The sequence below is a fragment of the Taudactylus pleione genome, unplaced genomic scaffold (genome assembly GCF_031769625.1).
Source record: "Taudactylus pleione unplaced genomic scaffold, aTauple2 ptg001125l, whole genome shotgun sequence".
In the NCBI taxonomy this organism is placed as follows: domain Eukaryota; kingdom Metazoa; phylum Chordata; class Amphibia; order Anura; family Myobatrachidae; genus Taudactylus; species Taudactylus pleione.
This window is the reverse complement of record NW_028285526.1, coordinates 64,107-136,195: the sequence shown is the minus strand read 5'-3', so window position 1 is coordinate 136,195 and position 72,089 is coordinate 64,107. Positions and strand designations below refer to the sequence as shown.

The window sequence follows — 72,089 nt, the reverse complement described above, 5'->3', positions numbered from 1 at the left end:
ACACCCCATACAAGGAGGCAGTGTGGGAGCAGCCATGCGATCCACAAACTGCTTCATTACCTGGAACAAAGATGATACCTAAGATTGCTCTTGTATACTGGACTGATGTGGCTCTTTATAACAGGCAACACACAAACCATCCGTAACAACGTCCTGAGAGGACAAACTTGTCATACAGGATTTACATGAAATCAGCACAGGATCCTCTACGTCCTGTCTACCTTTATCTCTTGACATTTTCTAAGTAAAGGAAACAATACAAATGCAATGTGACAGCCTTCACAAATTCAATTTAAATGTGAAGTACCCAGAGGAAAAAACCCCACCCCAGAGGGATGGAGAGAAAACACAGTGATAGATATAATTGATAGTCAGAAAATAAAGGACAGTATCAATACAGCAGCTAGCAGTCACATACAATGCATAGTGTTCACTCTAGCTCCGGAGGCAGGCAGGGCGCCGGAGCTAGAGAGGGCAACTTTGTGCGTGTGCCGAAGGCGCGCGCGTCTGAAAAAGGGGCGTGGCCATGAAAAGGGGGCATGCGCCCGGCGTCTATTCTCCGGTGGTGACCGGGTCACTGCACATTTCTCCACCAGCGGGACGCTGCGTCCCGCAGGTGAAGATGCCACCTGCAGGCTGTGAGGGCAGGGCACTTTTTGCCCTCCAGGAGGGCAGGGCGCCGCGCCCTGCTAAAACAGCCTAGCGGGAACACTACAATGCATATGTAAATATTCGCAATATACCCTAAATCAACTACTCAAACATACATGGAGACTGACCCAAACCCTCCTGATACAAACAGTAGCGCACCGATAGCGGGCTGTGAGCGTCTCATATACACACACGGAGGGTAGGAGGAGCAACCCAGACGCGCAAAACCTTTTTGAAGGACTGCGTCTGGGTCGGGGGAAGAGCTGCCGGGGGAGCACCTACCTTCCCTAAGCTGCATCAACCAGCCGTGTACGCTGGCCTCATGGCAGCAGATATGCATCTGCTGCCGCTTTCTGGCATTGGACGATAAAGCCCTGGTGGTCTAGTGAGGACGCCGACAATCCCGGGCCCTGACTGCAGCGGCTCCTGGTGCGCCTCTGACACCAGAAACAAGTACTGCCGCAGCGATTCCCCGTAAGCGAGGAATCACCTTACCATTCTGCGTGTGTCCGGTTGCAGTCCAGGTCCCAGTGTCGCTGCTAGCAAGCAAAGCCGAGACCCGCCGAAATCACCAGAACAATTACTGATGTTTTGGTCCGGCGGGAGGTAGATGGAGTCGCATTATCTGCGTCTTAATACAGACTCTGAGTACTGCTGACTCAAACATAAGAAATAATGAAATAAAAGCTAAGAACTGTACAAGCAGTCCCTATACAAAAAGGTGCATCTTGATCCTGTCGCACCAAACTAACAACTGAAGGCCTGTGGCTAGGGGTAGGGTATATATGGAGGAGGACCCGCTGCATCCTGGGAGCTGAAAGCTTTAACTGTTTGGTGTCTGGATCTCTCCAACCACATTACCCCATGGTAATGTGACTAGTTCATCACCCTATGGACCCTGAAGAAGAAATAGGTCATTAGGTTGTACTGTATATAAATGGTGACGGGTGATCAGGATGGAGATGATTGGTTATTGGAGTTTGGGATGGATATGATTGGTTATTGGAGTTTGGGATGGATATGATTGGTTAGTGGGGAATGTCATAGATATTACTGATTATTACTAAATGGGAAGATTGGGATGGAATTGATTGATCATACAATAAGTGATTATGTAGGATATGACTGGTTGTCTGTGATAGAGATGGATACCATATCATTGTAATCAGCAGAAGCCGCTTGTGCTATCTATTCACATTACTGTGTGATAAAGACGCATTTGAAGGTAAAAGTCGCACAAAAAGACGCTTGGTGCTACCAAGTCACGCCACGACATGGTGCAATTAGAAGGGCTGTTTAAAGTGCAAGGAAGCTAGATGTATGTGGACACATCTGTAACTAGTTATCTGTATTTAGGCTGAGAATGATTATTGGCAATTAGGTTGGCCTTGCCACCTTTCTTTCCTCCCACTGCCTCATTTCAGTCTGGCTTCCATCCTCTTCACTCCACTGAAACTGCCCTGAAGAAAGTCACCAATGACCTCCATGCTCCCTGCAAATCCTTCACTCCCTCAGCCTACGTGACACTGCCCTCCCCTGGTTGTCCTCCTACCTCTCTGACCGTTCCTTCTCCATCTCCTCTTATGACTCCACTACCCCCCTCCTACTTCCACTAACAGTCGGTGTCCCCCACGGTTCTTTTCTTGGACCTCTTCTATTCTCCCTCTATACGTCTTCTTTAGGTGAGCTTATCAGCTCTTTTGGCCTCCAATATCATCAGATCTACCGCTTTTCCCTCCCTTGACCTCTCTCCTTCTCTGCTTAATAGTATATTTCACTGTCTCTGTGCTATATCTTCCTGGATGTCCCAGCGCTTTCCTAAACTTAATATGTCTAACACTGAGCTGATCATCTTCCCACCCTCCCGCATAACCTCACTTCCCACAATTTCATTATCTCATTATCTATTGATGGCACAACTATCTCTTCTAACCCCATATCGCGCTGTCTTGGAGTTATCCTGGACTCCTCCCTCTCCTTCATACCACATATTCAGCACCTCCTCTCGCAGTCCTGTCGTCTCCATCTCAGAAGTATCTCTGGGATCAGACTCTCTCTCACCCAGGATGCTACTAAAACCCTCATCCACTCACTGGTCTTCTCCAGACTGGACTACTGTAAGCTCCTCCTCTCTGGCCTCCCTGACTCCCGCCTCTCTCCACTCCATTCTGTCCTCCATGCTGCCGCTCCGCTCATCTTTCCCCTCCAAACGCTCTACAGCTGCCTCCCCTCTCCTACGTTCCCTGCCCAAGTCAAAGTTCTTACACTCACTTACAAAGCCCTCACCCTTCCTCTCCTATTTACATCTCTGACATTATCTCCCTTCACACTCCTGCCCGCCATCTTCGCTCTGCAAATTAATGCTGCATTTCCTGCAACTGATCACTTCCTCCCACGACCGCCTCCAAGATTTTACCTGTGCTGCTCCCTACCTCTGGAATTCTCTACCTCTCCCTAGCAGACTCTCCACCTCTCTACAAAACTTAAAACGGGCTCTGAAGACCCAGTACTTCATCAAGACCTTCCAGCTCTCATCCTAACCCGCTGCTCCATACTCACTATCTACCCCATCTGTGTCACCTCGTTCTGTCTGCCCCCCCCCCCTTTAGAATGTAAGCTCTCACTAGCAGGGCCCACTCCCTTATGTGCTTTTCCTTCCCTTATACTATAATCTACTCCATACTCCTTACAACAGCACCTAACACTTTCTGCCGTCCTGCTGCTTATACGAGTGTTACGACCACTGTTGCAGCAATGTTTATGTGTCATGCACTTGTCCTGCATTGTCTTGTACTGTATATCATTGCTCTCTAGTTCTGCTCAACTGTTAATGTACTTTGTGAGGTGCTGCACAACCCTTGTGGCGCCATATAGATAAAGAATAATAATATGACTGATTATCAATGACTAGGTTGAATATGATTGATCATTAGTTATAAGATATGAATAATCAGTGGTGATTGGGTTGGATATGACTGATCAAGGATGATTGGATCAGATATAGTAATGATTGGGTTGGATATCACTGTGCATTAGTGATTGGATATGATTGATCAGTAGTGATTGGGAAAGATATGATTGATCGCTACTAATAGGTCAAATATGATTGATCACTAGTGATTTGATATGACTGATCAGTAGTGATTGGGTCAGTTATGATTGATCTTTACTAAAGGGTCAGATATGATTGATCCTTAAGTTATTGGATATGACTGATCACTTGTGATGTGTCGGATATAATTGATCACTCGTAATTGGGTCGGCTATAAATAATAAGTAGCGATTGGGTCAGATATGATTGATCAGTAGTAATGGGTGGATATAATTGATCACTAGTGATTGATCAGTAGTAAATGGGTGAGTTATGATTGATCAGTAGTAAATGGGTCAGGTACGATTGATCACTAGTTATGGGTCGGATATGACTGATTACTAGTAGCAGGTCGGCTATCCTATAGAGCAGAGGTTCCCAAACTTTTTTTGAATCGCGGCTCCCTAGTGCATCAGAATTGTTTTTCTCGGCACCCTAAGCCAAAAGTTTGTTATCCCCCTTTTACACCGGAGCTAAAACCCGGGTTATTGCAGGGTTAACCCGGGCAGCTCCCTGGTGTAAAAGGGTGAGGGTTGGATCGCCGGGTCGAGTGACCCGGGTAAATAGCAGGGTTTAACACGGGCATAGCCCGTGAAACCCTGCTGTGTGTACGGCGCACTCCGTGTCACAATGACCTGCAGTGCGCCGCAAGCTGGCCGATTGGTCCGACTTCAGTGGCGCTTGGAGATGACGTAATCTCCAAGCGTCCACTTTCACGCCTGAAAAGCCGGGTCTATGCAGACCCAACTGCGGTGTGAGCAGCGCCAACTCGGGAATATCACGAGTCGGCGCCGGATAAATTCCGGGTCTGATCCAGATAGGAACCCTGTTCCAACTCCGGGTCAGAACCGGAATTTTGGTGGAAAAGGGGTATTATTGAGAATTCAGAAAAAATATGTAGTGAAGTAAATTGTGCTGACCGGTCATCCTTCAGTTCAGTTATGTGGTGAGGACAGGGATGTGCTGTCCTGTCATCCTTAGGGTCAGTTATGTGGTGGGGACAGGGATGTGCTGTCCTGTCATCCTTAGGGTCAGTTATGTGGTGGGGACAGGGATGTGCTGACCTGTCATCCTTAGGGTCAGTTATGTGGTGAGGACAGGGATGTGCTGACCTGTCATCCTTCAGTTCAGTTATGTGGTGAGGACAGGGATGTACTGACCGGTCATCCTTAGGGTCAGTTATGTGGTGAGGACAGGGATGTGCTGTCCTGTCATCCTTAGGGTCAGTTATGTGGTGAGGACAGGGATGTGCTGACCTGTCACCCTTAGGGTCAGTTATGTGGTGAGGACAGGGATGTGCTGACCGGTCATCCTTCAGTTCAGTTATGTGGTGAGGACAGGGATGTACTGACCTGTCACCCTTAGGGTCAGTTATGTGGTGGGGACAGGGATGTGCTGACCTGTCACCCTTAGGGTCAGTTATGTGGTGAGGACAGGGATGTGCTGACCTGTCACCCTTAGGGTCAGTTATGTGGTGGGGACAGGGATGTGCTGACCTGTCACCCTTAGGATCAGTTATGTGGTGGGGACAGGGATGTGCTGACCGGTCATCCTTAGGGTCAGTTATGTGGTGGGGACAGGGATGTGCTGACCTGTCATCCTTAGGGTCAGTTATGTGGTGGGGACAGGGATACGCTGACCTGTCATCCTTAGGGTCAGTTATGTGGTGAGGACAGGGATGTGCTGACCTGTCACCCTTAGGGTCAGTTATGTGGTGGGGACAGGGATGTGCTGACCTGTCACCCTTAGGGTCAGTTATGTGGTGAGGACAGGGATGTGCTGACCTGTCATCCTTAGGGTCAGTTATGTGGTGGGGACAGGGATGTGCTGACCTGTCATCCTTAGGATCAGTTATGTGGTGGGGACAGGGATGTGCTGACCTGTCATCCTTAGGGTCAGTTATGTGGTGGGGACAGGGATGTGCTGACCTGTCATCCTTAGGGTCAGTTATGTGGTGAGGACAGGGATGTGCTGACCTGTCATCCTTAGGGTCAGTTATGTGGTGAGGACGGGGATGTGCTGACCTGTCACCCTTAGGGACAGTTATGTGGTGGTGGACAGATTTGTGCTTCTGTTTGTGCACATATTTACATTACATTGACCATAAATAATTTGAGTTGGTGCTGGACCACCAACCTGAGGCACCCCTGCAAGTGTCCGGAGGCCCCCCAGGGTGCCAGGGCGCACAGTTTCGGAACCACTGCTATAGAGTGTAAGCTTGCGAGCAGGGCCTTCCTACCTCTATCGGAGAAACAAGAACATCAACAGGCTCACACATGAAGACTCATAAGACCTAGGGTAAGTTGTCTGTCCAGAGGGCATAGGACGCCACCCCTCCAGGGCACAACCCCCACCTTATACCATTGACATTTCTTCCCCTTTTTTATTACCCTTCATTTATCAACTACCACTTTAAGAAAGACTGGACTATTTTGGACCTGTCTTGTTATTCTTGGTATATTCTTGGTATGTGCTATCACCCACAAGGACTGAGCCGCAAAGATTCAACATCACTCTACAGAAGCCCTGTGACTCCATTTCTTAAGAGATTAAATATACTACTTATTCTATATAGGTGTCCATGTGACATCATTATGGTACATCCACATACTCATTTGTTTCAATAAGTGTCATACTAGGGGTTACCATTCAGCTGAACGCAGACACAACTAAAATACTCAGGTCCATTGTTGGACACAGGGCCGGATTAAGCTCTGTGGGGGGCCCCTGGGCAACAAACATGTGGGGGCCCCTATCAATAAAGGTTATATATATATATATATATATATATATATATATATAGTGTTCCCTCTAGCTCCGGCGGCAGGCAGGGCGCCGGAGCTAGAGAGGGCAATCTTGTGTGCGCGCGCGTCCAAAAAGGGGGCGTGGTTATGAAAAAGGGGCGTGTCTATACGACGCGTCCCCTTTTCGTCATACTTGGGGGCGTGCCCGGCGCTTACGGACATGCCGGGCAGCCCCCAAGCGCTGCAGAAAGGGAGAATAGACGCCGGGCGTCTATTCTCCGGCGGTGACCGGATCACCGCATGTTTGTCCACCCGCGGGACACTGCGTCCCGCGGGTGAGAACGGCTCCCGCAGGCTGTTAGGGCAGGGCGCTGCGCCCCGCTAAAACAGCCTAGCGGGAACGCTCTATAATGATTATATATATATATATATATATATATATATATACACACATATAGTACCCCTTCTGCAATGCCCCCTGAAGTTGTGCCCCTTCTCTAATGCCCCCAGTAGTTGTGCCTCTTATTCAATGCACCCTGTAGTTGTGTCCCTTGTCCGATACCCACAGTAATTGTGCCCCCTGCAATGCCCCCAGTAGTTGTGCCCCTTCTCTAATGCCCCCTGCAATGCCCCCAATAGTTGTCTCTTATTCAATGCTCCCTGTAGTTGTGCCACTTGTCCGATGCTCCCAGTAGTTGTGCCCTCTGCAATGCCCCCTGTAGTCGTGCACCCTAAAGTAGTGCCCCCAGTATTAACTCCCCTCCGCGCCCACACACCTGTGAAAAACTTACCTGTCAGGGCTCCCGGGTCCCGCCGTCGCGGCTGCCGCTGCCTGCTGGTTCTGACTAGATCCAGTAAAGGCGCGCAGGCTCCTCTCATCGCGCGGGTGCAGTCATGACGTCACCCGCGCAATGAATCACTGGGAACGCTGGCCTCTGAAGCGCTCAGAGGCCAGCGTTCCCAGTTAGTTGGTCACAATCTACATGCAGGAGCTCCGCGAGCTTCTAGATCGCGACCAACCTTAGCCGGACCTGACCTGAGGCATGTGGCCAGGGGTCGGGGACAGTGTGTGGGGGCCCCCTATGTCCCCCTATGTCGTCCAAGGGGCCCCTGGACGACCGCCCCTGTCGCCCTGCCTTTAATCCGGCCCTGGTTGGACATCTGTGCAATCTAAATCATTATACACTCATCACCGAGCCATACCAAGCACAGGCTCTATCCTATTCATTTGCTGTTAACCAAGGAGATTGGGATTATCTCCTAGAGCGGTGGTCTCCAACGTTAATTGAAGTGTGAACTACTTCAGAAAAATTAAGCCTCCTGTAGAGCTACTAAAATTATAGAAAACAAAATCTGGCTAATAACTGAACAAGTTAAGGTAATTTAATGAAAAAAAAAATGTTTCATAGAAAATAAAAATGCTTTTATTTATTACAGTTGTATATTGTTGTGTCTGTGCTTAAATCTTATTTATAAACTACATTTCACTGTTAATTACCGGCTCCAAGGAGAAACGTGCAGTAGAGGAGCAAAAGATATAGGCAGGACTGCTGTGTGATTTTCCGGCAAGGATGTGCAGATGTCATTCGCTCCGTTGTAGCGTAGGCGCTGTAAGTGGAACCATGGGGAAGCACGTCAGGTGACGGCTGTAGAGCAGTGATTCCCAACCTCGGTCCTCAAGGCACACTAACCGTCCTGGTTTTAGTGATATCCATGATTGCGCACAGATGGTTAAATCAATATAACTGAGGTACTAATTAAGGCCCTCATTCAGAGCCGTACGCTCTGAGCAGAGCGCACGCTCTGAATGAGGGCCGTCCTCCATAATTATGGAGTGTCCTCCTGGACGCTCGTATAGCTGTGGGTCACCACCCACAGCCTATACGAGCGTGCAGTTTGATGGCCGCGATGGTCTTGACCATCGCGACCATCGCCACTGCGAGCCGGAGCCTGCGGTTGAGTTTTTCAACCGCAAGGCCCGGAGTGATTTTGGCTCTATCAGAGCCAAAATCACTCCCACTGACATCACTAGTGATGTCAGTGGGCCGGCTTCTGACGGTAGGCGTTCCCTTGGGAACGCCCCCGTCTGGGAGGCACGCCCACCAAAGGGGGCGTGCTGTCAATCAACATCGACGGCACGCCCCCTTTGATCAGACACAACGAGCGAAGGAAAGTCCTTCGCTCGTCGCGTCTGGCGCATGCGCACGACGGAGCTCCCGCCGTCGTGCGCATGCGCAGTGCACAACATCGACCCACTTGCGAGCGGACAGCCGCTTGCGAGTGGGTCTGAATCAGGCCCTAAGTCACTTGTGCTCAAGTATGGCTATCCCTAAAAGCTGGACTGTTAGTGTTCCTTGAGGACCGTGGTTGGGAACCCCTGATCTATAGAGGCTGCGGCAATCACCTGACGTGCTTCCCTGTGGCTTCACCCATGGCCTTTATGCTACGGGGGAGCACATGTCAGAGGTCACTTTGTCCTAGATGACTCGGCAGTACTGCAGCTAGGTGAGCTACCAAACTTAAGAATGCGTGCTACAGGTTGGAGACCACTGTCCTGGAGCCTGCCGCTAATATATAACAGCACCAAGAGTAAGCGCAGGTCATTTACAGCAATTTACTTCCTACCTCTATGTCTGTTTTGTTCTATTAATGTTTTCAATTGTGAAGTGCAACGGAATATGTTACGCTATATAAGAAACTGTTAATAAATAAATAAAATATGATTGATCAGTAGTTAATAGGTCAGATATGATTGATCAGTAGTGATGGGTTGGATATGATTGATCAGTAGTGATGGGTTGGATATGATTGATCAGTAGTGATGGGTTGGATATGATTGATCAGTAGTGATTTGACTGAATATGCTTGATCAGTAGTGATTGGATCAGATATGATTGATCACTAGTAATGGGTTGAATAATACCTCTTTTCCACCAAAAACCCAGGTCCGACCCATTTATACCCCTTTTACACCAGAGCAAAAACCTAGGTTTTTGCTGGGTCTACCCGGGTCGCAGCTCAATGTAAAAGGGTCCCTGAAAAATAACCTGGGTCAAGTGACCCTGCAATCCAACCCAGGTAGCTACCAGGGTTGGACCCAGGTAATGGTGCAGTGTAAACGGTGCAACCCGGGTTATCTGATCTGGATCATGCCTAAAATGAGCGGATTGGTGGTTGTGGAGCATTCACCTCCCACTTTTTATGATCTCACAGGTTTAGCAGGGTAGACCTGAGTTCAGTGTGAACAGGGCTGACCTGGGAGTAACCCAGATCAAAGGTGCAGTGTAAATGGGTCTGACCTGGGTCTGACCAGGGTTGGACCCATGTCCAAAAACCCAGGTCGGACCTGGGTTTTTGGTGGAAAAGAGGTATAAAAGAGTCCCTGAAAAATAACTTGGGTCAAGTGACCCTGCAATCCAACCCAGGTAGCTACCAGGGTTGGACCCAGGTAATGGTGCAGTGTAAACGGTGCAACCCGGGTTATCTGACCTGGATCATGCCTAAAATGAGCGGATTGGTGGTTGTGGAGCATTCACCTCCCACTTTTATGACCTCACAGGTTTAGCAGGGCAGACCTGAGTTCAGTGTGAACAGGGCTGACCTGGGAGTAACCCAGATCAAAGGTGCAGTGTAATACCCCTTTTACACCTAAATTCCGGGTCTGATCCGGAGTTGGAACAAAGTTCCTATCCGGATCAGACCCGGAATTTTGCCGGCGCTGACTCGGGATATTCCCGAGTCAGCGCCGCTCATACCGCAGTCGGGTCTGCATAGACCCGGCTTTTGCGGAGTGAAAGTGGACGCTTGGAGATGACGTCATCTCCAAGCGCCACTGAAGCCGGACCAATCGGCCGGCTAGCAGCGCACTCCAGGTTATCGTGACCCGGAGTGCGCTGTTCTCATAGCAGGATTTCACGGGCTACGCCCGTGTTAAACCCTGCTAGTTACCTGGGTTGGATTGCCGGGTCACTCGACCCGGCGATCCAACCCTCTCCCCTTTTACACCATGGAGCTGCCCGGGTTAACCCTTCAAAAACCCGGGTTTTAGCTCCAGTGTAAAAGGGGTATAAATGGGTCTGACCTGGGTCTGACCAGGGATGGAACCATGGGCCTGATTCAGAGCCGAACGCTCTGACCAGAGCGCTCGCTCTGAATCAGTGCCCTCCTCCCTGAAAATGGAGCGGCCTCCTGGCCGCTCGCATAGCTGTGGGTGACCACCCACAGCATATGCGAGCGGCCAAAAAGATGGTCACGATGGTCAAGACCATCGCGACCATCGGGCTTGTGACGAGACCAAGCCCAGGAGTGATTTTGGCTCTATCAGAGCCAAAATCACTCCCACTGACATCATTACTGATGTTAGTGGGGCCGGCTTCAAACGGTAGGTGTTCCCATGGGAACGCCTCCGTCTGGCAGCCACGCCCACCAAAGGGGGCGTGCTGTCACTCACCATTGACAGCACGCCCCCTTTGGTGCAAGACCCCGAGCGACCTATTCCTCAGCGCTCGCCGGGTCTTGCGCATGCGCACGACAGAGCTCCCTCCGTCGTGCGCATGCGCATTCGCACATCGACACGCTTGCGAGCGTCCTTTGCTCGCGAGCGGGTCTGAATGACCCCCCGTGTCCAAAAACCCAGGTCGGACCTGGGTTTTTGGTGGAAAAGAGGTATTAGTCTGTTTTGTTCTATTAATGGTTTAAATTGTGAAGCGCAACAGAATATGTTGCGCTATATAAGAAACTTAATAAATAAATAAAATATGATTGATCAGTAGTTAATGGTTCAGATATGATTGATCACTAGTGATGGGTTGGATATGATTTATCAGTAGTGATTTGACTGAATATGATTGATCAGTAGTGATTGGATCAGATATGATTGATCACAAGTAATGGGTTGAATAAGATTGAGCACTAGTGATTAAGTCAGGCATATATGATTGATCAGTAGTGATTAGATCAGATAATATTGATCAATAGTGATTGGATTGGATCGGATATGATTGATAACTAGTAATTGGTTAGATATGATTGATCCTTAGTGATGGGTCAAATATGATGGATCATTAGTGATTGGATCGGATACGATATATCACTATGGGTAGGACATGATTGATCCCCAGTGATTGGATCAGATATGATTAATCACTAGTGATTGGATCGGGTATGATTGATCCTCAGAGATTGGTCAGATATGATTGATCATTAGTGATTGGATCAGATATGATTGATCATTAGTGATTGCCTGGGATTAGGATATGATTGATCCTCAGTGATGGGTCGGATATCATTGATCATTAGTGATTGGATCGGATATGATTGATCCTCAGTGATGGGTCGGATATGATTGATCACTATGGGTCGGATATCATTGATCCTCAGTGATGAATCGGATATGATTGATCATTAGTGATTGGATCGGATATGATTGATCATTAGTGATTAGATCGGATGTGATTGATCATTAGTGATTAGATCGGATATGATTGATCATTAGTGATTGGATCGGATATGATTGATAACTATGGGTCGGATATGATTGATCGTATATGATTGATCACTATGGGTCGGATATGATTGATCCTCAGTGATGGGATATGGCGGTGATAGCTCAGTACACACCGGCCTCGGGAGTCGCCATCTCCGGTCACCCAGCCGCCGCGGCCCTGCAGAGGCCTCTCCTCCTTCCCCCGGGCCTAGCCCCGCTCCGTCCTCCCCGGCTTTCCCCCCGTACCTGGCCGGGGTCCCGGGTGTCCCTCACCGTGCCGTGTCCGCGGGATCCGGATCAGGGGGCTGCGGGGGCCTCGGCCAATCAGCGCGGGGAGCGGCGGGCGCGGCCTCCTCCTCCTCCTCCCCCCCGGCCTGGCGCGGCCTCCTCCTCCCGCCGCCTCACGTCACTGTGCCCGGGGAGGGGGAGACCGAGAGGCCGGGCCGCGGCCTAGACGCCTCTGCTGCTGCCGTCTGCCCGGGGCTCGTCGTAGCACGCAGGCCGCCCGGGGGTTGTCATACGGGGCATCAGAGGGCCGAGGCAGCTCTGGGGGACTACAAGTACCAGCAGGCTCTAGCAGCCGGTCCGCGTGCTGGGACTTGTAGTGATACACTGTCATCTGGGGGGGATATTCTATATCCGCAATGTGTGTTATTACTCACAGGTGCAGGGGACAGAGAATGGGGATGTGACTATACAGACAGCAGCATCCCAACAGGGTACCCTCCCCCCTTCTACCACTAACCCTCCATTGTAGCCTAACCCCCCAAGTGGTGTCTAACCCTTCCCCCTAGAGGTACCTAACCCTACTACTCTTCCTAACCCTCCCCTCCCCCGCAGCTAACACTGAGGGCACCCCGGACTTACATCGTTCAGGCTGGCGTTCCGGCGTCGGGTTTAAGATAGGCGTCGGTATTTCAACGCCTATCTTAATTGCCTTGTCGGGATTCCCCTGTCGGTATTGACACCGGGGGCATCGGGGCCGACCGGTCTCATAACTACATCCCCATGGGAGAGAGATAGATTTATAGATAGTGAATCACACACACACACACACACGTGTCCTTGCACATCTTTGCTGCAGTCTCTAAGTGCGCCAGGTCCCGTGCCACTCTGCTAGCCCCCGGGCATCTATTTTGCATCTTTTTATTACGAAAGAGAGTCTAATGGTGGGTACACGGTGCGATGTATATCCACCGATGCGACCGACGATCCAAGGGTCAACATATCGGGTGGTCCCTACAAACGGGGCGACTGGTGCCTGAGCCCCCGCTATGCCGCCACCCCCAATAGCGCTGCATGGGATCGTCAGTCGATTTGCCTGATCTTTTGAACATGCAGAAAGATCAGGCGAAGCGATGGACAACCCTACGGGAGGGCGCAATGCACGATATCGTCCATACACACAGAACGATATTGCTGATTTATCGTTCCAATCCGTCAGATCATTGGAAATATCGTTCCGTGTGTCATGGCCTTAAGTCGCTATATGATGTGACTAATAACACACTGGCAGATATATTGGCCGATGTATTGATCTGCCAATAAATCGTGTGCCCGTCGACCACTGTGTACCAGCGATATGTCTGTGAATGATGTCATTCACAGACATCACGGTGGTTGTGCTGTACAGCCTATGGCAGATATACCTGCTCATCGCGCTGTGTGTACGGGCGGTCAGCCTCCCCCCTAGAGACCGCCCGTACACTTGCCGCGGGGAGGGATGACAGATGATGGTTGGTCTGTGTGTATGAACAACCATTATCTGCAGATATATCTTTTAGGTGTGTACTGAGCTTTAGATGTAACAGGAAACTGAGCTGATTAATAATATATGTGACACTTATATAGCTGTGTGCGACTAAGTCTCTGAATCTCTACGAACCACTATGATGCAATGGCCGCAGCTTATTTCCACGCCAAGTTCCGTTTACAGACTCGGTCACACACAGATATGCAAGTGCCACATATCACATAAATCAAGAAACAATATTGCTAACGTTGGTGCTCTCAGTGCAACCTGCAAATAGTTTGCCGCAGCTGCCAAAAAAAGAATGTGTATAATTCTTCAAAACAACATGAAAAGCAGGGCCGGCTCTAGGGGCGTTCGACCTGAGCGGTCACACGGGCACCACCCATAGAGGGCGCACCCTTCTCCAGCATCCTGATTTCAGCGGGACAGTACTGTCCTGCTTTTCCACCCGTGGACCGAAATGGCCCACGGGTGGTCAAATCAGGGGGGTTGGGGACCCCGACTGGCGCAGCTGTGCGGCGGTGCTGGGACCCCGGAGACTGAATGGATGCTGCGCGCATGCGAGCGGCATCCATTCAGTGCTGTGAGAGGGCTCAGGGAAGCCCAGCTAGTGAGGCTCCCCCCAGCCTGACGTTATTTGGCGGCGTGCCATGCACGCCCCTCAGAAAATGTCATGTAAGGAGGCCACGTCCCCAATTTCGGTCGCGCGCGGCTGCGTCGTGTAGAGCACTTGGCTGGCACAGGGCGCTATTAGCCCTGGAGCCGGCCCTGATGAAAAGCTAAAGATAATGGCAGCACGTTCCAAATCATACAGAAAAAAGGGGATGTATTGAATATGAATGCATTTTACTCTTTATAAAGGCATACTTTCACATAATCTACACATAAGCATAAAAACATGTAAATGTAACACACATGTAAAAACATAAGTGTAATGTTGTAGATTGCATACTTGTAGGATAATAAAAAAACAGAAACCTATGTTATAATGTTGCTATTCCACACTATGGATGGTTATGTTGGGGGAAGGGAACAAAATAGTCACTTTATTCTTCAGGGTCCATAGGGCTCCACAGGGAGACCTTGGGGTGTAGGTGGGACTTGGAGGACCGGACACCACACAGTTAAAGCTTTTGCCATCCCAGGATGCAACGGTCCTTCCCCCTATACCCCGAGCCTGAGGCACATCAGTTTCATTGGTGTCCGGCAGGAGTCAGTTCACCTTTATCACAATGTGCTGCTTTATGCAGCCCAAAGCTTTCTTTTATGCGTTACTTTATGTTACTGTGTGTACTCGCCGAGCATGTACAGTAGCATCAGACTGTCAGTTGGTCATTAAACGGTGCCATACTCTGTTGTCCCAGGGCCATCTCTTCCATTGGGCTTGTTGGGCAGTTGCCCAAGGGCCCGAAGCTTGTAGGGGCCCACCAATCTGTCCTCCTGCAGCCGTGGCCAGTTGGTAAATTTGTGATATTTTTATATGCCAGCCACCGGTGCACTGTATTCTGATCTAGCCTCCCCTCCCTCCATCCCACCTCCCTGGTGAGGAGTACTCACCTCAGTTTCACTTCATCCGCCGGCTTCAGACTAGTCAGACAGAGGAGCTTATTCAGACCCGGTCGTTAGCTATACGAGCTCGCAACCGGGTCGATGTTGCTCCAGTGCGCATGCGCGAGACCCGGCTAACGACGGGTGATCCGTCGTTAGAGGTCTCATAGCAGACGGGGTGAGCTGTCGATGTTGAGTGACAGCTCGCTCCGTTTGCTGGGCCGGCCGGGGGCGTGCCCGCCCAAATGGAGGCGTTCCTCTCGGAACGCTTGCCGTTTGGGGGCGGCCCCACTGACATCATCAGTGATGTCAGTGGGGAGCTTCCTGCTCAAACAGAGCAGGAAGTTCCCTGGGGCTTAAGGTTGACGAGACCCTACCTTAGGGTCTCGTTGTAAGCCGCGATGGTCTTGACCATCGCGACCATCACCCTTAGCGGTCGTTAGAGCTGTGGGTGTTAACCCACAGCCTCACGACCGACATGGAGGCAGCCGTTCAGGATGCAAGCGGCCGCCCTGTTTCAGAACGACCGCTTGCATCCTACGACCGCCTCTGAATGAGGCCCAGAGTCTGCATGCATGTGTGGAAGGTCTGATGGGCATGCAGGAGGGTTTAATTTTATTGACTATTTAAATTTTTTTCCCGTGAATGGGTTTGTAGGGGCCCCAGTGCATTGCTTTGCCCAGGGCCCACACTGCTGTTAAGACAACCCTGTGTTGTGCTCGCCTGTAGCTTATCTAAGCATAGGCAAGATCACTAGACTGCATACCCACTTGTATTTGGATACTATCACAAGTGGTTGCATATTACTGAGTGCCATATTGTGTGCTATACTACTCTGCAGCTATGTCTAGCAAGAGTAGCAAGCAGCCAGCTGCACCTATACTGCTCTCATGCAAAGTATGTGCTGCAGGCTTAAATGAGGAGGATTTACTACAGGTTGGGCTATGTGCTAGGTGTTATACCCCACCAGGCCAATCAGACCCTCCAGCCCCTGCCCACGAGCCTGGGATTCCTTTTCTCAGGTGCTGGCTACTCTTGCGGACCGCCTAGCAGTCCTGGCAGTAATGCCCTCTAGCTCACAGGACAAGGCTACAGCATAGCCCACTGGTTCCCAAACTTTGCGCTGAGGTGCCTCGGGACACTTGCAGGGGTGCCTCAGGTTGGTGGTCCAGCACCAAATCAATTCTTTATGGTCAATGTAATGTAAATATGTGCACAAACCTGTCCACCACCACATAACTGAACCTAAAGGTGCCCATCCACTAGCAGACATGAAAACGACTGCACGATTACGACATTGTAATCGTGCAGTCTTTCTCAGTCTGTGATGAGCCTGCACTGAACGAGCAGTCGTTCAGTGCAGGCTCATCAAACATGCTCAACCTGACGTTATCGTCAGGTTGACCATCACGTTTGCACAATGATAGATGTCTAAACGACCAGTGGGCACGCGTATCGCTGGCCGTTTTAGACATTTTTGCAAACGATTTATGAACGATCGTTATCGTTCAATCGCTCAACTTAATCGTCTAGTGGATGGGCAGATAAGCACAATTTACTTCACTCTACTACAGTACTTCACTTTATTTGTTTCTGAATTTCTCAAAAAAAAACTTTTGGCTTAGGGGTGCCATGAAAACAATGCTGATGCACTAAGGAGCCGTGATTCAAAAAAGTTTGGGAACCAGCCATAGCCAACCAACAGGACTTACGCTTGGGGGCTCACAGTTACAAAACACCGAACATGTGCGGAATCTTGGTGTTGTCCTGGATAATGGCATCTGACACTTAAACGTCAGGTATCAGCCACAATCAAATCCTCATTCTTTCATCTGAGGAACATAGCCAGAATCAAGCACTTAATTCCCTCAGACGATCTGCCTAAAGTCATACATGCATTTATATCATCACGCCTAGACTACTGCCACGCCCTCTACCTGCACCGCTTGCAGATGGTACAAAACGCAGCTGCCAGGCTATTAACCAACCAGCCCCGTTCCAGCCACATAACACCCATTCTCTACTCCCTTCACTGGCTGCCTGTCAGATGGCGAATTGTTTTCAAGATTGGTTTACTAACTTTCAAAGCCATCCCTCCCTCCTGAGGTCCAAAGGGTGTTCTTGCTCTGTGGTCCTCTGCCCAGATCTACTATAGAGTGTGGCATACATACTTCCAGTGGTGTGAAGCCAGAAACTATGACCATCAGGTGTTTTGGGTTTCTAGACTCCTGGCCTTCCTCCAAGCTGGATTGGACCTTGGACTCCGCCTTACCTCACTTTCTGAAAGTACGTGTCTCTGCTCTGTCCATTTGGTTCCAGCATAGAATTGCTTCACTGCTGGATGTCTACACCTTCCTTCAGGGTGTCCTCTGCATACAACCTCCCTTTGTCCCTCCTGTGGCTCCGTGGTTCTCCATGCTTTGCAGGGCCCTCCGTTTGAACCTTTGGAAACTGGAACTCAAGTGGCTCACAACGAAGACTCTTTCTTTTGGCTATGGCATCCGCCCGACAGGTGTCAGATTTAGGGGTGCTCTCTTGTCGCTCTCCATTTCTAGTCTTCCATCAGGACAGGGCTGTTCTTCGGAGTTACCCTGGTTTCCTTTCCAAAGTGGTTACTCGTTTAAATATTAATGAGGAAATTGTGGTCCCGACCTTCCAAACACCAGACCTCTCAGCAGGTGAGGCCTCCTTGGATGTGGTCCGTGCTTTCAGGATCTATGTGGACCGTACCAGTTCTCTTTGGAAAACAGACTCCCTTTTTGTGCTCTATGGATTTCACAAGAAGGGATGGCCAGCCGATAAACAGACATTGGCCAGATGGCTTTGCATGACTATCTCACAGGCTTACACACAGGCTGGCTTCCTGTACCGGCTACTGTCACTGCTCGTTCCACTTAGTCTGTGGGTCCCTCCTGGGCAGCTCAACGTGGTGCCTCAGCTGAACAGCTTTGTAAGGCGGCCACGTGGTCCTCTGTCCACATCTTTCTTAGATTCTATGCCTTCATTACATTTGCCTCTCAGGATGCTTCATTTGGACGCCGGATTTTCCTCTCAGCTCAGGAGCATCCCCACCCTTGAATAACTACTTTGGGACATCCCCAAGGTCTCACTGTGGAGCCCTATAGACCCTGAAGAAGAAAATGAGAGTTACCGTATGGTAAAACTTACCTTTGCCCATAGCAACCAATCAGATACTAGATATCTTCTAGAACAGAGATGGGGAACCTCAGGCGCGGGGCCCGTATAAGGCCCCCGGAATCATTTGGTCTGGCCCTCTGAGCTTGTTTCTGCTAGCCTCATCTGGCTATAATGACACCCTGCAGCCAGAATCTATGCAGCAGTGCCGCCTGGATCGTCCTTAGGATGCTTCAGGCGATCACACCGCTGCCATTACAGCTCCCCGGAGTATCCTCAGGATGCTCTGGGCATTGCTGTAATTACCGGCGAGTGCGGCCTGCCCCCACAAGATGTCACACAGAGGGGGCGTGGCCTGCACCAGGCCCGCAAATAATATTCTATATATCAAAATGGCCCTCGGCAGGAAAAAGGTTCCCCACCCCTGTTCTAGAAGGTGCTAGATAAAGAAGTAGAATCTGATTGGTTGCTATGGGCAACATCTCCACTTCTAAAAACCACACTTTAGTAAATATACCCGCAGGGGTCAGAATGCTCTTTGCATCAATTGTACCCGTGTAGGGGTTATAACTTTACACATGCCGCTTACTGGCATGTTATAACACCCGCATGGGTAATAGGCCCTATACTGGTATAGTACTGGCGGATTTATTATTGGTGACAGATAACGCCGCTGCCTACAGTATTAGCCACACACCTTCCCCACTGCCAGCTACAAGTATTACTACGGCTTATATAGCAAGCACGCACAGTGTATAATCACTTGGGCATATGTCTGCACCTTGGAAATAAAGCATAATAAAAACGCAGAACACGTCTTGCAATGTACTCTATGTAACAACCAATTCCGTAGCTTATATCAGACCTGACACATAACACAACGATAACTGTAATTGGACAGAATTTTATTTTTAGCATTAATTTTACACCGCACTGTCTACCAATGTATAGCAATAGATATTAGCATGTACCAGCGTTCCCTCTTATATCCGTTATCTTACAACTGCAACCATACTGTATTGTAATAATAGTCCTGTAGACAAATAACCTTAATTACTATTGGTGATTACCGTTCCTTTAGTTTGAGAAAACTTGACAAGTACCAGTTTGGCGAATTAATATGATCAATTATACGTGCGCCACTATTATTCCCCGCCCACCAGTCCTTCCATAGAGGATTTGGTCCTCTGCCATGCGAGTGGGTAATTTGGGGAGGACGGAATGTCAGACTCTAATACATGGAAGGAGCATCGGTAATGACTGATCCCCCTCCCCCACTTTAGGCAGATACAGCAATTTAGCAGAATACATGACGTGACTTTTGCCAGTGGTCATGGAGAACTGTAAGCCCCAGCGTGTCATTGGTGGGGCATTCTGCCATCTACTGGCATTTACACAAAAGGGTTCAGTCCTTGATAACCAAAGTGGCAGGTGGGCAATCTGTATAATACCCCTTTTACACCAGAGCTAAAACCCGGGTTATTGCAGGGTAACCTGGGTAGCTCCTTGGTGTAAAAGCGGACAGGGTTGGATTCTGGGGTGGAGTTACCCATCACTTCCAACCCAGGTAACTTGCATGATTTAACATGGGAACGACCTGTGAAACCCTGCAGTGTAAACGGCGCAATCCGGGTCACGATGACCTGGATCGTGCCGCATGCCTGCCGATTGGCCGGCTTCAGTGGCGCTTGGAGATGACGTCCTCTTCAAGCGTCCACTTCAACGCTGGGTCACTGCAGACCCGGCTTCAGTGTGAACGGCGCTGACTCGGGAAAATCCTGGGTCGGCGCCGGCTAAATTGTGGGTCTGATCCGGTTTGGAACCCAGGCCCTGATTCAGAGCCGGACGATCTGACAGACCGCTCGCTCTGAATCAGGGCCGGTCTTTTTTTTTTTTTTTTAGAACGGCCTCCTGGCCACTCGCATAGCTGTGGGTGGCCACCCACAGCTATAGTGAGCAGCCAGGAAGATGGTCGCGATGGTCAAGACCATCGCGACCATCGGGCTTGCGACGAGACCCTTGTGGTAGGGTCCGTGATGTCAGAGGGGCCGCCCCCAACTTGAGGCATTCACATGGGAACGCCTCCGTTTGGGCAGCCACTTCCCCGGTCCGCCCACCAAAGGGTCACTCAACATCGACAGAACGCCCCCTTTGGAGCGAGACCCGGAGCGACGGTTTGCCCATCACTATCCGGGTCTCGCGCATGCGCACGACGGAGCTGGCTCCGTCGTGCGCACTGGGCCACCTTCGACCCGCTTGCAAGCGCATAGCACTCGTGAGCGGGTCTGAATCAGGCCCCCTGTGTTCCAACCTCCAGGTCAGACCCGGAATTTAGGTATAAAAGCAGTATAATTGACAAGCATTGCCAAACCCTGGAATGCCCGAGAGCAACAGGAAATATTCTTATGCAAACTATAATAAACATTGATATAGAAGTTGTCACCTTAATGACAACAGTTGTAATTCACAGCATCTACTAGCAAGGTAAATATCACTTGTATTTGCAGCAAGAACATTGAAATATGTAAAGTTAATTTCCTTCATCTTCTTGCCCCGATATCCTTTGTGGACCTGCAGATGGGCATCGGGGGGGGGGGGGGGTGTATATAAATCTATGAGGGGTCTAGGCAATTTCTGGTTCAAAACAACTGCTGACACGGGGGTAATGGGTACAATATCTCATTGCAGACGTCTGATCATCACAACTTTACGTTTTTTCTTCCTCCATTATCCATTACGCTCCCTACTAAATATGTAGCACGGAAGCTGTGGTTTTAATCGTTAATTCTACAAATTTCCATGAACTTGGGGAACTAGGACACAAGACAGTTAAGGAACTATTCAAAGTTAATGACGTCCAGCAGCAAAGGATCTGTGTCCCCATCCGGTACTCGGCACGGCAGGATCCCGGCTGTACTCAGCCTGATGAAACCCCTGCGGCGCAATCCTCTGCAACAAATCACAAGATGCAAAGAGTTAGTGCTGCTGGAAATATCTGTATGTGACATATAAGTGAGGTAGGCATCATATTTACTACGTGCTCAGTGTAATACGAGTGTGCTGAGATAAAATCTTGCTATTCTCACTAAAAAAGGCAGCGCTGGGTGGTCTGGTGTTATAGAACGCTAAATATTCCAACATTAGGCAGGTACGATACGTTAGCTGCGTCTGTACAGCAATCAATAGAAATAAAAATATATTCTACTAGTCTAAAGAGATTATTGGATATTGTATTAAAAGCAGAAATAACAGCACTGAAGAAATGTATACAAATCACTGGTGTAGGGTCGGTAGGTAACAGAAGGACTCGTCCCAAATGAAGAATTTAATAAACGGATAACTAACAAATTGTCTCCATTAATAAATGATTTTAAATTGATGCACATCATATTAGGACAAAGATCTGAGGGCACCAGTGGCGCGCCATGCTACACAGTGATTTACCTTGCGCGTTTCGTGGCAGGATTTGGGCCTTCTTCATAAGGGGAAATGAAGTGCGCTTCCTACAGGCATCTAATCTATGACAACTGCTGTGTGACGGTCTGCAGACTGGCATAGTACTGACCATGAATCAGCCCTTTAGTGTCTGTACATCAGTATATATGGGAGTTTATACTGTATATATGTGTGTGTGTATGTATGGGCTGCACTACTATTTCTGACTGCCTGGTATTGAGGACACAGAGGTGGGGAATACAGGGTTTGCTTCTACTATTGTGCACACAGAGAGCATTGGGCAGTATTTCCAATTACTTACAGGGAATTGCTGGGGTTCCTCTGGGTAATCATAGTCCCGCTGAGGCAATGATCTGGTGTCACCATAGCTAAAAACAGAAGACACTTGTTCTAGATACAAAGTACAATGATGGACCAGCCTGCTATGTTCATGTCTACCAGCATTTCTCCATTAGTGGAAGTAACATGTTATTAAAGGACTAGACACACCAACCTTAACCACTTACCTGGTGACATTGAGGTCATGTGACCAGAGCCAGCTGTGCTTCAGCTCATAAGGTGGCATCACATGACCGCGCCGCCCCACTCTGTGTCTCGGCTGTAGAAGTGCAGAATAGATCTCCTATGACCCCGGCCCCCCAGGCAGTAATGCAGCGAACTGTGACCGCCGACATCACTGCCAGAATCGCATCCCAGAATGCGCTAGTGATCAAGGTGCGAGGAGGGGAACTTAGGGCCTGATTCAGACCCGCTCGCTAAGATGCATACTCTCGCTGCTTCCGTTGGTGTGCAATATGTATTCATTGTGCGCATACCTTAGCGAAAGTTCACAATGCATTCGCTCGCTGCACATAGACAGCCCAGCAGAGTGAGTGACAGGGGAGGTCGATTGTAGGTGGTAACAGGGGCTGGCCATTAAAAACGGGGGAGTGGAGATGAAAAAGCAGGGGTGCCTGAGCATCTCAGCGGCGTTTTAGAGGTGTGCATAATTATAGGAGATCATCATAGTACACGTCAAATGGCTTGTTTGTACGCTGAAGTATGGTCAACCTAAAGCGCTGCGTAAGCATCCGATGTTACCGATGGTTACATACACTTCCTGGACATGACGTGCACAAGTGGGCATCTTAAAACAGGCTGGTGGGTGTCTGCATACACTATGTGATTGCGCTCTAAGAAATACTGGGCGTGCTTATGTACTGCCTACGAAATTTGTGCGAGTGGTTCTGAATCAGACCCTTAGTTCCCTACAGCACTATTTGGCTGATCTCTGGGCCTGATTCAGAGCCGGACGCTCTGACAAGAGCGCTCGCTCTGAATCAGGGCCGTCCTACCTAAAATTGGAGCGGCCTCCTGGCCGCTCACATAGCTGTGGGTGACCACCCACAGCTTATGCGAGCGGCCAAAAAGATGGTCGCGATGGTCAAGACCATCACGACCATCGGGCTTGCGACGAGACCCTTGCGGTAGGGTCTCGTTGGCCGCAAGCCCGGAGTGCTTTTGGCTCTATCAGAGCCAAAAACACTCCCACTGACATCACTAGTGATGTCAGTGGGGCCGGCCCCAGACGGTAGGCGTTCCCATGGGAACGCCTCCGTCTGGGCAGCCACGCCCCCGGCACGCCCACCAAAGGGGGCGTGCTGTCACTCACCATCGACAGCACGCCCCCTTTGGTGCATGCCCATCGTTATTTGGGTCTCGCGCATGCGCACGATGGAGCTGCCTCCGTCATGCGCATGCGCACTTGGGCAACATCGACCCGCTTGCGAGCGCTCAGCGCTCGCGAGCGGGTCTGAATCAGGCCCTCTGTGTGTGCAGCAGAGGGAACTAATCATGATGATAATCACCCCCCCTGCATGTGGGGAGGGGGGTTCCCATGGGGGGCATGTAACATAAGTGGAGGTGGGGGAGGGATAAAATAAAACCATTTGACGGGGGAGGGGAAGGGGTAAAGTAATGAAATCTATAATAAACTGGTTATGGGGGGGTAAAAAAAGTGAATTTTTATGGGGGGGGATTCTATTCAGTACAATGCTGAATATCCTTGGGAAGGAGATCCCGGAGCTATTCAACTGACCACGTTATTAAGTCCGCCTACAGGATTTCTGCTCACACCCTCCTGAGATGCGAACAGAAATCCGACTTAAGTGCCGGGCTTGATGCTGTTTTCCGGCACTAACAGCCTCGCGGCCGGCACTTTAGTCGGAGAATGCCGGTTAGCGATACTAAACGCCCAGCTTAAGGCGCGGTAACCAGCATTCTCCAACTTAAGTGGTTCTAGTCGCGCTTAATAGCGCGGTCAATTGAGTAGCTATAGGAACTCCTTCCTGGGTCTATTCAGCAACGCGCCGAATTTAATCTTCCCCTGTGCTTCTATTATACTATATCTTTCTCCTAACTTTGATAACTCTCCCCCAGAGAATGCTCCAGGCCACATTAGGATTAGGGAGATATAGACGTGCACCATGTAGAATCTGGCTGTCCTGTGTATAAGAAGCCTGTATGCTGGATAAGGAGACAGTTATGACTGCAGCCCCCGCGTGTCACAGACCGTTCTTCCTATTGCAGAATTGTGGAATAAATCTGTATAAAATGGGCAAAATTAAGAGAAAAAAAATGACTTTGTGCTATCCCAATATCTTTCTCCAATGAGAATGTGGATAGCAAATATGCGTCCTATATCCAGGTTCTGCCGTTGCGATAGGGTGTGTGCATTGCAGGAAACGCTCAGACGATGCAGCCGCTACTGCTTACTAGTCCATATACTGTAGGAAGATAATATTGGGAGATGGCACATTGTTGGGGTAGTTATCGTTCTGAGGGGCATACAGTATTTGTATGAGAGTGGGGACACATGGAGAGCATGGGAGAGACCCATTAGAGGAAGATAATTGTCTGGCAGGGTCTTCCCAGTGCATAATGCATTATATATATATATATATATATATATATATACACATTTGTGATATCATCGGGGTAGGGGTCCCTCTCCTGTGGTAGGTGGACACCTCCTTACACACAGCAGCAAGGAAACAGCACTAGTCGAGGTTTTTGTGCAAGCTGGTCGGCACCAGTTTTTATTGTGTGACACCAATAATCAAACAAACAAAACATAAAAATAAACCCTGGCCCGTCTGGGCACTAACTAGACAGGTAATTTCCTCTCTACATGTGGCAGGGCCTACTGCCTTACCACAAACATAGTACATACCAATGTCACAGTATCTCAGAACAAAGCCTCAGTTTCTCTTCTCCCCAGGGTGTGTGAGACACTGCATCAAAACTCTACACAGCTATATTGAGCCACTTCCAGGTGTAAACCCTAATTAGCCTGCTCTCAAGCTGAAAGACCTAACGGTGGGTACACACTACACGATATGCTCCCTGAGCGATATAGTGTAGTGTTGTCCTCGGCAGGCTGTGCTCAGTGTCATTCATGACATTGAGCACAGCCGCTGAACGATATCATTAACGATATCGTTCAGCGCCGGGCTCTCTCCCCCATTCCCTGACATGCAGCAACCTGACGAGATCGTCAGGTTGACCTGCATGTCAGCCCGATGAACGATGATGACGAACGCCCCGTGGGAACGCGTGTCGTTGTTATCGTTCATCTTTTTGGGGTTAAAAATGGACGATAAAGTGGACGACTGAACGATAACGATATCGTTATCGTTCAGTCGTCCACTTTATCGCCCAGTGTGTACGGCCCTTAACACCTGAAACGGCCCTGTGGATGAGCCCTCCCTTCCCTCTCACATCCACACCTCCAGGACCCATTCTCCGGTTTTTTTACCAAAAGCCGTCACTCAGATCTGTTTGTAAAACAGACTTTTCCTGGAGGTTAAAATACATATTACAGGAATCTGGTACACATATACATGCCATCCCTAACTTCTCCAGTGCTTCTATCACTATATATATATATATATATATATATAATATATATGTAATGTTATGTGGATCTGGCAGCAGCTTACATGTAAGAATGATACTCACTTTAGTCTGCTTGGGAAAGCTTGCGTGTTCTTTTTCTCTACATGTCCGTAGAGATCATCCTAAATGAGATAAGAGATAACAATACTTCAGAAATATTTCAGTTTGCAATACAGATAATGACGGAACACATTTAGGCATTTGACGCACGTTCTCCTTGCTTGGAGGGTCGCTGAGTGGCACTGAATGGATAACTTAATACTGCTCCATCTGTAAATCAGACTATCGCCCTCTTTCTTCAATTGAATATGAGGTCACAGAGATCTACACGACAAAAGTTATCCTGAAATAAAAGGTTGACTACAAATGGCATCATGAAATACAGACAGGGCCGTCTTACTGTATGAGCACAACGGGCACCTGCCCAGGGCCCTACAATTCTAGGGGCCCGTTTTGGCTAGTACAGTGCAATTTTTTTAAAGGTCTGTACCGGCAAATGGGGCTGCACCAACTTGTAACACATTCTGGCCCGGCAGAGCCCTCCCCCATCTCTATAGCAGCGCTGCAGGGACAGACTCCCCCAGTGCTGCGACTGGGGGATACTGGCAGTACCGCAGGTAAGAGAAGAAAGCGCAGCTGGCACTGTGACCTGCGGCAACTTTATTAAGGTGAACAGATAACAGGGAGAATACTGATATACAGTATACGTAGTATCATTGTATGATACTCCTCTAAACTACATGCACTGCTGGGGAGAGTTTATATACAATGCAAGATTCAATATTCATGTACCATATAGTAGTATGCTGTATATTAATGTAGTATACAGGGATGCTCCCAAAGTGTCAGAGATGTGGGAAGCTGCATCCCTGACTGACGCATCATGTTATATAGGATGCGTTCAATATCCCGACCGCAACCCCAGCATCAGCAGCAGTAACCTAAAAACTGGCAGCCCTCGCTCACTCATAGGGCCATAATAAAGGGTGTGTTACACGGCACCCTGCATCCAGAGTCACCGCTGCAGCCTTTACAGCACCCTGCATCCAGAGTCACCGCTGCAGCCTTTACAGCACCCTGCATCCAGAGTCATCACTGCAGCCTTTACAGCACCCTGCATCCAGAGTCACCACTGCAGCCTTTACAGCACCCTGCATCCAGAGTCACCGCTGCAGCCTTTACAGCACCCTGCATCCAGAGTCACCGCTGCAGCCTTTACAGCACCCTGCATCCAGAGTCATCGCTGCAGCCTTTATAGCACCCTGCATCCAGAGTCACCGCTGCAGCCTTTACAGCACCCTGCATCCAGAGTCACCGCTGCAGCGTTTAGAGCACCCTGCATCCAGAGTCACCGCTGCAGCCTGTACAGCACCCTGCATCCAGAGTCACCGCTGCAGCCTGTACAGCACCCTGCATCCAGAGTCACCGCTGCAGCCTTTACAGCACCCTGCATCCAGAGTCACCGCTGCAGCCTGTACAGCACCCTGCATCCAGAGTCACCGCTGCAGCCTGTACAGCACCCTGCATCCAGAGTCACCGCTGCAGCCTGTACAGAACCCTGCATCCAGAGTCACCGCTGCAGCCTTTACAGCACCCTGCATCCAGAGTCACCGCTGCAGCCTGTACAGCACCCTGCATCCAGAGTAACCGCTGCAGCCTTTACAGCACCCTGCATCCAGAATCACTGCTGCAGCCTTTACAGCACCCTGCATCCAGAGTCACCGCTGCAGCCTTTACAGCACCCTGCATCCAGAGTCACCGCTGCAGCCTTTACAGCACTCTGCATCAAGAGTCACCGCTGCAGCCTGTACAGCACCCTGCATCCAGAGTCACCGCTGCAGCCTTTACAGCACCCTGCATCCAGAGTCACCGCTGCAGCCTTTACAGCACGCTGCATCCAGAGTCACCGCTGCAGCATTTACAACACCCTGCATCCAGAGTCACCGCTGCAGCCTTTACAGCACCCTGCATCCAGAGTCACCGCTGCAGCCTTTACAGCACCCTGCATCCAGAGTAACTGCTGCAGCCTTTACAGCACCCTGCATCCAGAGTCACCGCTGCAGCCTTTACAGCACCCTGCATCCAGAGTCACCGCTGCAGCCTTTACAGCACCCTGCATCCAGAGTCACCGCTGCAGCCATTACAGCACCCTGCATCCAGAGTCACCGCTGCAGCCTTTACAGCACCCTGCATCCAGAGTCACCGCTGCAGCCTTTACAGCACCCTGCATCCAGAGTCACCGCTGCAGCCTGTACAGCACCCTGCATCCAGAGTCACCGCTGCAGCCTTTACAGCACCCTGCATCCAGAGTCACCGCTGCAGCCTTTACAGCACCCTGCATCCAGAGTCACCGCTGCAGCCTTTACAGCACCCTGCATCCAGAGTCATCGCTGCATCCATTACAGCTCCCTGCATCCAGAGTCACCGCTGCAGCCATTACAGCACCCTGCATCCAGAGTAACCGCTGCAGCCATTACAGCACCCTGGACCATGCTGAAGATGCTGCCACGGTGCTGCTGTTCTTACGGTCGCTGGCAGCCCCGCCCCCTTGGAATGACGTAATGCAGTCAGGGTCGTGGATGGCACAGAGCGCCTCAAAGCCCCGTTATGGAACAATGAGATACTCCTATGAAAGGTTTGTGTCTTTCAAGGCAAATAATGTTAAAAAGCTTCTGTTGATTAATCCTCGGTTTACAGATGTGTCTTATCTCATCTACCTTCAATACGCCACGCAGCACGATATCCCTCAAGTGAGTGAGCTGGCGGGTCCTGTGCAACTCTGCTAACGCCTAGCGTCTTTTTTTGAGAAAATTGTATAAGTCGCAAAGCACCAGGCAACTGTGATGTATAATGTGACACCTGTATATCTGTGTGCTCCTGAGTCTGTATATGGGAGACTGCGCTGAGTAATGTGATATGTGACAGCTGTATATCTGTGTGCTCCTGAGTCTGTATATGGGAGACTGCGCTGAGTAATGTGATATGTGACCCCTGTATATCTGTGTGCTCCTGAGTCTGTATATGGGAGACTGTGCTGAGCAATGTGATATGTGACACCTGTATATCTGTGTGCTCCTGAGACTGTATATGGGAGACTGCGCTGAGTAATGTGATATGTGACACCTGTATATCTGTGTGCTCCTGAGTCTGTATATAGGAGACTGTGCTGAGTAATGTGATATGTGACACCTGTATATCTGTGTGCTCCTGAGTCTGTATATAGGAGACTGCGCTGAGTAATGTGATATGTGACACCTGTTTATCTGTGTGCTCCTGAGTCTGTGTATGGGAGACTGCGCTGAGTAATGTGATATGTGACACTTGTATAGCTGTGTGCTCCTGAGTCTGTATATGGAGACTGCGCTGAGTAATGTGATATGTGACACCTGTATATCTATGTGCTCCTGAGTCTGTATATAGGAGACTGCGCTGAGTAATGTGATATGTGACACCTGTATATCTGTGTGCTCCTGAGTCTGTATAAGGAGACTGCGCTGGGTAATGTGATATGTGACACCTGTATATCTGTGTGCTCCTGAGTCTGTATATAGGAGACTACGCTGAGTAATGTGATATGTGACACCTGTATATCTGTGTGTTCCTGAGTCTGTATATAGGAGACTGCGCTGAGTAATGTGATATGTGACACCTGTATATCTGTGTGCTCCTGAGTCTGTATATAGGAGACTGCGCTGAGTAATGTGATATGTGACACCTGTATATCTGTGTGCTCCTGAGTCTGTATATAGGAGACTGCGCTGAGCAATGTGATATGTGACACCTGTATATCTGTGTGCTCCTGAGTCTGTATATAGGAGACTGCGCTGAGTAATGTGATATGTGACACCTGTATATCTGTGTGCTCCTGAGTCTGTATATGGGAGACTGTGCTGAGTAATGTGATGTGTGACACCTGTATATCTGGGTGCTCCTGAGTCTGTATATGGAGACTGCGCTGAGTAATGTGATATGTGACACCTGTATATCTGTGTGCTCCTGAGTCTGTATATAGGAGACTGCGCTGAGTAATGTGATATGTGACACCTGTATATCTGTGTGCTCCTGAGTCTGTATATGGGAGACTGCGCTGAGTAATGTGATATGTGACACCTGTATATCTGTGTGCTCCTGAGTCTGTATATGGGAGACTGCGCTGAGTAATGTGTTATGTGACACCTGTATATCTGTGTGCTCCTGAGTCTGTATATGGGAGACTGCGCTGAGTAATGAGATATGTGACACCTGTATATCTGTGTGCTCCTGAGTCTGTATATGAGAGACTGCGCTGAGTAATGTGATATGTGACACCTGTATATCTGTGTGCTCCTGAGTCTGTATATGGGAGACTGCGCTGAGTAATGTGATATGTGACACCTGTATATCTGTGTGCTCCTGAGTCTGTATATGGGAGACTGTGCTGAGTAATGTGATATGTGACACCTGTATATCTGTGTGCTCCTGAGTCTGTATATAGGAGACTGCGCTGAGTAATGTGATATGTGACACCTGTATATCTGTGTGCTCCTGAGTCTGTATATGGGAGACTGCGCTGAGTAATGTGATATGTGACACCTGTATATCTGTGTGCTCCTGAGTCTGTATATGGGAGACAGCGCTGAGTAATGTGATATGTGACACCTGTATATCTGTGTGCTCCTGAGCCTGTATATGGGAGACTGCGCTGAGTAATGTGATATGTGACACGTGTATATCTGTGTGCTCCTGAGTCTCTATATGGGAGACTGTGCTGAGTAATGTGATATGTGACACCTGTATATCTGTGTGCTCCTGAGTCTGTATATGGGAGACTGCGCTGAGTAATGTGACATCTGTATATCTGTGTGCTCCTGAGTCTGTATATAGGAGACTGCGCTGAGTAATGTGATATGTGACACCTGTATATCTGTGTGCTCCTGAGTCTGTATATGGAGACTACGCTGAGTAATGTGATATGTGACACCTGTATATCTGTGTGCTCCTGAGTCTGTATATAGGAGACTGCGCTGAGTAATGTGATATGTGACACCTGTATATCTATGTGCTCCTGAGTCTGTATATGGGAGACAGCGCTGAGTAATGTGATATGTGACACCTGTATATCTGTGTGCTCCTGAGTCTGTATATGGGAGACTGTGCTGAGTAATGTGACATGTGACACCTGTATATCTGTGTGCTCCTGAGTCTGTATATGGGAGACTGCGCTGAGTAATGTGATATGTGACACCTGTATATCTGTGTGCTCCTGAGTCTGTATATGGGAGACTGTGCTGTGTAATGTGATATGTGACACCTGTATATCTGTGTGCTCCTGAGTCTGTATATAGGAGACTGCGCTGAGTAATGTGATATGTGACACCTGTATATCTGTGTGCTCCTGAGTCTGTAGATAGGAGACTGCGCTGAGTAATGTGATATGTGACACCTGTATATCTGTGTGCTCCTGAGTCTGTATATGGAGACTGTGCTGAGTAATGTGATATGTGACACCTGTATATCTGTGTGCTCCTGAGTCTGTATATGCAGACTGCGCTGAGGTAATGTAATATGTGACACCTGTATATCTGTGTGCTCCTGAGTCTGTATATGGGAGACTGCGATGAGTAATGTGATATGTGACACTTGTATATCTGTGTGCTCCTGAGTCTGTATATGGGAGACTGCGCTGAGTAATGTGATATGTGACACCTGTATATCTGTGTGCTCCTGAGTCTGTATATGGGAGACTGCGCTGAGTAATGTGATATGTGACACCTGTATATCTGTGTGCTCCTGAGTCTGTATATGGGAGACTGCGCTGAGTAATGTGATATGTGACACCTGTATATCTGTGTGCTCCTGAGTCTGTATATAGGAGAATGCGCTGAGTAATGTGATATGTGACACCTGTATATCTGTGTGCTCCTGAGTCTGTATATGGAGACTGCGCTGAGTAAGTGATATGTGACACCTGTATATATGTGTGCTCCTCAGTCTGTATTTAGGAGACTGCGCTGAGTAATGTGATATGTGACACCTGTATAACTGTGTGCTCCTGAGTCTGTATATGGGAGACTGCGCTGAGTAATGTGATAGGTGACACCTGTATATCTGTTTGCTCCTGAGTCTGTATAGGGGAGACTGTGCTGAGTAATGTGATATGTGACACCTGTATACCTGTGTGCTCCTGAGTCTGTATAGGGGAGATTGCGCTGAGTAATTGATATGTGACACCTGTATACCTGTGTGCTCCTGAGTCTGTATATAGGAGACTGTGCTGAGTAATGTGATATGTGACACCTGTATATCTGTGTGCTCCTGAGTCTGTATATGGAGACTGTGCTGAGTAATGTGATATGTGACACCTGTATATCTGTGTGCTCCTGAGTCTGTATATGGGAGACTGCGCTGTGTAATGTGATATGTGACACCTGTATATCTGTGTGCTCCTGAGTCTGTATATAGCAGACTGCACTGAGTAATGTGATATGTGACACCTGTATATCTGTGTGCACCTGAGTCTGTATATGGGAGACTGCGCTGAGTAATGTGATATGTGACACCTGTATATCTGTGTGCTCCTGAGTCTGTATATGGGAGACTGCGATGAGTAATGTGATATGTGACACCTGTATATCTGTGTGCTCCTGAGTCTGTATATGGAGACTGCGCTGAGTAATGTGATATGTGACACCTGGATATCTGTGTGCTCCTGAGTCAGTATATGGGAGACTGTGCTGAGTAATGTGATATGTGACACCTGTATATCTGTGTGCCCCTGAGTCAGTATATGGGAGACTGTGCTGAGTAATGTGATATGTGACACCTGTATATCTGTGTGCTCCTGAGTCTGTATATAGGAGACTGCACTGAGTAATGTGATATGTGACACCTTTATATCTGTGTACTCCTGAGTCTGTACATGGGAGACTGCACTGAGTAATGTGATATGTGACACCTGTATATCTGTGTGCACCTGAGTCTGTATATGGGAGACTGCCCTGAGTAATGTGATATGTGACACCTGTATATCTGTGTGCTCCTGAGTCTGTATATGGGAGACTGCGCTGTGTAATGTGATATGTGACACCTGTATATCTGTGTGCTCCTGAGTCTGTATATAGGAGACTGCGCTGTGTAATGTGATATGTGACACCTGTATATCTGTGTGCTCCTGAGTCTGTATATGGGAGACTGCGATGAGTAATGTGATATGTGACACCTGTATATCTGTGTGCTCCTGAGTCAGTATATGGGAGACTGTGCTGAGTAATGTGATATGTGACACCTGTATATCTGTGTGCTCCTGAGTCAGTATATGGGAGACTGTGCTGAGTAATGTGATATGTGATACCTGTATATCTGTGTTCTCCTGAGTCAGTATATGGGAGACTGTGCTGAGTAATGTGATATGTGACACCTGTATATCTGTGTGCTCCTGAGTCTGTATATTGGAGACTGCGCTGAGTAATGTGATGTGTGACACCTGTATATCTGTGTGCTCCTGACTCTGTATATGGAGACTGCGCTGAGTAATGTGATATGTGACTGCGCTGAGTAATGTGATATGTGACACCTGTATATCTGTGTGCTCCTGAGTCTGTATATGGGAGACTGCGCTGAGTAATGTGATATGTGATACCTGTATATCTGTGTGCTCCTGAGTCTGTATATGGGAGACTGCGCTGTGTAATGTGATATGTGACACCAGTATATCTGTGTGCTCCTGAGTCTGTATATAGGAGACTGCGCTGTGTAATGTGATATGTGACACCTGTATATCTGTGTGCTCCTGAGTCTGTATATGGGAGACTGCACTGAGTAATGTGATATGTGACACCTGTATATCTGTGTGCTCCTGAGTCTGTATATAGGAGACTGCGCTGATATGTGACACCTGTATGTCTGTGTGCTCCTGAGTCTGTATATGGGAGACTGCGCTGAGTAATGTGATATGTGACACCTGTATATCTGTGTGCTCCTGAGTCTGTATATGGGAGACTGCGCTGAGTAATGTGATATGTGACACCTGTATATCGGTGTGCTCCTGAGTCTGTATATGGGAGACTGCGCTGAGTAATGTGATATGTGACACCTGTATATCTGTGTGCTCCTGAGTCTGTATATAGCAGACTGCAATGAGTAATGTGATATGTGACACCTGTATTTCTGTGTGCTCCTGAGTCTGTATATAGGAGACTGCGCTGAGTAATGTGATATGTGACACCTGTATATCTGTGTGCTCCTGATTCTGTATATAGGAGACTGCGCTGAGTAATGTGATATGTGACACCTGTATATCTGTGTGCTCCTGATTCTGTATATAGGAGACTGTGCTGAGTAATGTGATATGTGACACCTGTATATCTGTGTGCTCCTGATTCTGTATATAGGAGACTGCGCTGAGTAATGTGATATGTGACACCTGTATATCTGTGTGCTCCTGAGTCTGTATATAGGAGACTGCGCTGAGTAATGTGATATGTGACACCTGTATATCTGTGTGCTCCTCAGTCTGTATATAGGAGACTGCGCTGAGTAATGTGATATGTGACACCTGTATATCTGTGTGCTCCTGAGTCTGTATATAGGAGACTGCGCTGAGTAATGTGATATGTGACACCTGTATACCTGTGTGCTCCTGAGTCTGTATATAGGAGACTGCGCTGAGTAATGTGATATGTGACACCTGTATACCTGTGTGCTCCTGAGTCTGTATATAGGAGACTGCGCTGAGTAATGTGACACCTGTATATCTGTGTGCTCCTGAGTCTGTATATAGGAGACTGCGCTGAGTAATGTGACATGTGACACCTGTATATCTGTGTGCTCCTGAGTCTGTATATGGGAGACTGCGCTGAGTAATGTGATGTGTGACACCTGTATATCTGTGTGCTCCTGAGTCTGTATATAGGAGACTGCGCTGAGTAATGTGATATGTGACACCTGTATATCTGTGTGTTCCTGAGTCTGTATATGGGAAACTGCGCTGAGTAATGTGATATGTGACACCTGTATATCTGTGTGCTCCTGAGTCTGTATATGGGAGACTGCGCTGAGTAATGTGATATGTGACACCTGTATATATGTGTGCTCCTGAATCTGTATATGGGAGACTGCGCTGAGTAATGTGATATGTGACACCTGTATATCTGTGTGCTCCTGAGTCTGTTTATGGGAGACTGCGTTGAGTAATGTGGTATGTGACACCTGTATATCTGTGTGCTCCTGAGTCTGTATATAGGAGACTGCGCTGAGTAATGTGACATATGACACCTGTATATCTGTGTGCTCCTGAGTCTGTATATGGGAGACTGCGCTGAGTTATGTGATTTGTGACACCTGTATATCTGTGTGCTCCTGAGTCTGTATATAGGAGACTGCGCTGAGTAATGTGATATGTGACACCTGTATATCTGTGTGCTCCTGAGTCTGTATATAGGAGACTGCGCTGAGTAATGTGATATGTGACACCTGTATATCTGTGTGCTCCTGAGTCTGTATATAGGAGACTGCGCTGAGTAATGTGACATGTGACACCTGTATATCTGTGTGCTCCTGAATCTGTATATGGGAGACTGTGCTGAGTAATGTGATATGTGACTCCTGTATACCTGTGTGCTCCTGAGTCTGTATATAGGAGACTGTGCTGAGTAATGTGATATGTGACACCTGTATATATGTGTGCTCCTGAGTCTGTATATAGGAGACTGCGCTGAGTAATGTGATATGTGACACCTGTATATATGTGTGCTCCTGAGTCTGTATATAGGAGACTGCGCTGAGTAATGTGATATGTGACACCTGTATATCTGTGTGCTCCTGAGTCTGTATATGGGAGACTGTGCTGAGTAATGTGATATGTGACACCTGTATATCTGTGTGCTCCTGAATCTGTATATGGGAGACTGCGCTGAGTAATGTGATATGTGACACCTGTATATCTGTGTGCTCCTGAATCTGTATATGGGAGACTGCGCTGAGTAATGTGATATGTGACACCTGTATATCTGTGTGCTCCTGAGTCTGTATATGGGAGACTGCGCTGAGTAATGTGATATGTGACACCTGTATATCTGTGTGCTCCTGAGTCTGTTTATGGGAGACTGCGCTGAGTAATGTGATATGTGACACCTGTATATCTGTGTGCTCCTGAGTCTGTATATGGGAGACTGCGCTGAGTAATGTGACATGTGACACCTGTATATCTGTGTGCTCCTGAGTCTGTATATGGGAGACTGCGCTGAGTAATGTGACATGTGACACCTGTATATCTGTGTGCTCCTGAGTCTATATAGGAGACTGCGCTGAGTAATGTGACATGTGACACCTGTATATCTGTGTGCACCTGAGGCCTGATGCAGAGATGGACAGAATTACAGAGCTGCACGCAAGAGGCTGTACAATTCCGTTCATCTAATATGCAAATGCAGAATGAGGTAGACATCTGCGTGATCCCAGCGCTGTTACCGTGGTCGCAACCTGGGATCACTATCGGAACTATCGCGACTACCGCTCGCAATTGTTGTCCCTTTGGCCAGGCTGTGGTAACCGAACCTAATGCAGCCTGACCAGGTCCTGGCGGCCTGCGAGACCAGGAAGTCTGCGTCCATGGACGCAGGCCCTGGCCTTGTTCCTGCCAGAAAGCGGGGGCGACACCCCGCCTCCCAAATGCAGCAGTCCGTCAATCTGGCTGCGGCTAGGAGGCTATGTGAGCGTACTCGTAGATGGAGGGGTGCACATGGCCAGTACACTTCCTGCGCAGTCCTCCCACCACTGGAGATGTGCACTAACCATCAGGTTACATACATCTGTGAATCAGGGGCCAGAACTTGGCGTGGAATAAAGCTGTGGCCACGGCATCGTAGCACTGCGCAGGGAGATTGAGCGCCAGAGAGTTTTAAAATATTTAAGTGTAATCTAATTGTTACATTTGTGTGTATAACACTTCCATTATTCCAGATATCCCAAATTCTGCCCACCCCACTGTAATGGTGCTAGCTATGGCCATCGATGGTTAACCACCGATGGCCAATGTTTTTGCCATCAATGTTGGAGATCCACCGTCATCGATAGCACAGAGCCAAGCGATGGTTTACTTTTTTCTCCTCCATGTGCCGAAACACAGAGCTTAGTTTTGTCCCGACATGACCTGTGAAGCCCCTCCCCCACTCTCCGACCAGTATTAATACAGAGATGCCCACCAGTGGATGAAACCATTGACGGTACACAGCTGATGATTTCATACCATCGATGTCAACCACCAATGCTGCTATCGAGGGTGACCATCGATTGCTAACCTACCGATGGCCGTCCCAAGATGGTGCAGTAGTCAAGACCATCGCGACCATCGGGCTTGTGACGAGACCCTTGTGGTAGGGTCTCGTTGGCCGCAAGCCCGGAGTGCTTTTGGCTCTATCAGAGCCAAAAACACTCCCACTGACATCACTAGTGATCTCTAGTGATGTCAGTGGGGCCGGACCCAGACGGTAGGCGTTCCCATGGGAACGCCTCCATCTGGGCAGCCACGCTCCCGGAATGCCCACCAAAGGGGGCGTGCTGTCACTCACCATCGACATGCGCACTTGGGCAACATCGACCCACTTGCGAGCGCTCAGCGCTCGTGAGCGGGTCTGAATCAGGCCCTGAATGTCTATGTTCCTAAATGCTAACACTCATATAGCACTTTATCGCCTAGATAATCCTATATCTGTATAAAGCCTGGAGAGCAATGAGGCCACCAGTAACTTTATATCAGTACATGAGAGTTTGCTGACTGCTCAATATTGAGGACACCTGCTTATGGGAAATACATTACTAATATATATGGTGCAATAATTCTAATTACTTACAGAGACTTGCTGAGGTCCACGTTGGTCACCAGTGTCATAGTCCCGCTGCGGCATTGATCTGGGGTCACTGTATACTGCTGGCGTCATGTCTCCATTATAGCTAAAAACAGAAGACGCAAGCCTGGTAAGTTCTTCTATCTGTCAGTGTTTCTTCATTAGTGTAATTAGAATGTTCTAAAACAATATCTAGTTAATATCTAGTTATGTATACCGAATAGAAATGTACACGTAAGGCACTAAGGGGTCTGTTTATCAAACTAATTCCCTCCTTAAAACCATGCGGAATGGCTGATTCTGTGTGCTTAAGGCAGAATCACCTTTCACACTAATTTATTAACGATATCTCCTGCTTTGCGAGCAGCATCTGTCTCCATAGTTGTCTTTGGGGATTGGCTGTTTAACAAGCATTTTCCTACCACTTTCTGCAGCTGGCATCAGCCCATTTACCTCAATGCAGCAGTCTGGCAGGAGAGGGATCTTGCCATCCCTCCCTAGCGGGCTGGAGCTGAACGAGATGCCCAGGGCACATATACCACTGTACAGATGTAAAGCCAGCTCCGAGCCAGTAAAGGGATAGTGTATATAATTATACATATGTAGGGGCAGCACTGCGGTGCACTTTTTAGTAGCTTTCTGCCTCGCAGCACAGCCCTATATGTGTGGAGTTTGTATGTTCTCCCCATATTTGCGTGGTTTTCCTTCGGGTGCTCAAGGTTACTCCTGTACCATACTCACTCCCCCTCCAACACGGCAACTGCAATCCTAATTTAATCTTCATTTAATTGAAAGATTTATCACTTCTTTTCCTTATCAGCTAACTATAACTTAGAGCTTTTAATTACAACTTTAATGTAAACCTGCAGCAGCACCATCTGTAGTGAATGTACCAGCGTGGCCGGTGAGTGTCCATTGCGACAACAAAACGGTGGAACAATGAGGCGAATGCAGAATGTGTAATTCTCTGTCTGGCCGCCTAGGTAAGCGATTGGGCACCGGAGACGCCCATAACACAGCATATCTCTGTGCGTGCGTCTGAATACCCGTCTCCCGGGAGCGCCCGGCACATTTCTGAGAGCGTGCACCACAATCGCTGCTGTGACTGTTTGTGCACACCGTGGGAGCATGCGCTGTGCGACACTTTAGTGACTTAGACGCACAGCCAGTTGTAAAACATCGGGCGTTTGCCCAGACACCGGCTTCGTGTCCTCCTCAGCACTATAATGTGATAATCGCCACTTTCAGGGGCTCACACAATACTCACTTTACTGTACGTGGGTTCACTTGCATTTTCCATGGTGCTTGTGCGGAGCGATCATCCTTAATGAGATAAGATGCAGCGGAACACAATTAAGTTAGTCAAACAGCAATAGCGATCGCCTGGCGCACATCACTCTCGCTAAGAGGGAGACCAGCTGGCTAACTCATGTATACAGTATATACTTTACAGCAGGGGTATTCGACTTGCGGCCCTTCAACTGTTGTGTAACTTCAAATCCCAGCATGCCCTGCCACAGTTTTAGCGTGCCCTAATAGCAAAACTGTGGCAGGGTATTCTGGGATGTGTAGTTCCACAACAGCTGGGGAGGAGCATGCACAATGAGTATATTTGATGGACATTATATAATATTGAGAATGAGACAACCAGGGAGGCAGAATAATGATCATCTGCTCCGAGTCCTAACGGCAGCATATTGGGAATTGTCTCCCCATACAGGTGATGTGTGGACACTTAAGGTGCGTACACACTAGACCAGTGGTTCTCAAACAGGACCCCACACAGGTCATTTTTTCCAGGTCACCCAGCAGGTGCACAGGTGTACTCATTACTCACTGACACACTTCCCAGGTCACCCAGCAGGTGCACAGGTGTACTCATTACTCACTGACAGATTTTAAAAGATCCACAGGTGGAGCCAATTACTTCACTTGTGATTCTGTGAGGAGACCTGGAAAACATGCACTGTTTGGGGTCCTGAGGACAGAGTTTCAGAACCTGTGCACTAGACGATACTATGCACGATTTGTCCGATTCCGTGCATTGGAGAGACAAATCGTGCATAATATGTGCATATCGTGAGTGTCCATTTAGAATAATGATGCCAATGCACATACCACCGGGTCGTCCGTTGTATCCTTAGATCTTACCTACAGCAGGTGAGATCAAGCAATCTCGTACCCCATCCGCAGCATATCGCTCAGTGTTTATGTCTGAACGATATGTTGTCCCGATCCGTACGATGCCGACGTCATTACTTGACACAGAAGCATGCACAGATCAGCGAGATCCGTCCATGCATCTGTGTTAAAAAAAAAAAAGTGAACACGTGAGGAAAAGGTAAGTATGGAGTTTTTTTTTTACAGGTATCTGTGGATTTCTACATGGACAAGTGGACGTAAAGGCTACAGGGATACTAGGTGAGTGTGAATGTATTTTTAAATAAAATGTCACTATCACGGTGTGTGTGCCTTGTGTTTATTTTAATATTTATTTTGCGGGTGAACTACAAGTACCAGAAGGCCCGTAATTCCCCACAAGCTGGTAGTTGTGGTTTTCCAAGTACCAGCATGCGGGGGAGGCTTGCTGGGCCCTGTAGTTTACCTGCAAAAGACAATATTATCACCTCTATTTTTTTTTCCACTATACTTTACACTATCAACCCGGCACCCACCGGCAGGGGGGCTATCAGCCTAGGCCTGGGGTGCCCTGGAGAGAGGAACCACATTATTTGGGGGGGGGTCCCCACCTCCCCAGGGATCCCCGGCCTGGGCTGACTAGCGGTCAGGGGTAACCATTTGGCAGGGGGACCTGGTGAGGAGAGGCAATCGGGAAGCCGACTGCCTAAATACCGGCAGCCGGCTTCCCGACTGTCTTATCCCGGCAAGGGTGAAATGTCGAGCGTCTAGATGTAGACGCCCGCATTTCCCCAACGCCGGGAGACCGGCGCCCGGCATCACGATCGTAGTGATGCCGGGTGCCGCGAGTGAACAGCCACAGGGGGGGAGGGTTAGGTTTAGGACACACGGGGGGGACTTAGTGTTAGGCACCCCCCCGGGAGGGTTAGGGTTAGGCTAGGGGGAGGGAGGGTTATGGTTAGGCACCCCCCCGGGGGACTTAGGTTTAGGCAGCGGGGAAGGGGGTGGTTAGGGTTAGGCACCCCTAAGGAGGGTTAGGGTTAGGGGGGTTAGGTTAGGTTAGTGGATACTTACCTAGCCACGATCGGGATTTCCAGCTCTGTCGGGCTTCCGCTGCGTCGCACTCTGCTCCTGTCGGGCTGACGGGAATCGAACCGCCAATTCCCCGGTGAGAAGGTTCCCCTGGCTGTGGCATTACTTCCCCGTTAGAAAGAGTCCGCTGCTGGTTATGGAAAATACAGGGGACCCCTACTCATTTTATCCATGCATGGATCACTGATCACCTTTGTCATATAATCCAGCCCATATATCGTGCATGATATAAAGACATGCAAATCGTTAGATTGTGCACGATATATCTTTCGTCAGATTGTACAGTTTATGCACCATATCGTGTCCTGGAGCTGCCGGGGAGACTTCAAGGGAAATCACCGACGACAGCGCATCGTATGCAGGTCGTTTAGTGTGTGCGCACCTTTTAGATTTAGAAATCACAGGAGGAAACCTATTTCTGTAACTGTTATCTGTCTACTGTCTGTCTGGATAAATATAAAGAATCACAATCAATCCATCAGCCTAAAGAATTTTGTGGTGCTCAGGAGTTAATTGACAGTGATGGGCAGGGGCGTTTCTAGAGAGGAGGGGGCCTGTGTGCAGTCTCCGACACGGGGCCCCTCCTCTCTGTCCGGCAGTGCACTGAGCTGTGTGCGGTCAGCATGCGCAAACGACGGGAAAATGGCCGCAGCGGCCATATTCCAGTCATTTTTACAGCGCCGGACCCCAGCGGCCGACGTGGGACTCCGGAGAGGTACGTAATACTATGGCTGCAGGGTGTGCGGTGCGGGGGGCCCCCCTGGGCCCGTGTGCCCCGCACACCCTGCACCCATTATAGATATGGCCCTGGTGATGGGTGGGACTTTGTGCAGTTTTGCCATTAAGGTAATTGGTCCAATTAACAACACAGTGCAACAAAATGCATACTTGCCTACCCTCCCGATTTGGTCGGGAGCCTCCCGAAAATCGGGTGCCGCTCCCGACCACCCGGAAGACAAGGCAAGTCTCCTGGAACCAGCCGCAGCCATCCCGCACCCCCTGTTGCCGGCCACTTAGTATGCAGCCCGGAGGATCAGATGACGCGATTCACGTTAATTTGTGTCATTGAAGCCCCGCCCCCCGCAGCACAGTGCCTGTATTACGGGCTCTGCACAGCGGGGGGCGGGGCCACGATGACGCCCCCAGCTCCGCCCACCTGCTGTGTACAGAGTGTCGTCCAGGCTGTCCTCTCCCGGATGGGACAGCCTAAAGGTAGGCAAGTCTGAACATGTCCTTATGTAACGGAGCACAAGGTTCTGCCTTTATGTGAGAACAATTTCACTAATGAGCTCAAGGGAAGAGCGTAATGGACTCATTTGCTAAATTTAGCTTCACCAACGCTTATTCATAAGGTAAAATGTAATTAAACATCTTGTTACCGGGAAGATAACCTGAAATGTCGGATAGTCCGACTCCTCGGACACAAAGGCGTGATTGTGGTGGGAGCCAGTTGCCCGTCGTTCTGACTTTGTCCTGAAAAACAAAAGCATGAGAGATTAGAATCACAGGTTCCGTGGATAATAACACCTGAGATACCTATACCACACTTACAGCTGTGTGTCATAGACCAGGGGCTCCCAAACTTTTTGGAATCAGCATTGTTTCCTCGTCACCACTAAGCCAAACGTTTGTTGTTATTGAGAAATTCAGAAATAAATGTAGTGAAGTAATACAGTGAGGTAAATTGTGCTGATCGGTCATCCTTAGGTTTGGTTATGTGGTGGTGAACAGGTTCATGCACATATTTACTTTACATTGACCATAAAGAATTAGATTTTTTGCTGGACCACCAACCTGAGGCATCCCTGCAAGTGTCCCGAGGCGCCCCAGGGTGCCGCTGCGCACAGTTTGGGAACCACTGTCATAAACAGTCATGAGAAGATGTATAAAGGATATATGTTTAATGCATAGGGAAAAGATAGCCATGAATAATAATTATATATATGGAATCATGTATAGAAAATGTTGACATAACATATCACACCCCTGTGAAATATGAAGATATTAAAAATTACAGAGAAAATCTATGACTAGCTCAGTGACTTATTCTTTTATGGAGCCTAACCCTCCCCTCTCGCAGCCTAACCCTCCCCTCCAACAGCCTAACCCTCCCCTCTCGCAGCCTAACCCTCCCCTCCAACAGCCTAACCCTCCCCTCCCGCAGCCTATCCCTCCCCTCCAACAGCCTAACCGTAACCCTCTCTCTTTCCACAGCCTAACCCTCTGCTCCCGCAGCCTAACCCTCCCCTCCCACAGCCTAACCCTAACTCTCTCTCTTTCCACAGCCTAACCCTCTGCTCCCGCAGCCTAACCCTCCCCTCTCGCAGCCTAACCCTCCCCTCTCGCAGCCTAACCCTCCCCTCCAACAGCCTAACCCTAACTCTCTCTCTTTCCACAGCCTAACCCTCTGCTCCTGCAGCCTAACCCTCCCCTCCCACAGCCTAACCCTAACTCTCTCTCTTTCCACAGCCTAACCCTCTGCTCCCGCAGCCTAACCCTCCCCTCCCGCAGCCTATCCCTCCCCTCCCACAGCCTAACCCTAACTCTCTCTCTTTCCACAGCCTAACCCTCTGCTCCCGCAGCCTAACCCTCCCCTCACGCAACCTAACCCTAACCCTCCCCTCCCGCAGCCTAGCCTTAACTCTCCCTCTCCCCGCAGCCTAACCCTAGCTCTCCCGCAGCCTAACCCTAACTCTCCCGCAGCCTACCCCTAACTCTCCCTCTCCCCACAGCCTAACCCTCCCCTCCTGCAGCCTAACCCGAACTCTCCCGAAGCCTAACCCTAACTCTCCCGCAGCCTAACCCTAACCCTCCCCTCACGCCGCCTAACCCTCCCTCACACAGCCTAACCCTAACCCTCCTGCAGCCTAACCCTAACCCTCCTGCAGTATAACCCTAACCCTCCTGCAGCCTAACACTAACTCTCCCTCTCCCGCACCCTAACCCTCCCCTCCTGTAGCCTAACCCTAAGTCTCCCGCAGCCTAACCCTATGTCTCCCGCAGCCTAACCCTCCCCTCCTGCAGCCTAATCCTCCCCTCTCGCAGCCTAACCCTAACTCTCCCCACAGCCTAACCCTCCCCTCCTGCAGCCTAACCCGAACTCTCCCTCTCCCGCAGCCTAACCCTAACTCTCCCGCAGCCTAACCCTAACTGTCCCGCAGCCTAACCCTAACCCTCTCCTCCCGCAGCCTAACCCTCCCCTCCCTCAGCCTAACCCGAACTCTCCCTCTCCCGCACCCTAACCCTAACTCTCCCGCAGCCTAACCCTAACTGTCCCGCAGCCTAACCCTAACCCTCCCCTCCCGCAGCCTAACCCTCCCCTTCCGCAGCTTAACCCTAACTCTCCCCACAGCGTAACCCTCCCCTCCTACAGCCTATCCCTAACTCTCCTTCTCCCCACTGTTTAACCCTCCCCTCCTGCACCCTAACCCTCCCCTCCTGCAGCCTAACCCTCCCCTCCTGCAGCCTAACTCCCCTCCCGCAGCCTAACCCTCCCCTCCCGCAGCCTAACACTAACTCTCCCCACAGCCTAACCCTAAACTTCCCCTCCTGCATCCTAACCCTAATTCTCCCACAGCCTAACCCTCCCCTCCCACAGCCTAACCCTAAACTTCCCCTCCTGCAGCCTAACCCTAACTCTCCCTCTCCCCACAGTCTAACCCTCCCCTCCTGCAGCCTAACCCGAACTCTCCCTCTCCCGCAGCCTAACCCTCCCCTCCTGCAGCCTAACCCGAACTCTCCCTCTCCCACAGCCTAACCCTCCTCTCCTGCAGCCTAACCCTAACTCTCCCGCAGCCTAACCCTAACTCTCCTGCAGCCAAACCCTAACCCTCCCCTCCTGCAGCCTAACCCTTCCCTCCTGCAGCCTAACCCTAACCCTCCTGCAGCCTAACTCTCCCTCTCCCCACAGCCTAAGCCGAATTCTCCCTCTCCAGCACCCTAACCCTCCCCTCCTGCATCCTAACCCTCCCCTCCCACAGCCTAACCCTAACTCTCCCCACAGCCTAACCCTCCCCTCCCGCAGCCTAACCCTAACTCTCCCCACAGCCTAACCCTCCCCTCCTGCAGCCTACCCCTAACTCTCCCTCACGCAGACACCCCTCACGCAACCTAACCCTCCCCTCCCGCAGCCTAACCCTAACCCTCCTGCAGCCTAACCTAACTCTCCCTCTCCCCACAGCCTAACCCGAATTCTCCCTCTCCAGCACCCTAACCCTCCAGCATCCTGCATCCTAACCCTCCCCTCCTGCAGCCTAACCCTAACTCTCCCTCTCCCCACAGCCTAAGCCTCTCCTCCTGCAGCCTAACCCTAACTCTCCCGTAGCCTAACCCTCCCCTCCTGCAGTCTAACCCTCCCCTCCTGCAGCCTACCCCTAACTCTCCCTCACGCAGATACCCCTCACGCAACCTAACCCTCCCCTCCCGCAGCCTAACCCTAACCCTCCTGCAGCCTAACCTAACTCTCCCTCTCCCCACAGCCTAACCCGAATTCTCCCTCTCCAGCACCCTAACCCTCCAGCATCCTGCATCCTAACCCTCCCCTCCTGCAGTCTAATCCTCCCCTCCTGCAGCCTAACCCTAACCCTCCTGCAGCCTAACCCTAACCCTTCTGCAGCCTACCCCTAAGTCTCCCTCTCCCCACATCCTAACCCAAACTCTCCCTCTCTCGCAGCCTAACCCTCCCCTCCTGCAGCCTAACCCTCCCCTCATGCAACCTAACCCTAACCCTCCCCTCCCGCTGCCTAACCCTAACTCTCCCTCTCCCCACAGCCTAACCCTCCCCTCCTGCAGCCTAACCCAAACTTTCCCTCTCCCGCACCCTAACCCTCCCCTCCTGCAGCCTAATGCTAACTCTCCCGAAGCCTAACCCTAACTCTATCGCAGCCTAACCCTTCCCTCCTGCAGCCTAACCCTCCCCTCACGCAGCCTAACCCTAACCCTCCTGCAGCATAACCCTCCCCTCCTGCAGCCTAACCCTCCTGCAGCCTACCCCTAACTCTCCCTCTCCCCACAGCCTAACCCGAACTCTCTCACTGTGATGTTCTGGGTTGTTTGTGGACCCGGGGTGGTAGCAGGAGCGATCACAGAAGCAGATTTGAAAATAAAACTAGGATTTTTAATAAGTGCTTGAATAGACATATAATGGCAGTAAATAAAAGTCCAGGAATATATAAATGTGCACAAGAGTTCTGTGGTGGGAGTAAAAGGGTTAATGTCCAAGTAGAAACAATTAGAGCTGTCCAGGTGTGCAGGTAGTGAAACTGAAAATAATCAAACCAGGTATGCAGGTAGTGAACTGAAGCGCAGGATGTCAGCAGGCTCAGGCACTCAGGTATGGGCAAGGGTGATGGAGGAAGCGGGGTAGTCCAGTGGGAGCTAGGAGCTGACAGGCAGACTGGCAGCCAGCGAATTCACAGGAACAGGAAAGCACAGAGAACTCCCTCTCAGCTAGGCTGAGATACACGTTGCACTGGCAAAGAAGGAAGGCACTGACCCTTCCTAAATACCCCATGCCGTGCTGTTACTGGCCGGAGGGAACATGTGACTCACCAGGATTGGCCAGCCGCATCACATGGCCAGAAGGCAAGATGGCGGCGCCCATGCCAAACGGAATGGAGACGCCGCCAGGCCTTACCAGCGCAGAGTGACAACAGGCCCGCACAACAATGCGCGCAGCCAAAGCCCCCCGCCAGACACCAGCTCCGCCACCAGACAGCCTGCGCCACAATGACCTCACAGGTAACACTCGCCTAGCGCCATGCTGAAATACCCTGGCCGTGACACCCGCACCCTAACCCTCCCCTCCTGCAACCTAACCCTAACTCTCCCTCTCACCACAGCCTAACCCTCCCCTCCCGCAGCCTAACCCTCCTCTCAGGCAACCTAACCCTAACCCTCCCCTCCCGCAGCCTAACCCTAACTCTCCCTCTCCCCACAGCCTAAACCTCTCCTCCTGCAGCCTAGCCCTAACTCTCCCTCTCCCCACAGCCTAAGCCTCCCCTCCTGAAGCCTAACCCTAACTCTCCCACAGCCTAACCCTAACTCTCCAGCAGCCTAACCCTAACTCTCCCGCAGCCTAACCCTAACTCTCCCGCTCCCCACAGCCTAACCCTCCCCTCCTGCAGCCTAACCCAGCCCTCCCCTCCTGCAGCCTAACCCTTACCCTCCTGCATCCTAACCCTCCCCTCCTGCAGCCTAACCCTAACTCTCCCTCTCCCCAGAGCCTAACCCTCCCCTCCCTCAGCCTAACCCAAACTCTCCCTCTCCCGCACCCTAACCCTCCCTTTCTGCAGCCTAACCCGAACTCTCCCTCTCCCGCAGCCTAACCCTAACTCTCCCACAGCCTTACCCTAACTCTCCCGCAGCCTAACCCTAACCCTCCCCTCCTGCAGCCTAACCCTCTCCTCCAGCAGCCTAACCCTAACTCTCTCTACAGCCTAACCCTCCCCTCCCACAGCCTAACCCTAAACTTCCCCTCCTGCCGCCTATATCTAACTCTCCCACAGCCTAACCCTCCTCTCCTGCAGCCTACCCCTAATTCTCCCTCTCCCCACAGCCTAACCCGAACACTCCCTCTCCCACACCCTAACCATCCCCTCCTGCAGCCTAACCCTCCCCTCCTGCAGCCTAACTCTAACTCTCCCTCTCCCCACAGCCTAATCCTCCTCTCCCTCAGCCTAACCCAAACTCTCCCACACCCTAACCCTCCCCTCCTGCAGCCTAACCCAAACTCTCCCTCTCTCCCGCACCCTAACCCTAACTCTCCCGTAGCCTAACCCTAACCCTCCCCTCACGCAGCCTAACCCTCCCCTTCTGCAGCCTAAACCTAACTCTCCCCACAGCCTAACCCTCCCCTCCTGCAGCCTAACCCGAACTCTCCCTCTCCCGCACCCTAACCCTCCCCTCCTGCAGCCTAACCCGAACTCTCTCGCAGCCTAACCCTAACCCTCCCCTCCTGCAGCCTAACCCGAACTCTCTCGCAGCCTAACCCTAACCCACCCCTCCCGCAGCCTAACCCTAACTCTCCCACAGCCTAACCCTCCCCTCCTGCAGCCTAACCCTAACTCTCCTGCAGCCTAACCCTAACTCTCCCTTCCTGCAGCCTAACCCTCCCCTCACGCAGCCTAACCCTCCCCTCCCGCAGCCTAACCGTCCTCCCCTCCTGCAGCCTAACCCTAACCCTCCTGTAGCCTAACCCTAACCCTCCCTCTCCCCACAGCCTAAGCCGAATTCTCCCTCTCCAGCACCCTAACCCTCCCGCAGCCTTACCCCAACTCTCCCGTAGCCTAACCCTAACTCTCCTGCAGCCTAACCCTAACTCTCCCGCAGCCTAACCCTCCCCACCTGCAGCCTAACCCTCCCCTCCCGCAGCCTAACCCTAACTCTCCCGCAGCCTAACCCTCCCCTCCCGCAGCCTAACCCTAACTCTCCCTCTCCCGCAGCCTAACATTAACTCTCCCCTCAGCATAACCCTCCCCACCCGCAGCCTACCCCCCCCCCCCGCAGCCTAACCCTAACTCTACCCTCTCGCAGCCTAACCTTGACCCTTCCCTCCCACAGCCTAACCTTAACCCCCCCTGCAGCCTAACCAACCCCTCCATCATCCTAGTGCTAACCCCCCCTAGTGCCGAACCATAACTCTAATCCTCACCGTTGGGATATCAGCGGTCGGGATTCTAGAGCTGGGATTCAGACTGCTGTCAGGATTCCAGTGCCGGGATTACGACCGCCGGAATCCTGACTGTCGGAATGCCGACTGCATCCCATTTTATGTCCTTATAATGCATTAGTAATAGTTTTAAATCACTCTCACATTGGGTTATGCTTTGGTGTACTTGACTATGGGCCTAATTCAGAGCCGGACGTTCTGACAAGAGCGCTCGCTCTGAATCATGGCCCTCCTCCATGAAAATGGAGCGGCCTCCTGGCCGATCGCACAGCTGTGGGTGACCACCCACAGCATATGCGAGCGCCAAAAAGATGGTCGCGATGGTCTTGACCATCGCGACCATCGGAATTGCGATGGAGACCCTGCGGTAGGGTCTCGCTGCCACAAGCCCTGGAGTGATTTTGGCTCTATCAGAGCCAAAATCACTCCCACTGACATCACTAGTGATGTCAGTGGGGCCGGCTTCAGACGGTAGGCGTTCCCATAGGAACGCCTCCGTCTGGCCGCCACGCCCCGTCACGCCCACCAAAGCGGGCGTGCTGTCAAACATCGACAACACGCCCCCTTTGGTGCGAGACCTGGAGCGACGGCTTGGCTGTCGCAGTCCGGGTCTCGCACATGCGCACGATGGAGCTCCCTCCGTCGCGCGCATGTGCAGTGGGGAACAGCGACCCACTTGCGAGCGTACTGCCGCTCGCGAGTGGGTCTGAATGACCCCCTATGTATTTTCTTGAGAGAGGATCCTGGCACAGGTGAAATCTATGAAGTGCATGTCTGCCTGAGGTAAGTGTGTTGGAGAAAGGCAGGAGAGAAGACGTATGTACATAGCTCAGGTGCAGTATCTTCTCTGGCATGGAGGAGTTATGTCTTTACGTGGCCGCCGCAGTGAAATATATTGTTCTCTCAGATGGCCTGTGATGTGTGACAGATAACGCTATATCTCACAGCTGTTATACACGTGTCCGCACATCGTTGATTCTAATAATCCTATACAGGTATATAGGTAAAAAGAGAAGTTTTCAATAACGATACAAACGGAGACATTTATGAAAACCGATGAAGAGTTATTTGCGCAGAACAGCTGCCGCCAAGGCAGAGCAACCAATCAGATTTAGTCACTCATCGTCCGGTGCCGTTAGCAAGGATGGACACTTACATGTTCTGCATTGTTATAGACTTACGTCCGCTCTTTGCTCTTTGATGTTGTTTTGCAGCAGTGAATCATTTGCGCTGTGACAGCAACAATAAAGGCCAGAGCCACCGCCGGCAGCACAGTGATTATAACCAGGTCCCACGTGCTCCACAGATAGTCACACTTAGCGCCCATGTACCAGTAATCCGTGTCTGGGCCTTTATAGTAGGGACAGCTGGGGAGGAACAAAACAAATCGTTACCATTTCAATATATATCCAACAAAAGGCCTGATTCACTACGGATCGCAACTGCGATTACACACGCAATCAGCCAATAGTTGCGTTCTGTTTATGCGCGAATACTTCACTGCGGCCGAGACTGCGATAGCTGTGACTACGCAGACCCATCGCAGAGCGCAGAGTGATTGACAGGAGGTTCAGATTGTGGGTGGTGATGATTTGGCAAAACGTAGGCGTGCCAGGGCGTTTGAACGCCGTTGCAGGGTGTGCATAAATAATCAATTGTGATGCCGTACGCAGCCTGAGGTCTCATAGCGTGCCTCAGTCTTGTGTAATCACTGTGTGTGATGAGGTTAGTAATTCCTGAGTAAGGTCAGAGCCTGTGTAAGTGTGTGTGAGGCTGTGATGGTACTCCATGTTACTGATGGTGTCTCAGTATTGTGTAATCACTGTGTGTGATGAGGTTAGTAATTCCTGAGTAAGGTCAGAGCCTGTGTAAGTGTGTGTGAGGATGTGATGGTACTCCATGTTACTGATGGTTTCTCAGTCTTGTGTAGTCACTGTGTGTGATGAGGTTAGTAATTCCTGAGTAAGGTCAGAGCCTGTGTAAGTGTGTGTGAGGATGTGATGGTTCTCAATGTTACTGATGGTCTCTCAGTCTTGTGTAGTCACTGTGTGTGATGAGGTTAGTAATTCCTGAGTAAGGTCAGAGCCTGTGTAAGTGTGTGTGAGGATGTGATGGTCCTCCATGTTACTGATGGTGTCTCAGTCTTGTGTAGTCACTGCATGTGATGAGGTTAGTAATTCCTGAGTAAGGTCAGAGCCTGTGTAAGTGTGTGTGAGGATGTGATGGTACTCCATGTTACTGATGGTATCTCAGTCTTTTGTAATCACTGTGTGTGATGAGGTTAGTAATTCCTGAGTAAGGTCAGAGCCTGTGTAAGTGTGTGTGAGGCTGTGATGGTACTCCATGTTACTGATAGTATCTCAGTCTTGTGTAATCACTGTGTGTGATGAGGTTAGTAATTCCTGAGTAAGGTCAGAGCCTGTGTAAGTGTGTGTGAGGCTGTGATGGTACTCCATGTTACTGATGGTATCTCAGTCTTTTGTAATCACTGTGTGTGATGAGGTTAGTAATTCCTGAGTAAGGTCAGAGCCTGTGTAAGTGTGTGTGAGGATGTGATGGTACTCCATGTTACTGATGGTATCTCAGTCTTGTGTAGTCACTGTGTGTGATGAGGTTAGTAATTCCTGAGTAAGGTCAGAGCCTGTGTAAGTGTGTGTGAGGCTGTTATGGTACTCCATGTTACTGATGGTATCTCAGTCTTGTGTAATCACTGCGTGTGATGAGGTTAGTAATTCCTGAGTAAGGTCAGAGCCTGTGTAAGTGTGTGTGAGGCTGTGATGGTACTCCATGTTACTGATGGTATCTCAGTCTTGTGTAATCACTGCGTGTGATGAGGTTAGTAATTCCTGAGTAAGGTCAGAGCCTGTGTAAGTGTGTGTGAGGCTGTGATGGTACTCCATGTTACTGATGGTTTCTCAGTCTTGTGTAGTCACTGCGTGTGATGAGGTTAGTAATACCTGAGTAAGGTCAGAGCCTGTGTAAGTGTGTGTGAGGATGTGATGGTACTCCGTGTTACTGATGGTATCTCAGTCTTGTGTAGTCACTGCGTGTGATGAGGTTAGTAATTCCTGAGTAAGGTCAGAGCCTGTGTAAGTGTGTGTGAGGATATGATAGTACTCCATGTTACTGATGGTGTCTCAGTCTTGTGTAATCACTGTGTGTGATGAGGTTAGTAATTCCTGAGTAAGGTCAGAGCCTGTGTAAGTGTGTGTGAGGATGTGATGGTACTCCATGTTACTGATGGTCTCTCAGTCTTGTGTAATCACTGTGTGTGATGAGGTTAGTAATTCCTGAGTAAGGTCAGAGCCTGTGTAAGTGTGTGTGAGGCTGTGATGGTACTCCATGTTACCGATGGTGTCTCAGTCTTGTGTAATCACTGTGTGTGATGAGGTTAGTAATTCCTGAGTAAGGTCAGAGCCTGTGTAAGTGTGTGTGAGGCTGTGATGGTACTCCATGTTACTGATGGTCTCTCAGTCTTGTGTAATCACTGTGTGTGATGAGGTTAGTAATTCCTGAGTAAGGTCAGACCCTGTGTAAGTGTGTGTGAGGATGTGATGGTACTCCATGTTACTGATGGTGTCTCAGTCTTGTGTAGTCACTGCATGTGATGAGGTTAGTAATTCCTGAGTAAGGTCAGAGCCTGTGTAAGTGTGTGTGAGGCTGTGATTGTCCTCCATGTTACTGATGGTATCTCAGTCTTGTGTAATCACTGTGTGTGATAAGGTTAGTAATTCCTGAGTAAGGTCAGAGCCTGTGTAAGTGTGTATGAGGCTGTGATGGTACTCCATGTTACTGATGGTCTCTCAGTCTTGTGTAATCACTGTGTGTGATGAGGTTAGTAATTCCTGAGTAAGGTCAGAGCCTGTGTAAGTGTGTGTGAGGCTGTGATGGTACTCCATGTTACTGATGGTCTCTCAGTCTTTTGTAATCACTGTGTGTGATGAGGTTAGTAATTCCTGAGTAAGGTCAGAGCCTGTGTAAGTGTGTGTGAGGATGTGATGGTACTCCATGTTACTGATGGTATCTCAGTCTTGTGTAATCACTGCGTGTGATGAGGTTAGTAATTCCTGAGTAAGGTCAGAGCCTGTGTAAGTGTGTGTGAGGATGTGATGGTACTCCATGTTACTGATGGTATCTCAGTCTTGTGTAATCACTGCGTGTAATGAGGTTAGTAATTCCTGAGTAAGGTCAGAGCCTGTGTAAGTGTGTGTGAGGATGTGATGGTACTCCATGTTACTGATGGTGTCTCAGTCTTGTGTAATCACTGCGTGTGATGAGGTTAGTAATTCCTGAGTAAGGTCAGAGCCTGTGTAAGTGTGTGTGAGGATGTGATGGTACTCCATGTTACTGATGGTGTCTCAGTCTTGTGTAGTCACTGCGTGTGATGAGGTTAGTAATTCCTGAGTAAGGTCAGAGCCTGTGTAAGTGTGTGTGAGGCTGTGATGGTACTCCATGTTAGTGATGGTTTCTCAGTCTTGTGTAATCACTGTGTGTGATGAGGTTAGTAATTCCTGAGTAAGGCCAGAGCCTGTGTAAGTGTGTGTGAGGCTGTGATGGTACTCCATGTTACTGATGGTATCTCAGTCTTGTGTAGTCACTGTGTGTGATGAGGTTAGTAATTCCTGAGTAAGGTCAGAGTACTCCATGTTACTGATGGTTTCAGAGGCTTGCTAAGTATTATGGATGTGTGTAAGGTAAGGTGGGCGTCCTTATGAAGTGCTGCATCTATCCAACGCCACAGTGCTTATACTCTATCCAACGCCGCAGTGCTTATACTCTATCCAACGCCGCAGTGCTTATACTCTATCCAAAGCCGCAGCGCTTATACTCTATCCAACGCTGCAGCGCTTATACTCTATCCAACGCCGCAGTGCTTATACTGTATCCAACACCGCAGTGCTTATACTCTATCCAGCGCCGCAGTGCTTATACTCTATCCAACGCCGTAGTGATCATACTCTATCCAACGCCGCAGCGCTTATACTCTATCCAACGCCGCAGCGCTTATGCTCTATCCAACACCGCAGTGCTTATACTCTATCCAGCGCCGCAGCGCTTATACTCTATCCAACGCCGCAGTGATTATACTCTATCCAACGCCGCAGTGTTTATACTTTATCCAACGCAGCGCTTATACTCTATCCAACGCCGCAGCGTTTATACTCTATCCAACGCAGCGCTTATACTCTATCCAACACCGCAGTTCTTATACTCTATCCAACGCAGCGCTTATACTCTATCCAACGCCGCAGTGCTTATACTCTATCCAACGCAGCGCTTATACTCTATCCAACACCGCAGTGCTTATACTTTATCCAATGCCGCAGTGCTTATACTCTATCCAACGCAGCGCTTATACTTTATCCAACACCGCAGCTCTTTTACTATATCCAACGCCGCAGTGCTTATACTTTATCCAACACCGCAGCGCTTATACTCTATCCAACACCGCAGCACTTATACTCTATCCAACGCCGCAGTGCTTATACTTTATCCAATGCAGCAGCACTTATACTCTATCCAACGCCACAGTGCTTATACTCTATCCAACGCCGCAGCGCTTATACTCTATCCAACGCAGCGCTTATACTATATCCAACGCAGAGCTCATACTCTATCCAACGCCGCAGTGCTTATACTCTATCCAACGCAGAGCTTATACTATATCCAACGCCGCAGTGCTTATACTCTATCCAACGCAGCACTTATACTCTATCCAACGCAGTGCTTATACTCTATCCAACGCAGCACTTATACTCTATCCAACGCAGTGCTTATACTATATCCAACGCAGTGCTTATACTATATCCAATGCAGTGCTTATACTATATACAACACCGCAGAGCTTATACTTTATCCAACACCGCAGTGCTTATACTATATCCAACGCCGCAGCGCTTATACTCTATCCAACGCCGCAGCGCTTATACTATATCCAACGCCACAGCGCTTATACTCTATCCAACGCAGAGCTTATACTATATCCAACGCAGAGCTCATACTCTATCCAACGCCGCAGTGCTTATACTCTATCCAACGCCGCAGTGCTTATACTCTATCCAACGCCGCAGTGCTTATACTCTATCCAACGCCGCAAGTGCTTATACTCTATCCAACACAGTGCTTCTACTATATCCAATGCAGAGCTTATACTATATCCAACGCCGCAGTGCTTATACTCTATCCAACACCACAGCGCTTATACTAATAGCAGATAAAGAGGAGAATCTGAAACTGAACTTTGATAATCAGCATATGATCAGGTGTAAAACAAAACAACGGACTGAATTTATTTTAAGGAATGTGTTTTAAAGGATCAGCGTGTTTAAAAGGACCTGAGTGTTATGGCTTGTTATGTTCTATCGGGGCGTAGTTGTCATGCCAGCGGTCAGAATGCTGCAGTCAGAATCCTGGCTCCAGAGTACCTATGGCTGAGATCCTGAACGTAAGCAATAGGTTCAGGGATAGGTACTAGGGGGAGAGATATACTCCTGGGGGGGGGGGGGGTTTCGACTGCGGGGGAGGGGAGGGTTCGGCTGCGGGGGGGGGGGGGTTAGGCTGCAGGGGGGGAGGGTTAGGCTGCAGGAAAGGTGGCTTAGTGGGGGGTTAGGATACTTGCAGCACCTAATTGTGTCCGTATTCTGACTGCCAGGGTCCCGTATCACCCAACCAGTTCTATTATATCCAGGTTGTTATTATGCTATATGGGTGTACAGATGTGTCCTTATACACCTAGTATTTTTGCACAGCATAGACTCTCCATCACGGTATTCCTGTAATTTTATACTTTTTCATGAATTTCGCATCTTTTGCGTAGTATTCAGCGTACCGATGCATTGTGCTTTTGTTGCTTTAATGATGCATATAAGACGCATATTTTGTGAAAAATTCTCTGGTGTGATGTCTGCCGCAGCTTATTCTAAATGTCTGTGGTGCCCCAAATGGGGCTATTGGCACGATTTCAGGATAGGTGTACAGTATGTGGGCACATCTGTAATGAGAGAAATGGAGTAGGGTTTGGAGGCCCGGTACCTGTGTGCTCAGAGAGACCGACACTGGTGCAGTCACAAACGTCGCCATCCTGAAAGTGATACAAGGGAGTGTGGGGTCTGGCCAGCATGCGAGTGTGGGGCCTGGCCAGCATGCGAGTGTGAGGCCTGGCCAGCATATGAGTGTGGGGCCTGAATACAGAAAAAAAGAGATTTGCCCCCCAGCACACTGCAGCAAAAACAAATCCTACATGATAATAGCGACTTAGAGGTATTAGTTACATACATTTGCAAATATATGAATAAGCGCCAGGCCAATCGTCAAGGCTCCTCTATACTGGTATCCCTAACATTAAGGGGCTCACGTCCTGGAAGCAAGGCACCCCAAAAAAATTCCAGCCAAGGGCCATCCCCAGGGCATCACACGAAAAAGGGAAAAAGGTGATAGTGAAGTATAAAAAAAAGATGTGTAAAGATAAATCAATAAGTGTTAATGAAATGATAAAGAATTAAAATGACACAAATAATGTACAAACAAATAGAGAAGTGATAAAAGTATTCTATGAGAATTAAGTGGTGATGCCATGAGAAAGGCCCAGTCAGAACCCCCCCGGGGGCCCCACTCCCAAATGCTCACCCCAAAATAATTATTGCTACATAATGGTAGCACCCACCTGGGTCATATAATTACAATTGATGTACTGCATGATAACAGTACATATGTAAGCTGAGAGCTAACTTACCTTGGAGGTACCCCAAAAAACCTCCACATGGCACTATAAGCATCAGCACCTCCTCCTAATGCTGACTGCCTTCATGCCTCTCCAAATTTACAAAGAAAAATGGTAGTTGCTCAGATCAGCTTAATTGCATAACACAGGTGCTTATAAAGGGCGGGGTTTACTCTGAACACAGAAAAAAAGAGAGATTTGCCCCCCAGCACACTGCAGCAAAAACAATACTTAAATCCTACATAATAATAGAGATTTAGAGGTATTGGTTACACATATTTGCAAATATATGAATAAGCGCCAGGCCAATCGTCAAGGCTCCTCTATACTGGCGTCCCTAATATTAAGGGGCTCACGTCCGAGAAGCAAGGCACCCCAAAAAAATTCCAACCAAGGGCCATCCCCAGGGCATCACACGAAAAAGGGAAAAAGGTGATAGTGAAGTATAAAGAAAAGATGTGTAAAGCCTGGCGCTTATTCATATATTTGCAAATGTATGTAACTAATACCTCTAAATCGCTATTATCATGTAGTATTTAAGTATTGTTTTTGCTGCAGTGTGCTGGGGGGCAAATCTTTTTTTTTTTCTGTGTTCAGAGTAAATCCCGCCCTTTACAAGCGCCTGTGTTATGCAATTAAGCTGATCTGAGCAACTACCATTTTTTTGGCAAGTTTGGAGAGGCATGAAGGCAGTCAGCATTAGGAGGATGTGCTGGTCCTTATAGTGCCATGTGGAGGTTTTTTGGGGGACCTCCAAGGTAAGTTAGCTCTCAGCTTTTATATGTACTGTTATCATGCAGTACATCAATTGTAATTATATGACCCAGAGTGGGTGCTACTATTATGTAGCAATAATTATTTTGGGGTGAGCGTTTGGGAGTGGGGCCCCCGGGGGGTTCTGACTGGGCCTTTCTCATGGCATCACCACTTAATTCACATAGAATACTTTTATCACTTTTCTATTTGTTTGTATATTATTTATGTCATTTTAATTCTTTATCATTTCATTAACACTTATTGATTTATCCTTACACATCTTTTCTTTATACTTCACTATCACCTTTTTCCCTTTTCGTGTGATGCCCTAGGGATGGTCCTTGGTTGGAATTTTTTTGGGGTGCCTTGCTTCTCGGACGTGAACCCCTTAATGCTAGGGACGCCAGTATAGAGGAGCCTTGACGATTGGCCTGGCGCTTATTCATATATTTGCAAATGTATGTAACTAATACATCTAAATCGCTATTATCATGTAGGATTTAAGTATTGTTTTTGCTGCAGTGTGCTGGGGGGCAAATCTCTTTTTCTCTGTGTTCAGAGTAAACCCCGCCCTTTACAAGCGCCTGTGTTATGCAATTAAGCTGATCTGAGCAACTACCATATTTTTTTTTGCGAGTGTGGGGTCTGGCCAGCATGCGAGTGTGGGTTCTGGCCAGCATGCGAGTGTGGGGTAATCCTGTATTTACCTGGGCACTAAGTACAGCTTTGACTTGAGATCATTAAACATTAATTCACGTTATATTTGGAACACCACTTTAGAGACTCACCTGCAGAAGGCATACCCATCTTTGCAGCTGCAGTCAATATCTTTAGGACAGAAGTTGCCCGTATCTCCCACGCAGCGGCCAAAGTTAAGAACGCCATCACAGCTGGCTGCAGTTTCAAAGAAACACACGGTCATATGGGATTGACCAAACACTGGCTAATATTTTCCATTTTGTTTCCAAATGTTGCCCTAGCTGCTGCCCATATGGCCTGTTAGAGGTCAGGTGTGTGGGTGGCAATCCAGCCCTTTGGTACTACTCAACCTCCTTACCTGCAGGTTCCTCTATTTCATGGTTTTGTAGTTTAGGGTTGTTTGAAGTGTCCGTACAGTGGTGTCAAACTCGGGCCATCCAGCTGCAGTGAAGCTACACATTCCAGCATGCCCTGTCACAGTTTTAGCATGTTCTAAGAGCAAAACCGTGGCAGTGCATGCTGGGGTTTGTAGTTCCATTTGCAGCTGGATGGCCCGAGTTTGACACCACTGTGACCTACACTGACACTTCAAACAGTGAAATACAATACAACGAACAACCAGTGAGTATATTTACACCTGGTGAAAGCGTAGGCGCGGCTCAGTGGTTTGTAGTAATGATGCAGTCCTGTTACTCTTAGTTTCATATACATAAGCGACATTATTGCGCACTTGCAAACTATTTGGCTTACCCCTCCGGGAGGGGGCAGACAGGTTGATGGTATGGGGGTCATAGAGCAGCCAAGTCTGGGGTGCAAGTGGGGGCGTGATTCACACATCAATCCGTCCCAGACCACTCGCTTCAATTGGGAAGTGTGCCGCAGAGGATGGCCTCTGGGAAACTTGCCCACTTTTTCGGGTGTCCAGGAGAGCAGTTTGAGATTTGGGAGTCTCCCGCAATGTCCTGGGTGAGTATGCAAGTCTGCGTTACTTGTCAGGGCCATTATGAATGCAATAGATGCATTTCTTCTTCCTACTTCATGGCAGCCATTACTTCTGGGTTTACATCCCATCCTCCTATTATTCGACAGGAAGTCCCCCCCCCTTTGGGACCGCCCACTTAGGGTATATAGGCTCACTTCTCCTCTACCTCCTTAGTCTCTCTATGGAGGGTCTTCTGCCTATAACAGCCACCCGCAGTTGCCTTAGTGTTAGACGCACACACACCAGTGCTTAGGCGGCCGCCAGGTCTTATACCTCCGAACAGTAGGAGCTTATGCAACAGACAGGCGATCACTAGGTAATAACTGGAGTAATGCAGTCCTTGAAGTGCAGCACAGTATTTAACCACAGGTGTATGCAAGTAATAGAACACAAACTTGAACAAGGAATGGGAAAATGGGAAAAGAATCTTATAACTAGGTGCACTCAAGCAATGTATTGGATATTAAAATATAACTTTTAATAGATCATATAAAATGTTTTATTGTAATAAACACATGTGAAGCTAGCGAAATAAAAACAAAACATAGATAAGAATGTGAAGAGAAGTAGATACAAGTGTTTAAAATATAATTCCGCTGACATGTAGATAAACTGGCATCCAAAATACATCTGTGCTTGTCATCATAAATTAATAATTGGAGGTAGTGCTATTCTTAATATATTGTATGCAGTTATTTTTAGACCACAAATAGCTCTTACATAGATTCCTCCTGTAATTGTAACCCAGTAATGTTGCAATACTTGCTAAGGTTGCCAAAGATATTATTGGATATTGATTGTATCTAAAAGCTGATATTATAGCAACATACTGTGATTCTTAATATAAATATCTAACCACAATGATATTATGTATTTATTTGCCTTGTATTATCACCCTTAACCATGAGTGTTAGTAGGTTATATATATGGATAAAACGTCTTGAATATGGTTAGGCAATCCTATATATATATATCAGTGACGGTTGTATAACACGGCTCCTATAATCACTGCCGTCAGGGACCTGACATCCAGCAGAGTCAGTGTATCACTATATAAGGGTATTGCGGTATAGATATATAATGAGATGGTCTTAGGGAGATAGTTTCCATTCAGCCTATGTTTAATAAGCAGTATTCGTATTTAACGTGATGCACATGCACAGTATATCTAGTCTCCCGCAGACCTACAAACAAACAAACTGCATTGCACTAGCTCGATGGCTCCGTGTACAGACTCAAACAGTATTAGATAGCACAGTAATAGATAGTTATACACTGGTGCGCTCTGACAGCGGAATTGCCGACGCGCATTTCGCTATACAAATAGCTTTGTCACTGGCCTGTGAGCGGCCAGGAGGCTGCTCCTAAAAATACCAGCGCCTGCCCGGATTCAGAGTGAGTGCTCACTTTTGCGAGCGCCTCTGAATCAGGCCCACAGTCACTATTATTGCAGCAGCAGCATAAACACAGCAATCCCAATATAGAAAGGCACTGGCTAAAACAGTGATTTCAGCAAGGCACAGGTGGGTTGCTCAGCAGATAATGCAAGCACAGGTAACACAGTGGTATACAAAAGGGTGTATATCAGCAGGGTAAATGCACAGTGGTGATGCACTTAGCTGAGAATTTCTACAGGAACTCTGGATCAGCAAAACATTAACAGGGTCCGAAAGAAAAAGCTCCACGAAGACTATCACCGGCAGGGAATGCGGAGACTAACTGCAATTTAACAGGAGGTAGAACCAATGAAAAAACAGCTTTCTTTATTAGAGATTAATTTGCAGCTTGAGCTGCCCACAGAGTGAGAGCTTGACTACGGGCTGGTTGCAGCTGAAACTTTGACATACTGATGGCTTCCCTGCTGCCTAGCAACAGCCAGGACAGTCAGAAATCCCGGCAGTGGATTGTAACAGTAGGGAAGTTTGTTATTTTTTCAATATTACAATAGGACTTACCTCAAGTTTGCCCAATAAATACGCCTCTTTGCAGCCATGATCTGGAAGGGGGCTGGCACCCTGGGGAGAGGCTGACGTATGCTTCCATATGTATAGGTTCCGGTGAGCATCCAACTTATTGCACTGCTAGCACTGCGTGCCGGGTCCCTGGACTTCATTCAGAGTCGGTCGTTGCGGCCGCACGGTCGTACTGGAAAAGGGGCCGGATATACAAATGATGAACTCGTATGTTGCGTCCCTAAGGTCGGATTGTTAGCTGGCCGACCAAGGGGAGGAAGCGGTCGGAACGCAAAAAATACGCCCCCTTCTCGTACGCATTACACGTCATCTCCGGCCATATAAGGATTAATCGCGACCATCAGTAACCATCGGAACTGGTCGTAGAGCTTAAGGTTGACCATACCCTCTCTTAAGCTCTACGATCATGTCAGTGTAAAACCTCCCATGTCACGTGTGCCATTACACTACTTTGTAATTTATGCACTCCCATAAAATGCCGTTCGCATAATTTGGCACGCCTGCGTTCAGATCTCCACTCCCCCGTTTTCAAGCACCTTCCCCTGTTACCACCCACAAACGCCTCATCCTGTCAATCAAACTACCGACCTGGCAGTGTTCAAGGAGAGAGAAATTTCTGATCGTAGCGGCTAGTTTGCGCACGCGCATTGCGAACTTTATGCATGCGCAGTTTAGCGAACATCAGCTGCGTACGGCCGAGCGGCTGCAACGACCGACTCTGAATGAGGTCCCCTTTCTCTGCTGCCGTCCCATCCTCCCGCGGGTATGGCGGGCGGAAGCGCTGGAGCTGGAAGCGGCAGACGGAAGTGCATATGACGTGGCCGTACCCAGGATTCTGTGCGGTGGATGATCTGCACATGCGTCGGCCCCAGGACTTTAAAAATGGCGCTGAAGCACCGAGTGTCATGTCAAAAGGTTTTGACCTGGAGTGATCCTGCCCGTGATCCTGTGTCTTTCAAACATGGATAGAGAGCACTCTCCCCAAAAGCCTGTATGCGCCCAAAAGATGTAAGGGGGTCATTCAGACCCACTCGCGAGCGGCAGTACGCTCGCAAGTGGGTCGATGGTCCCCACTGTGCATGCGCACGACGGAGGGAGCTCCGTCGTGCGCATGCACGAGACCCGGCGAGCGAAGGACTTTCCATCGCTCCGGGTCTCGCACCAAAGGGGATTTATAGGAACGCCTACCGTCTGAAGCTGGCCTCACTGACATCACTAGTGATGTCAGTGGGAGTGATTTTGGCTATGATAGAGCCAAAATCACTCCTGGCCTTGCGGTTGTGAAACCCGACCACAGGGTTTCACTCGCAAGTCCGATGGTCGCGATGGTCAAGACCATCGCGACCATCTTGTTGGACGCTCGTATATGCTGTGGGTGGTGACCCACAGCTATACGAGCGTCCAGGAGGACGCTCCATTTTAATGGAGGTGGGCCCTGATTCAGAGCGAGCGCTCTGGTCAGAGCATCCAGCTCTGAATCAGGGCCTAAGTCCTCATAGAAGGCACTTTTACTTGGTATGCTAGTTAGGGTGTATAGTGATAGTTGCTATCCTATCCTGCAGTGAGTCTCCAGCTTCGGGAGCCAAGCAGAAGATTTGTAAGAAGAAGCATCCTGCATCTATCATATCATATCATGTGATAAACCGTTCTCTGGTAATAAGGCGTTTAAAGGCTCAGACACGCTGAACGATATGCTCCAAGTGTTTCCCCTAGACTGCAGGGCTCAATATCGTTCCCAACATTGAGCATACACACTGAATGATATCGTTAAGTGACGGCACCCTCCCTCATCCCCGAACTTGCGCAACTTGACGATATCGTCAGGTTGCCCTGCAAGTACGGGCGATGAAAGACATCGTTAACGATCCGTGGGAGCGCGCACCATTAATGATATCTTGCATACACACTGGACGGTATTGAACGCGATGAACGATAACAATATCGTTCCCTTCGTCCAATTTATCGTCTAGTGTGTGTGCGGCTTTAGTTTTGCAGTGACTGTCAGTCAGAAGCTACACCTGGTGTTAATCGCTCTAAGCAGCTGCAGGATTTAATGGATTGGATGAAGAAATCCTTTTGTTACTAAGGAAGAATTTATGGAGTCGCAGGGATCTAACAGGTCTAATCACAAACTATTTTAGATTTTGACTGATACTACTCCGCCAGAATTTATGCTTGGACAGGAGATGCAGGAGATCGCTAGTGAGGAATCGGGTACAGTACATTGGGCCTCATTCAGTAAGGATCACAACTGCTCTTACGCACACAATTGGATGATTAATTCGCACTGCGCATGCATCATAGAGCGCGAGCCAGATGCTGCTTTCAGAACTGAGTTCGCAGAGGCTACGCAGACCCATGACAGAGTGAATGACAGGAAGTGTCGTTTGTCCGTTTGTGGGTGGTGACAGCTGGGGGGGGGGGGTCGGGCGAATGCAGACGTGCCAGTGCGTTTCAACTCCGTTGCATGGACGTGCATAAATTAGCCACTGCATAACCAGATTCCGCCTGAGGCCTCATAGCGTGCGCAGAAGTTAGCAATTCCTGAGTGAGGTCCGACCTGCCTTAACTGTGCGTATGAGGGTCCGATGTTACCGATTGTTTCACTATGTTGTCAAGTATACAGATGTGAGTAAGGTGAAATGAGCGTCCTTATGTCAGGCTGCGATCGCAATGCAAATGCACACATTTACATGTCAAAGCTATTTGCAACGCAGTTGCATGCTTATAAGCAGAATAGCGATCCTTACCGAATCAGACCCTGTGTTAGAATTTTTGACTTTGATCTTCTGGAATTGATCCCATGTATCCTATTAATGACGAATAGTTTTTAATTTGCTGTGCGGTTCCAGAAACTTGTAACTAAAACTACCATTCCTCTTGAAGATGGGGCTGTTGTGAGAGAGAGTATGGATAAGAGGATGGAAAGCTCCTTAAAGAAATCGCATAGCTCTGCGGCAGTCTCATTATAATCTGGTGTGGCGATAGCCTCGGTCTCAAGAACTTTGAGGCTTTGGGCATCTGTTATGAACACAGACTTGGAAGAGAAAATTTCAAGACATTACTTACAAAGAAGTCTCTCTATAATAAGTAAAAGTTATAGATTATTTGTGTAAGCTTCACTTGATGTGTTGGAATTTTCTGCAAAATCTATGGCCCTCATTCAGAGGCGGTCGCAAGAAGCGATCGCTCTCTCTGAATGAGGGCGGCTGCTTCTTTTTTTTTAGTGCGGCCTCCTGGTTGCTAGCTAAGCTGTGGGTTACCACCCACAGCTTAGCGACCGACCAGGGTGATGGTCGCGATGGTCAAGACCATCGCTACCATCGGGGGTTGCGACGAGACCCTAAGGTTGGGTCTCGGCAACCGCAAGCCCCAGGGAGCTTCCTGCTCTGATCGAGCAGGAAGCTCCCCACTGACATCACTGCTGATGTCAGTGCGGCCGCCCACAAAACAGCAGGCGTTCGCTTGGGTTCGTTCGTTTGTGCACCCCCACCCCTGCCCCGCCTACAAAACGGGCCGAGCTGTCGATCAACATGGACTCCGGAGCGAGAGAGTTTCTCTCTCGCTCCGGGGCTTGCGCACGAGCAGTGCGGCTGCTGCGCGTGTGCAGGGCCTTAACATCGACCTGGTTGTGAGCGCTCAGCGCTTGTGACCGGGTCTGATTGAGGTCCTATATCTGCAGGAGTGACGGCGAGAAGGTTGCATTCTTGGGCAGCAGATATACATTAAAAAAATAGGCTTGTTTTGTTACCTTATAGAGGTTCAGTGCTTTTTGGTGGTAAATTGGAAGCAATCATATTTAGGTCGACTGGAGGTAAATCTGTAAAGTCACCTCAGGATATAAGGAGCAGGTATCATTTGCCATCTCCTAAACAACAATTTAAAGAAGCAAGAAGTTATAGACCTGGGCAGCAATATAGTGGCAGATATTCCGCAGAGATGACAAGAAGGTCCTTCCGTCAGTCCTATGGGAAAAACAATATAAGAGAATGACTATCATCAGTCAGCAGGGGGCAGATTTCTAAAATTTGACAACCAGTGGAGAATTACTGTTCCAGACAATTGGGTGTTGGAAGTAGTATCTCTGGGTTATACAATAGAGTTTTTAGAGATGCCAAAAAAAAGAACAATCTTGTGAAGTCAAGGGTTCCAGTATTTGCTTTGGAAGTCAGGGCTCTGGAAGACAGCTTGGAGGAAATGATCAGCTCAGGAGCCATAGAGATTGTTCCGTGGTTGGAAGAAAGGAAAGATTTCTATTCTCCAATATTTCTGGTGGAAAAACCGTCAGGGGGTTTCAAAACAATACTGGACCTCAGACAACTGAACAAGTTTGTGAAAGTTAATAAATTCCGTATGAAATCCATTCTGACGACTATAGGTCGAGAGGATTTCTTGGCGTCAATAGATCTAAAGGATGCCTATTACCACGTTCCTGTGGACAGAAGACATCGAACGTTTCTGAGATTCTGCGTCCCGGGAAAACATCTTCCGTTTATCTGTCTTCCGTTCAGACTGGCAACTTCCCCGAGAACATTTACAAAGGTCATGGTGACTCTTATAGCTCATTTAAGAGACCAGGGAATAATTATCTGGGTGTATTTAGATGATCTGTTAATTTCTGAAAGCTCAAAAGAAGTTGTACAAAAGGCGGTAGACAGGATGATACATTTCCTTCAAGGTCACGGTTGGATTATAAACTTGGAGAAAAGCTAGTTAAATCCAAGACAGCAAATACAATTTTTGGGTGTACGGATAGACACTCTAAAATATGTAATCGCACTATCAGAAGAAAGATGAGTAAAGGTTCAGAGCTTAGCCTCTTTTGTTCAGGTATGCGTGAAAATACTGTAACGTCTTGGGTCACGCCTATTGGGAATGATGGAGTATGGAGGATGAGAAGGTTACAGTGGAACCTACTCCGATACAGCAGAAAGAGGTTTCCTCTATCCTATAGAGTAAGCATACATCAATACACAAGGGATTCTCTGTCTTGGTAGACAAATGCAGAGCTATGCTCCAGAATAACACCATTGTCAGAAACTCCAGGTTTAGGGGCCTATTCATCAACACTAAAATAACGTTTTTAAGGACATTTTCCTTAAATAACGTTATTTTGGTATTCATGTAGCCACTTAGCACAGGAGATATCACAGATATCTCCTTGCTAAGTTTCCCTGCGTTAATTTCCACACTCCCCATACATTAGTATGGGTACATTAGTATGGGTACATTAGTACATTAGTATGGGGATGTGGAAATTGTGGTATTCATCAAATTCCGAAAATTATCAATTTTCGGAATTTGATGCAGTTACTATTCGCCACTGTGAGGTGGTGAATAGCAGAATCCACTTACCTGTATCAGCGTGTGCAGGTCCCCCGACGAGTCCCTCCGGCGCTCTGCTCCGTCCTCAGGCTCCGGAGGCTGGTCGGACATGTGTGCTCCCCAGCAGAGCACAAGAAAGTTTAGACATAAAAAAAAAGTTGTTTTTTTTTCTAATCTGTCATGTGATCTGCTGGGAAACCACATGACAGACCAGCAGGACGGAGCCGGAGGCTGCTGCGCGGACAGGTAAGTCGGGGGGGGGGAAGGTGAGCGGAGGGGGGTGGGGGGGTCGGGGGGGGGGGTCCGAAACTTAATGCATCTGTAGGCAGTGCTGCGCATGCGCTGGTTTTACAGATGTAACAGCGCATGCGCAGCACTGTTTCCAGATGCGATAAGGTAGTGTAGGCAGGAAAAGTATCTATTTCCCGAAAAGCTGTCATCACAAAAATGACAGGTACCGGAATAGATAGTTATGGAGAGGAGGAATGATGAATTCCACCTATAATTAGCTAGAACTCCATGCGAGTTCTAAACCTAATTATCTCCATTGAATTTTTACGCTTAATGAATAGGCCCCTGAGTCTTAACCACCAATGCAAGCTCAGTAGGATGGGGAGCGCAGCTGCTGGAACAAAGGCCCTCATTCAGAGCCACTCGCTATTTGCGGTCGTTCGTTCTAAAACAAGTGGTGGCTATTCAAATGAACCGTTCGCTGTTTGCGGTCTGTTCACGCCTCTATGTCTGAACGAGCGAACAAAACTTGCGTTTGTTTTTTGGAAAAATACGCCCCCTGGCCGCTCGCATCCTACGTCATGTCCGCGATTTATTAGATTAATCGAGTACATCGACAAGGGTATGAACTGCTCGCTATTCTTGGGGTTGGTGTTTGCTACCACAATTTTGCGAGCAGTTCTGACTATAAAATAACCCAGTGACGTGGTCAATGACGCTGCTGTTTTAAATATGCACACCCATAAAACGCCCGTTTTGACCTTTAAGCACGCCTGCGTTCTGATTTCCACTCCCCATTTTCAAGCACCTTCCCCTGTTACCACCCACATACGCCTCTTTCTGTCACTCAAAATAGCAGGCATTCGCTATTTTGCGAGCATATGAATTTCGGCCGCACTGACTGGTTAGCGCATGCGTATAATGATCCGTACGCATGCGCAGTTGGGCTAACATCGCTCGGAACGAACGAGCGGCCGCTTACGAGCGGCTCTGAATCAGGCCCAAAGTCAGCAAGGAATTTGGACTATTCAAGAGAAAATTTTGTCCTCGAGCCAGAGAGGGCAGTTTGGAACGCGATAAATAGTTTCAAAGACCAGTTAAGAGGAAAACATTTAAAGATATTTTCAGACAATATATCAGTGGTGGCTTATCTGAACCATCAAGGTGGCACCAGAAGTCAACTTTTAATGGAAGGTGTCAATATTTTTGGAATGGGCAGAAGAACACCCCAATTCCTTATCAGCCCTTCATGTACCAGAGAAAGACAATGTTGATGCAGATTTCCTCAGCAGACACCAGGTACTACCGGGAGAGTGAGAGTTGGATGCTCAAGTAAAGTTTGGTCATCCACGGGTAGATTTGATGGCAACAGATCAAAATGCCAAGCTACCAATTTTATTTTCCAGATACCACATGCTAAGAACAAGTGGTATAGATACTGTGGTGAGAGGGGTTGTCTCTCGCCTGAATTGCCCACATTCTGGAGGGATCAGCTCCCTCCAAGGGAGAGGAAAATAAAATCGGCACATTCTGCACCTACAATAGAAGCTTGGAATTCCTGATTTTCTGGCCTGCACAGCTCAAACTGGAAATATAGAATTCCAGGTTTTCCAGGTCGCCCAGAGCCAGCAGGAAGTCGGCAGCACAGGAAAGGTTTAAAACTCTCACACACCTGTTGCTCATTGCTCCTGATGCCGGACAAACTGGCCAGGCGATAGGCCAGGGGTGGTGGTTAGCATTAGGGTGCCAAGACCTGTTGTTTGCTTATTTTCTGTTATGTGCCTGTGGGTCTGATTCAAAGCCGGACGTTATTTGCGCTCACTCATTCATAAAAAGGGGCAGGCTATTTAAATTGACCGTTCGCTCTTTGCGATCTGTTGACGCCTCCATGTCTGAACGAGCGAACAAAACATGCGGTCGTAATTTTGAAAAAGACGCCCCCTGGCCGCTCGCATCATACGTCATCTCCGCTATTTATTAGATTAATCGAGTACATCGAAAGGCTAATGAACTGCTCGCTATTCTTGTGGTTGCATTTTCCTACCGCAATCATGCGAGCAGTTCTGGCTATAAGACACCCAACTGACGTGGTCGATGACGCTGCTTTGTTAATTATGCACACCCTTAAAACACCCGTTTTGACCTTTAGGCACGCCTGCGTTCTGATCTCCACTCCCCGTTTTCAAGCACCTTCCCCTGTTGCCACCCACAAGCGCCTCCTCCTGTCACTCAAATTAGCAGGCATTCGCTATTTTGCGAGCACACGATTTTCGGCCGCACTGACTGGTTCGCGCATGCGTACTAAAACCCATACGAATGCGCAGATGCTCGGAGCGAACGAGTGGCCGCTTACGAGCGGCTCTGAATCAGGCCCAGTGTGTGTCCAGGGCTATGCTCACGTATGCTAAAGGTGCAGTGTTTGCTGCCATTAAATACAGTGCTTTACCAAGAAACTACCTGTCTGGAGTCGTCATTTCTATACCCCGTGTTACAATACATTTTCCCTAATATGGCACTTCAAACTGGGGTATGTGTTCCCACCGTTTCCATTGATTTCCCGTCTACTAAAAAAGATCAGAGAAGATCGAGTGTAGGTAATAGCAGTTCTTCCTAATTGGCCAAGAAGAGTATGGTCTCCAATGGTGGTGAGACTGATGGAAGGAGACCCTTGGAACATGCCGATCACACCAGGGCTGTTGCATCAAGGTCCGTTGTTCCATCCGAATCTCCAAAACCTTTGTTTGATGGTGTGGAAATTGAATGGGAACTACTAAGACAAACAGGACTGTCTGAACAAGTGCAACAATTTCTCAAGAAAGCTAGAAAGAGAGTGTTTTCTGATATCTATTACAGAATCTGGAAAACCTTTGCACTCTGGACAGGTTGGAGATTTGATGTCATGAAGGCTGACACGCCACAAGTGTTGCAGTTCCTGCTTGATGGATTTGAAAAAGGTTTAGCGTCTTCAACCAGGGGTGTATTTAGGGGTCTGAGCGCCCCTGGCAAAATAAGGGACTAGTGCCCCACCCCCTCATCATTAAATTACATTCTTGGTACAAAACACAATGTAATATATAAAGTGTCATATAGCCCACAAGGGAAAATAATGCCTTCACATTGCTATTAAAATGAACACACATTCTGGCCTGCAGTTTTGTGGGGATATTGGAGATTACACGCAGCCAGCAACGGCTCCTACCCTCATACCTTCGCAAAACAGAGCCAAGATAAGGCATATACTAGTCAAAGTAATCTAGACATGGCAGGCACACCCCCCCCCCCCAAAAAGCAAAGTTATCCAACAAGATTTGGGGGCCTAGTCATGATGTTAATTATCGGGGTCCGAACGGACCCCGATAATTAACATTCTAATTCGCCGTGGCCACCGGAGCAATTCAGCATTGCTTCGGCACAGTGGCAGCTGATGTGAAATCAGCTGCCCCCGCGAGCGGCTTCATTGCTCCTTTTCGGAGTAGTGAATCTTTCACTACTCCTGTCGAAGCAGTGACGGCGGTGCGCATGCGCGACCTACAGGTCACGCATGAGCACAAGAGCCCAGACGTCCGGCGGAAGGAGCCGGACAGGGACTACTTCCCATAGGGAAGAGCGGGTTGCGAACCCCAAGAGGGGGTATTCGCCATCTGAAGATGGCGAATACCCCCGCAGTCAAGCTCTGAAAATATAACATTTTCAGAGATTGATGAATTCTGTCCCCATACTAGTGTATGGGGACAGCGGGCCATTCCGCAAACAGAAGGTTAGTAGGAGATATCTGTGATACTAGTGTATGGGGACAGCGGACATTCCGGGAGAGGAAGGTAAGCAGGAGATATCTGTGATACTAGGGTATGGGGACAGCGGCCATTCCGCAAACAGAAGGTAAGTAGGAGATATCTGTGATACTAGTGTATGGGGACAGCGGCCATTCCGGGAGAGGAAGGTAAGTAGAAGATATCTGTGATACTTGTGTATGGGGACAGTGGCCATTCCGCAAACAGAAGGTAAGTAGGAGATATCTGTGATACTAGAGTATGAGGACAGCGGCCATTCCGCAAACAGAAGGTCAGTAGAAGATATCTGTGATACTAGTGTATGGGGACAGCGGGCCATTCCGCAAACAGAAGGTAAGTAGAAGATATCTGTGATACTAGTGTATGGGGACAGCGGCCATTCCGCAAACAGAAGGATAGTAGGAGATATCTGTGATACTAGTGTATGGGGACAGCGGGCCATTCCGCAAACAGAAGGTTAGTAGGAGATATCTGTGATACTAGTGTATGGGGACAGCGGGCCATTCCGCAAACAGAAGGTAAGTAGAAGATATCTGTGATACTAGTGTATGGGGACAGCGGCCATTCCGCAAACAGAAGGATAGTAGGAGATATCTGTGATACTAGTGTATGGGGACAGCGGCCATTCCGGGAGAGGAAGGTAAGTAGAAGATATCTGTGATACTAGTGTATGGGGACAGCGGCCATTCCGCAAACAGAAGGTAAGTAGGAGATATCTGTGATACTAGTGTATGGGGACAGCGGCCATTCCGGGAGAGGAAGGTAAGTAGAAGATATCTGTGATACTAGTGTATGGGGACAGCGGGCCATTCCGGGAGAGAAAGGTAAGTAGGAGATATCTGTGATAATAGTGTATGGGGAGAGCGGGCCATTTTGGGAGAGAAAGGTAAGCAGGAGATATCTGTGATACTAGTGTATGGGGAGAGCGGGCCATTCCGGGAGAGAAAGGTAAGCAGGAGATATCTGTGATACTAGTGTATGGGGACAGCAGCCATACCGGGAGAGGAAGGTAAGCAGGAGATATCCGTGATACTAGGGTATGGGGACAGCGGCCATTCCGCAAACAGAAAGTAAGTAGGAGATATCTGTGATACTAGTGTATGGGGACAGCGGCCATTCCGGGAGAGGAAGGTAAGTAGAAGATATCTGTGATACTTGTGTATGGGGACAGTGGCCATTCCGCAAACAGAAGGTAAGTAGGAGATATCTGTGATACTAGTGTATGGGGACAGCGGCCATTCCGGGAGAGGAAGGTAAGTAGAAGATATCTGTGATACTAGTGTATGGGGACAGCGGCCATTCCGCAAACAGAAAGTAAGTAGGAGATATCTGTGATACTAGTGTATGGGGACAGCGGCCATTCCGGGAGAGGAAGGTAAGTAGAAGATATCTGTGATACTAGTGTATGGGGACAGCGGCCATTCCGGGAGAGGAAGGTAAGTAGGAGATATCTGTGATACTAGTGTATGGGGACAGCGGCCAATCCGGGAGAGGAAGGTAAGTAGGAGATATCTGTGATACTAGTGTATGAGAACAGCGGCATTTCCGCAAAAAGAAGGTCAGTAGGAGATATCTGTGATACTAGTGTATGGGGACAGCGGCCATTCCGCAAACAGAAGGTTAGTAGGAGATATCTGTGATACTAGTGTATGGGGACAGCGGGCCATTCCGCAAACAGAAGGTTAGTAGGAGATATCTGTGATACTAGTGTATGGGGACAGCAGGCCATTCAGCAAACAGAAGGTTAGTAGGAGATATCTGTGATACTAGTGTATGGGGAGAGCGGGCCATTCCGGGAGAGAAAGGTAAGTAGGACATATCTGTGATACTAGTGTAGGGGGACAGCGGGCCATTCCGCAAACAGGAGGTTAGTAGGAGATATCTGTGATACTAGTGTATGGGGACAGCGGCCATTCCGCAAACAGAAGGTAAGTAGGAGATATCTGTGATACTAGTGTATGGGGACAGCGGCCATTCAGCAAACAGAAGGTAAGTAGGAGATATCTGTGATACTAGTGTATGGGGACAGCGGGCCATTCCGCAAACAGAAGGTTAGTAGGAGATATCTGTGATACTAGTGTATGGGGACAG

General features: G+C 48.9%; 2 protein-coding genes across 6 annotated transcripts in view; both read right to left on the bottom strand.

Annotated features, from left to right (window-relative positions):
- Nucleotides 1-12,425, bottom strand: part of ZNF711 (ZFX family zinc finger ZNF711) — a 111,983-nt gene extending 99,558 nt beyond the window's left edge. For 2 of the 5 annotated variants that reach the window (XM_088461928.1, XM_088461930.1), the window contains exon 1: nucleotides 12,218-12,425. The gene's annotated coding sequence lies outside the window, so the exon portion shown is untranslated. Of the gene's footprint in view, nucleotides 1-12,105 lie in introns of all 5 variants that reach the window. The other 3 variants (XM_088461931.1, XM_088461932.1, XM_088461929.1) reach the window with 2 other exon arrangements.
- An 8,643-nt stretch (nucleotides 12,426-21,068) lies between these two features.
- LOC148453611 (uncharacterized) lies at nucleotides 21,069-57,919 on the bottom strand. Its single transcript, XM_088461925.1, has 8 exons — nucleotides 57,786-57,919; nucleotides 49,703-49,888; nucleotides 42,232-42,325; nucleotides 38,889-38,944; nucleotides 37,628-37,727; nucleotides 25,863-25,921; nucleotides 22,165-22,231; nucleotides 21,069-21,356 (listed from the first exon to the last, which is right to left on the bottom strand). The coding sequence occupies exons 1-8, from the start codon at nucleotides 57,917-57,919 to the stop codon at nucleotides 21,255-21,257; spliced, it is 798 nt and encodes a 265-aa protein (XP_088318051.1). The 3' UTR covers nucleotides 21,069-21,254.
- Between the last annotated feature and the right edge of the window lie 14,170 nt (nucleotides 57,920-72,089).

Bases quoted from the DNA above. Each gene is read 5' to 3' on its own strand.
- LOC148453611 (XM_088461925.1), bottom strand. From the start codon at position 57,919: ATGACCGTGTGTTTCTTTGAAACTGCAGCCAGCTGTGATGGCGTTCTT. The intron at 37,728-38,888 runs GTGAGTATTGTG...TTCTGTTTTTAG, and splicing joins GTGAACCCACGTACAGTAAA to CTATAATGGAGACATGACGC. The intron at 22,232-25,862 runs GTGAGTATCATT...TTCTGTTTTTAG, and splicing joins GCTTTCCCAAGCAGACTAAA to CTATGGTGACACCAGATCAT.